Source organism: Ischnura elegans, chromosome 3 (assembly GCF_921293095.1).
Source record: "Ischnura elegans chromosome 3, ioIscEleg1.1, whole genome shotgun sequence".
NCBI lineage: Eukaryota > Metazoa > Arthropoda > Insecta > Odonata > Coenagrionidae > Ischnura > Ischnura elegans.
The window spans coordinates 82,265,078-82,337,166 of NC_060248.1; the positions used below are offsets into that span (position 1 = coordinate 82,265,078).

The following is a 72,089-nucleotide window of genomic DNA, read 5'->3' on the forward strand; positions in this document are numbered from 1 at the left end:
AACAGTTGAAAAAGTTGATAAAGCCTCCTCAGCTATTACCTTCTTCTATTATCACCTTTGTTGTACTGAATTTTATACAAAGCTGAATGGATAGAAAAAAGGAAAGATAGAAGTTTTTGAATCTCTCTTCAAATATTTTTTGCATAACAATTTCACCATTGTATGTGCCTGTGTTTTTCTTCTAATTTTTGAATCTTCTGAGTTCAGTTCTGTATCCATGTTTTTCTTTGTTACTTTAGCTTACATTACTGCTTTTCATTATCAAGTCAGGGATTCAAAATTGATCACTTCCTGGACCTTTCAAAATTTAGGAAAATATTTGTAAAAACTAGGTGCAGTATGCATTTTGTATTCAAGTTAATCATTCATTTAGACTGAGAGTACCATGGTATTGCTAGTTGTGTCCGATGTGCTCTTTGTATCGTTTTCTCATTGTGGAACCCTGCAAGTGTGCTCAGCGCCACCTACCACCCATTCCCCACCCTCTGCTTAATCTCTCACATTCTGATGACTTCCTCATTCACTCGGCGAAGTTTGTATTTCTTTGTGCATGCTATATGCAAGGTGAAGGCCAATATGGTGACTTCAAGTTCCAATACAGCCTTTTGTTGCTACTTTACCATTCATAGGTAAATGGCCCACAAATAACCTTGCTTTCCATTTAACCATACATTCCAAAAAATAATGCTTCTTCTTATTTTCTGTCTTACTTCCCCATTGAGAGGTGAATATGACCGTGAACTCCAAGTTCTAAGATTCCCCTTCTCAGAGTACTATCCTTCCTGAGCAACGCCTGGTGGCTGGCCAGTTTCTTATAAGTCTCAATATTCTGTTTTTCAACCTTATCTTTATCATAAATTTTGTAATTTTTTATGTACTCTTTCAATCTGTGTCATGACAGAAAGAAACACACTAGCCCAATTTCTATCATTCATATGTTCTCTGCTATTAACCTCCAACATCTCCCATGCCTGCATTAAGAAGGATTTTTTTCACAGATGTATAGATTAAATAACATAAAAATAATTTTGCGGTCAAATAAATTGAACTAGCATTATATAAAGATCTTAAATTACTTCTTGTGTGCCAAAATTGATTGAGAGCATGTGTTTACGGCATCAGAAATTTTTGGAATTCTTATTTCCATTGCAGTTCATCTAGGCTATATACACATAAAAAGGATAATTACACATACACATAGAGGATAAATACACATTCAAACTTATTGAATTATTTTATTTTTAAATACCTACTTTATTTCAGTATATTTTATAAAAAATTGGAGTGTGATAAAAAACAGAAATTTCTCAGTATAAAAAGAAGTAGGTAGTGGTAAATGCTAATTTCTACACAGCCATAAGTTTCAAAGTTGAAGTGAGGAACATTTAACATCCAAGGAACTGATTTTTGCTCCTAAATTTTAAAATTTCCTCAGGTTGTAATATAACCTTGCTGTTGTGTAACCTTTGGTTTCAAATGATAATATGCCACTTTGCTCATTGGGAATTGAAAACCCATTGGTGTGGCTGGTCTCCATCTCCTAAATGATACAAGAGAAATTTCAACATACATAGTCCATGAAGAGCAGTGGTTATACGCACTTCAGATTATTTCACATCACAGTGAGACTTTTGGTTACATTAGCACTTTTAATAAAAGTAATAGTCTTACAGGGCAAATACTTTGCATGACTTATTCTTCAATCCAGTCACTCTGCATCATGATTATTGCAATATGGTTCTAACACATCAGAATAAATAAGTTCAGAATTAGATTCTCTGGAATAATTTGAGCATGTACCCAGTCACTCAGGATCTTATCCTTCTGAACCAGAAGAGGGCAAGCAGAGCGGTATTATAGAAATTATCAGTTTTTTTAAATCCTTTATACTGGACACTATGATGGCAAGCTGAATAATTGATCCATAGAAACCTCCTTTACTTGTGAGATTCCTTGGTGAAGTCACATGCTGCCGGTTATAGTCAAAGCGTGGTTGCCACACGGAATGGATAAATAACATTTTGTCACTATCAAGCACAAAGAAATAATAAAAATAATTATAAAATAATAAAACAACAGTTTGAACCATGTCACTTCATCATATTTTTGGTAACTATGAGTGGAATATGTTATGAGTTCTTCAGTAAGTTCTCTCTTAAATATTCCTCAGAACCTTGACTCGATTTTACAGTTCAAATCGACATTGGAGATCACTTTTTTGTTTGTTAATGCTGGACATTGGAGGATCCAAGGGGGGTAACATTTAAAGAGCAGTAGTCATGGGCGTCACCAGGATTTATACTTGTATGTATGGGAAAGCGGCTCTGTGTGTGGCACTGTCCAGGAGGTGGTGAATGAAATTAATCAACAAATTCCTTTTTAGGGGAGGCAATTATCCATCCTAACTCCCTTTGGCTGACTTATGTTCGATGGTGATCAACTATGAGCAGTATCTTTATTGTCTACTCTCCTTGGAAGTATCCCTACCCCCTAAATTGATGTTCTGGAGCCGCTTCCACCCTGCCCATCATAATAGTTGGTAATCCTTAAGTTGTCGGTATGCCCACACTCTGGAGAGAATCCCCTTAAATTGATGTTTTGATCCACCCTTGATGTCAGTTGAAAGTCCAAAAAGCCCCTCACAGAGGAGAGGCCAATCACAGATCAGCAGATAATTGCACATCATCCCCGGGAGTCGTCCTCCCAGCGGCGTCCCCTCAGTCGCCCGTCGAACCCTCCGGACCCGAAGCCACGCTGCCGCTGCTCCTCCCGCACCCGCGGCTGCTGCCCCCTGGCGTGTGCGGGGCGAATCCGATGAGCAGAGCGCTGCCCGTCGGAGTCCTCGACTCCGCTCCGCAACCCCCGAAGTCGCCCACGTCCGCCTCTGTCGACCGGCGACCCTTGAGATCTCCGCCGCCCAGGCAAGCCCCGGCACCCACCACCGCGGCTGTCTCCGCCGAGAAGCAGCCCCTGCGGCGACCGCCCGACTTGCCTCCGCAGCACAGGGCCGCGCGCCAAACCCCGGCCCGACAAGCCCTCCTGAACGGGTGCGAGAGCAGTCCGTAGAGGAGCGGGTTGACCACTGTGTTGAGTAGGGCTGCGGCAAGGGCCCATAGGAAGTGGTGGGCCCTCAGGAAGAAGCCCGTGTCCTCGTTGGGCCGCCGGCCATCGACGTATATGAGTAGGGCGATCACCGCGATGGGCAGCCACATGGCCACCACCACCCCGACGTTCAAAAGAAGCAGGCGCACCACCCGGAGGTGTCGCCTCAAGCGCGCCTCCTCCCTCTGCTGGGCCGCCTGGGTGGCGGCAGCGGAGGAGGGCGCCGCTTGGGAGACCACAGAACCCCTGGACTGGAGGAAGGTACTGTTTTTCCTCCAGGGCAGCCCAGCGGCCCATATCCCCACGAAGCTCATGTCGCTATCCCTCCTCTGAGAGTTATCGTCGGAGGGCATGGGAGTGGGTGCGGTGCACGGCAGGGAGGGGAGCCTACGGCGCCATCTCGATCTTGTGGCGGCGACCTCCCGGAATATCCTGTGGTAGTGGTAGACCAGGAGCGCCATCGGGATGAAGACGGCAAGCGTGAGCACAGGGATGGTGAAACAGAGGGAGAGGGGGATGGGAAGGCGGTCGCTGACTTCCCGGGGGAAGACCACGGTGCAGATGGTGGTAGTAGCTCGTTCGATGCCGTCCGTGAGCTCCGAGTGGTAGCTGGCGGGCAGCATGGCCGTCTGCTGTCGGAACCAGAAGGGCACGGGGATGAAGATGGTGAGGGCGAGGAACCAGACGGCGGCGGACAGGCCGAGGGCCGTGCGGGGCGTCAAGCGGGACCGGTAAGGCGGCACAGCAATGCAGCGGTGTCGGTCCATGCTGATCAGCGCCAAGGTCCAGAGGAGAACGAAGCCGCAGACAAACTGTGAGGAAGAAGATTTAAAAGATTGTTTAAACATGCAAGTGGACAATCGATACATAGTTTCACATTTCTGTTAGCCCATAGAAAAGGTGGGCACTTCCGCTAACTTTGGATTTTACAATTATCTCTTAGCTTCACACAGACAATTAAGTAAAATTAAATATCTTTATAACACACTTCATACAGGGCGTTGTGAAGTTCACCGTGGCACAACTCCAACCATGGACCATTTTAATTAGCACGTTGCTGGGCGAATGTAAAATGTTTATTTTTACATAAATCGAATTTACCTTCCAGTTATCGATTCCATCTACTCACAATCTTGGTTAAACGTTCAGTTTGAATCCATAGAGCGTTTGGATTAGCTGAAAAATTTCGTGTAATTTCAATCAACGTTAGACCACAAGAGTTAAATCTTCAAACATCTCTATTTCAGTAAAAATTCTAATCAAAACAGCGGCCAATTTTGAGTTGAGTAAGAGGCGTTCGGGAAAACGATGAATATAAAAATTGTGAAAAATTGATGATTTTTACTTCAATTTTGTGGCGATCTATAATGCAAAATATCCTGAACCGCAATGCTTTCTTTATAGGAAGGAAAACTAATGTTATTCATTATTCACGAATGTCAATGCTGGCTGGCATTCGCTTCAGTCGGAAATTGCTCTTCCGATTGCATTAATTTGATTCCGCGATTTCCTCTATTGTCGGACAATAAGCCAGTGAATGGCTTTGTCGACCATGGCGTGATTCTCTCTCAACTGTGATTCATACCTTGCTTCGCTAGTCACAAAAGGAGAAGTGACGAGCGAGAGGAAATCCTACTTGCAAATACAGGAGATACGAATATTTTAGCAGAACATAATGGAGGCCACCTTCCCCTAATTACGAATACAATCCTCTAAACACCGGTATCTCGCTATCATGACACAAAATTACGTGGGATATCCGTAATGCAGTGGGGTAGCCACGAATTTTGTTCGGGGGGTTCTAAAACCAAGGGGGAATATTTTTGAAAAACAGGGTATTAAGAAGAGGGTTTTAAACTAATTTTAACACTTTTCATAATCGAAAAACTTCATTTTTTAAAGAAATGTTTTGCTAATTTGTGATTATTCAATATTTTGTTATATTTTCTGAAGAAAAGTAACTATTCTTTTATTCTTCGGGGGTGAGGGGATCAGAGTAATTATCCGGGGGGGGGGGGGGGGGTCCAGACCTCCCCCCCTTGCTACGCCACTGCCGTAATGTGCCGGAACTCAGGTTTCTGATACAATAAAGGGTGGGATTTAGGCAAGTATGATGACTAATTACAGTATGCAGGAGAGAGTATTAGGATTTCAGGTGTTCCTCTTCGTTAAAATATTTTTTGATGAAAAAATGTGGTAGAAAACCCGTAGGATTATTGTGCTAAGAAAAAGCAGCCGAACCCGAAAAAAAGGAGTGTTGTCTTTAATGATTGAATGACGCCTTTTCGAATTAAAACATTTGAAATTTGTTTAAAAGTTATTCAAATTGATCCTCACTTACATTGCTTAGATGACAAATTAGAAATTAGAGGATTTAAAATGCAGTTCGTTAAAACTATTACCTGCATTTAAGTCCAATAGCAGTAACAGCAACTAAATCGCGGAAAATATTCTTCATTCAATAGACAATGTCGTTCACCAATGTACTTATTGTTAATCAGAGTGTTATTTTCCTTCGATATCGTGTTATCAGTACTCATTAAATAGTGTTTTATTGACGTAACAGCATTAACATTTTGTATTCAAATCAAAATTTCTTCAACACGTTTTTTTTTCAACCCATGAAAGTTTATGGGGCTTGACGAATTTTTAAACGCAATTCCTCAATGAGCCGAAATTTTTTATCGACAGGTAATGTACGTTAAGAAGTACATAGGTATTATGAAAATGACGCTTACTTAATCCCATAGTGGAATTTATTTTAAGAGAGGTGATGTGTGACGTGATCTCTCCAAAACCTTTATTTGTGTTGCCTGCTAAGTGCCAATCGTTCCTGAAAGTATCATAGCGTATTTACCATCATCCAGCTCTCGCCATTAATCGTATGAGATATGTCACAAAATTTCTTTATGGTTCTATACCCATTTGGACGCTAAATGATCCATTATTTTCTGCGAAGAACGTTCCGATAAATATCCTGATAAAAATAAACTACCCCCATAATTTTTCGTGATACCGATAAAAAAGATTTAATAGCGTCCGCACCGTGGAGAATGTATAGATTTGGGGGTTCGGCAGTGGATAATTAAATATTTCTCCCTCGCCTAAATTTAATGCCAAACATTACGACATAAATCCAATGCTTTATTTTTCAGTAGTGCTGGGGAAAACTCGGTTACTGGCAGTGGACGAAGCCCATTCGTGAAGAGGAGTAGTGTCGGCCAAGGTATAAAGGAGAATTTTATGATAAGTGATAATGAATTTTTTAATATGAAAAAAAAACCTAGATATTCCCTTTGAAGCTACTTACTCGTCCACAAAATAACAGTTCAAATTCGGTTTTCGTTATTTTCACCCCTTGGCAACTCGAGGTCACATATTTCCCACTATAAATCAATGATACGTAATACGACTGTTATATTTCATTATATTGGACTGTTATATTACGGTTGTATTATTCCTTTGAATCAATAAGAGTCGGAAAACTAAGACTACTTAGGAGTGCGGGGGTGACCAGGTATTTAAGCTCGATTTAAACCCCGTACTTTTAAGTTTATAGCCCTCTGCACTTAAAAATCCACCCAGCCCCCAACCGCGTTTCTCTCCGAGAGATATGGATTAACGAAATTGACATAATTGTTCATGAAACCTGTGCGCGTAAAACTATCATTGAACAAAGTGGTACGGTGAACTCGCAGTATGGCTACTGGTGAGTATGGGATCCCTCGCGTTTCGTTATTAAAAGTAACTGTCGCAAAGAAGCGGAAAGAAAAGAGTGAGAGAGAGAGACCGTCCATTCCTGGAACAACGGCCGAGATCGAGTGGTAGAATGGGTCAGTACGGTACATTTAATGCGATCCGATTAATCAAATGGCGCCGAGTACACCTGCGAAAGACGAAACGGCGAGCTACACTGCGCTCCATCAACGGCAATCGTTTTGGGTATCACACTTCTACGAGTGGTCGGCTGGTCTTCCGTTTTTTACGCGACGCCTGTCTCTCTCCGACTCGGCTGCGCTTTACGACGCTTTCTTGCCTGAGGCTATATGGCAGGCCAATCCCGGTCGCGGAGGTCGGGGCGCCGCGTCGAGAAATCGCCCATCGTTTTGGACCGGCGCTAAAATGTCGCACGATGCCAGAGGCTATATCTTCGGAGGGGTGATATCTTCAGATGGTTATAAAGCCAGGGCATAAAATCTCGAAAAATCAATCTCCGCCGCGGAGGCAAGGTCAAGGCAGGGTTGAAATGGTTGATGCTACAAAAAAATAAGTGAAGGCTCGATACTGAAGTTCTTTCTTAACATGTGGTAAGAGATGTGTAGAAGACAATATAATTCATTTAGGGTGTTGAAAAACGAGTCTGCCATGTTAATTTATTCCGGAAGCGAAGACAGAAAACTTCCCTTTTTATTCATCCCGTTCTGTGACGCGAATTCGTCGAACTCAAGCAAGATAAAGTAAAACCATAGAGTAAGTATATAATATACTTACTCTATGGTAAAACTTAGGCAACGTTAGGGGAAAAAAGTCAGAAGAAAGAAATTTTGTATTTTCTCTATTTAATATTCACATGCTCAAAACTGATGGTTATAATCATGGTTTAAAAATACATTTTTTTGAAAATCCAAAAATCATAATTTTTAACGATATTAATCACACGAGATCTATTTTTCGAAGATCGTAGATCTATATCTCGTGCATCTATTTTTTTCATGACACCATGATCTGAAAATATCAACTTAAAATTACTGGTGGGAAAATATTTGGAATAAATTTTAATCGTATTCACTTGAGTATTATTTTTTATGTGCATGACATGGGGAATCTCGACGTATCGTGCTTTTATTTTTCGCTTACGTGCAGGCGTTCAATCGCGTTCTTTTTGCTTGGAAGCCTTATTTGGTGTATTATTATTTAACCCGTTGCTTAATAGAATGCGGAGATGCCGCGTTGTTTAACCTACTTTGGTGTAGGATTTTATGGATTGAATTCCGTGCGGGACTTACAGTATTTTTCTCCGCTTTTGAATCCATTCCGTTCTGTACCTATTTGAGACAGCCGTTGCCCTTGAGTGGCTCGCCGCGTTATAGCTTTTGAAGTCCGAGCTACTAAAATGTAAGCCCTGAGCTGCTGCCCCACACATGACGTGGTTGTAGCTCTTGAAAAATAATGCTATAAACCTTCGCCGTAAAAACGGTGTTGGGTTTTCGTTTAATGCTACCAGATTTTCGCATGTCGCCCGCTTGGCAGTGTTGTTTGCTGTGAGCATGAAAAACTCTTTCTGCGTTGAAATATTTCCGAGTCGTGCTGATCGCAATGATTGCTATTTATTTAAAGTTATCTCTTGTCGAGCGAATGAAAATTTGTTGGGGATGTTGAATTTATTGGTTGAAATAAAATTTCGAACAGTACAGGAACGTGACAACTCGCATGAATCATTATTGAAAATATTATATCTTTTTCGAAAAGTCTATCTAAATTTTACATCACGCTGAATTCGTTAATTCTGAAGTGAACGTTATCTTCTCCTTTGTGCTTATTTCCCTCCTCTGAGATTTCGGCATTGAAAACTACACTTTTACAATCCTACGTTATTATTTATTTGGTTTTGTAGCTCGAACTGTTACTCCGTCTCGCGCACTTCTTTTTAAACCTCTGCCCACAGTGAAAAATGGTAACTAAAGCATGGAACTTCTCTACCGATCTTTATCCAAGTATATTCTGTGTATTCCCGTGGCACTTGACACATATACATGCAGCGAAATGGCACAATGTTAAAGTGTGTTATATTGTGCGATCTCTCGCGATCCTGTGTAGTATTATATGATGTTCCTATTAAATCGCTAATGCGCTAGTCTCAATCAATGGTAATGAATAAGACTTACTGAGAACAACAAAACTGTACGATGCATAGAAGTTTGTAAAATTGGCAGTCGTGAAATGTGTTTAATTTTTCTGCTTTATCGTGATACATTTTTAATTGCTTTTAGGGGACCTTCGAAGCTCGGTGCATTGGGGCATTGACCCGTTTGCCTCAACGTAATTATGCTACAGGCCTTTTCGGTGGAAATCACAGGACACTGTTGGGTGTAATGGGCACCTCTTTATATTCCGTCCGTTCATGAGAGAGAATTAAACTAACTAGGGAGACTCGAGATCTGAGAATGGGACCACTCTGATTGTTTGAGACCATTGACGCGTAACTAAGGGCTCCTCTCCCTTATTTGCCGTTTGAGTTGACGTAGCGGGGAGCCAACCCTTTCCAGAGTTCGTGGACACGCGACGGTGACCGGCCAGGCACGCATCTCTGGTGCGCCCCACGCTTCACGTAGAGTGCTTCTAATTATTCCCTGCCGGCTCCGCCCTGTCATTCGAAACTTCCCACGGGAAAGAATTGGGATCCAAGGCTTCGTTGCTCATTTTTCGAGCAGTCTTAAGGCTTGGCGTCGCTTGCTTGGACTAAATTGTCCTCCGTCGGAACGTGCTAGTTCGAAAAAGAGAGCAGCCTCGGCATATGAAGCTAATAGGGTGAGAACAAACGCATTTGTGTGACCAGACAATAATAGCTATTGGCTGATGCACCATAATCTCATTACAATAGAAGAGATAAGTTAAGGGAAGTATAGAATCACGCATGTTACACTATGACACATTACTGATCGGGATGTCCCACTGTAATATTCTTTTCACGGAAAATTACCCTTGTAAAAATGGAGCTCAAACGAAAACGCCCCTGTTGTGCACGTCATTTTTTTTCCTTAATTCTTATTTTCGTGCGTACCACGTGTTTGAAACAAGAAAAATTCCCATATTTATTCTTGTATGAGCATAATGAAGGACTCACTCCTTTGCTTTAGAATACTCTTGCGTATTTAGGGGGAATTATCGTAATCATTCATCGTATACGAGAGAAAGTGACTCTCCGTTTTGCGTATCATTTTATTTACTTTATGCCCAAGTCTGAATTTTTTGTTATAAGTGATGACTCTTCTGTAATCAGAGCTCTGAATCTGTGAAATATTTAACTATAACTTCGAGGAAATGGGAGATATTATTTATATAAGTCCAATTCCTTTTTGGATGCGGTTTTTATTCGCCCACCACGGGGAAACGAATAAAATTGCGATAAAACTGAGATTAGAAAACGTTTGGAAATTATATAAATGAACGGCCGAAAACTAATTTAAAAAAATCAACATAGCTGGAGGAGAAATCCAATTAAATATTCGAGGAGTACTCACCATTCGCGGATTTCGTGGATAATTGGAATGTATTGAATATGAACCCTGTACCCTCGGAGAATTAATTATAATGAAATTCGTACCTAAAGTCGATGGGGGTGATTGTGAGGTATGGGGTAAAAGTTAAAAGCATTCCCTCATTGCGTGAGGGTTGATGGTGAAATCTTGAGAAGTGTGATTACGTGGATGCGAATACATTCATTCATATTTAATGCGGAAATGAAAGAAACATGCCCTATGGTTTGAGGGTCGGTCTTATGCCCGCGTGACGCTGACGTGACGGGAGATAGGATAACGATCAGCACTTTTCCGGAGACACGGGTGTAGTTCCGTGTCGAGAGGGGAGCTTAAGAGTTCAAGTGTTTTTCGAGCACCCCGTGTATGAATGGGGTGGATGCCGGGAAGGTAAGAAAGGGGGATGTGCATCACTCAGGGTTTTGCTTATTCATAAGAAAATACGCACGACTGCGGAATTCACCCCTCGCTCCTCACGTCTGGTACATCCTTCAGATTATGTCCTACGTTACATTTCTTAAATGCATAATGTGGAAAATTATGAATACCCAAGTTCTGGAATAAAAAAGTGTTGTTTGTTCTTGATGTCGATACTCCTTCGAGTAAAACGAGTCACCATTAATTCGACAGATAATACAGGTGTGAGTATCATTATAAAGAAAAAGCCGTTTCCCGCGAATCTTAGCATGATTTGCTTTGCACTTTGAAGTAAAAGCAAAAATTTTATGTGGTGGTACCACGTGATATTTCTTGAATGGGCAAGGGTTTGATTCACAAAGTTGATGATAGATAAATTGCCGGTCGTAAAATCATTGCTCATGGCTGAGGACTTATTCGAATAGAGTCAACTGAGAATGGCGAAATTTAGCAGAAAAGAATTTTATGACGGTAATTCATCTTACCACGTACGACTCGAGAAAGTCTCACAAGTGTTAATTTTGTGTATTCTTTTGAAAATCGCTTCTTGTTATTGTGATTGTATTCGGTCAAAAATTATCTCATAAGGTTATGTTTTATTTATATTTTCCACAAGGTATTGTTATACTTAATGCTTCTAATGTTTTGAAAATTCATTGTTTTCCACATTTATTTACACGGGATTATATTCTTGTTCGCAAAATAATTAACGGGGCCATTAGTAATAAAGGATTAAATGAACTGAAATATCAGGTATTTTAAAATCTTCATCCTGGCAGTTATTCTTCAATTTCGTAACATGCCCCCATAAAATTATGACCAGGTGAGTCACTGCGCTTATAAGGCAGGGACGTCATAAAACAAGTTTGCAAGCCTTCTCAAGTTGCGAACATTTTTGGCTAGTGAATCATATCTTCTCTCAAATCTCTACCGAAATTAATGCGTACCATAAAAGACCAACCTCCGTGGCGTGAGAAAGATTTTAATTAGCTTTATTTAATGGAAGTGTGAGCAGAACCTCATACTCGATGGGCACATTTAATTCTTATTTTTTCAGAAATATCGAAGCATTAATTTATCGGAATATGGCCTTCCAGAAATAAGGCTAATATTTAGTTACTAGTTGAAGAGTGACTAAAGAGACTACGTGATTTATTAATCGAAATGTAACGAAAAAATGGATATTACGAGAAGAAGTTACAAATTAGCCTTAATTCATTCAATAAACCCGTTTTGTAGCTATTTTATTTCTCTATCTAGATAACTTCTCAATGCAGAGTAGGTAAATACATGACATGGAAACTAGGTCGTGGTTTTCTTTTAATGGCTATGGGCCACCGAAATCTCCAGTAACCTTTAGTGTGCTATTTATTTTCTTTTTTAATTTTTTTCTTCATGTCTGTGACAAATTCCGCAAAGTCATACGCTTTCAAATATTAATTTAAAAAATTATGCGTGGCTAAAAAGGAGTAAGTACGACTGATGGATTTAAAAGTAAACTTTGTTTTATTCAACGCTGTATTTATTAGAGACTCAACCTGTTTCGACCTTTTCAGATCATTATCAAGAGGTGAATTCATCTTTGACCTCAGGTTGAGTCTTTAATAAATTCTGCGTGGAATACCAAATTTTTATTTAATCTAACACGTCACGATTCTACAAAGTAAACTCGAAAACCGTTGCTTTTAAAAGTACGACTGATTGTGCGGGAGTGATGCGTCCTCTTAATCTCGTAGCCGATAGGTTGTCTCCTGCGTCCGCGAAGCGGCAGGAAGGGACATGGAAAAGACGTGAGGGTGATTTATTAAGCCGGCTGACCTTGTCTGAGGCTCGCGTCTCCCGACAGCGAAGGCGGGGGCCAGGCCGGGTGACTAGGCGGGCAAGTATGCAATTGGGAGGGAGAGGGTGGTGGCGTAATTAGTGAAGGCGACGGCCCTAAACTATTCCGCGTGGCTCGGCCCACTCACCCCCTTAAAGGCACACGCGCCTCCCGAGAGGCTGCGCGTGTCCCGTAGGAGTCGAGAGGGTGGTAAAGAACCACCCCCCTCTTTAATCTCACCCCTCTGTCCTCCTCCCCCCTCTATGTCTATATGTAGTCTCGCATTCGGACGATAGAGCATTGTACTTCTCTGCCCTTTATTCTTTTTCTGGTTTAATGGGGCAAGGAGAGTGGGGTGGTATGGGGTAAAAAAAATCTAGCGAACGAAAAGAGCTTCCGTTGTGACACTCCATGGGGGCCGCGGTATGAGTCAACGGGGTCTCGTGGCATCCCCTTTCGTCTTCATCCCCTGCGGACGCCATGTAGAGATTTAAAGGAGGATTTCAGCTAACTGTACCCCGCGATGGTACATGTTTCTCTCATCTAGTATAATCTCTCAGTTTGCAGTGGCAACCGATGGCTGAGACCCTTAATACCGTTAAGGGGCTGGTGTAAAGGATGGCTGAGATTTATGCCAGTCACTTAGGTGTATGCACTGTTTACTTGTCGGATCAAATTTTGTTCGCACTTAGGGGCAAAATATTGTGACTTAGACGGTGATTTTGCCTGAAATCTCCCTCTTTCTATCGGTGATGCGCCCCGAAGATAGATCAACATACGTTGATTAAAGCACGGAGAATAAAATTTAAATTACTATAATTTAATATAAGAAATTTAAAACACATTTTTTGTTTTCCAAAGATAGTTGGCTCTCCTAGTATGGCAGACTCTGGTAGGTCGCGTGCCTCAAAGCATGCTTGAAAGAGCTTGTGTACGAAATATCAGTAGGCATAAGTTGGTAGGAGCCATTCATCTCAATGAGGTTTGGTAAATTTTTTCAACTACACTATTTCCACTGATAAGAAATATACTTGAACATATTTATGCGTCTAAGAGGTGTTGCACTTTATTGAAATCGCATATTAGAGTTTAATAAAGATGGCTAGAAATAAAGGGCATTTAGTGTCGAATCGGGCATCGAAGTTTGAGCACTCTCACCATACCTTAAGCAATGACACCATAGGAATGAAGTGTTTCACAACTACATCCCATCCTACGGACTTGAAGTGCAATCCGCCAAGCTCGAAAGTAGAGTTGAGAATGAAAAAGGAGAGGTGTCACAATGGCACGCGAATGATGAGCCTGTATTTTATTCAGAAAAATCATCCAACCGGCATGTATTGCACGCATATTTCCTCGAGTGAGTTTCCTTTAATTGGCTGTGATGGTGAGAAATACTTAAGCATAAATTTGTTTCCTTCATAATTAATACGATACGGTTTACACATGAATGAATAGTTGGGCGGTGGGGAAGATTTATTAAAACTACAGCTTTGGGATATGATGCGGTTGAATGATGACTGCATTAGAATTTACGGGTGTCACATCGAATGTGGATGGGAAAGAAAAGTGGTAAGTATCTATCCACTAGATTAAAATATACGACTTTATTTGAAATTATATGCTGGATATCTATAGCTTTTACAGATTCATTCATTCAGATTCTATTCTTATTTATTCAGATTATTTCTTGGATCGAATTGGATTGGTCCATTTATCCCTAAGATATTTGGAACTCCGCTCTTTTACAAACTGGCAATCATTATACATTACTAAGTGCCCAAAAATATCAACCATCTTTTTATCCCTTAATATTTCCATATTTAGAAATGTATTGGTCATATTTCCCATTCCTCACGCTACTTGGAGTTTTTGCTTGCTAATCGATTTTGGTGGATCTAGTTTTTTTTCTAATGATTCGCTATTTAGAATTTTAACTTCGTCCACATTATAATTCAATGCTAGGCGTTCTCTTGCATACGTATGAGCATTACGACTTCACCTCCGAGTTTTGATGTCTAATAGGGTAGTTTCCTTCATCAAAGAAAACAAAAGGCATTGATGGCCATTCGTTACCCACCATTAGTGTATTCATAATACACAAATTATTTGGTTTTTGAAATACCGGTTTAGACGAATGGCAAGGGTCAAATTTTAACCTCATTTGAAAAAGGCCAGATTGGCGCCCATGCGATTCCACTCCACGTGACGTCACAGGGACCTAGTTTCTACACGAGAGTATAGGAGTTATGCATCGTCAGAGGCTACCAATGCATGCATGAGGCACAGAGCTCAGGGAAACATGCCTTAATAATCACCTATTAAAACTGGCTAAGGTCGGAAAGTTTTCTTCGCTTGATAAGGTATTAATAAACCTTTTTTAAGCCATGCGCTACCAGACAGGAAGGTACTCAGCTACCTGTTAGCATCCTGCGTCCTATCAGCGCTCAGAGCCTCGATCAAGGTCACCTACCAGGCGGGAGGGGGAACCAGAAATACGTCACACGGAGAGATTTCCTTACCCGTCGCGTTTTCGCGCGCTTGAAATTTTTCACCTTTCATTTGATCGCGAAAAATAGATATCGTCATTTAAAAATCTAAAAGCGTGAAATACGTACTCCAGGAGTAATAATCTTTCGATTTAGGCAAAGAAAAAATAATAGGAAACCACCCTATTGTCTCATCTTTGGGTATATATAGTTCATTTTAAGTTATGTGGTATATTTTTACAATTAATTTATCCAAAACATCAACTTTTTTCGTGTCTTCATCGTATTAGTCTCCAGTTGAGTGATTACTGTCCTCGATTGGATTTTTTCGTATTGCTTGGAAGCCAATGAAGTACCATCCACTAGTGGCTCGTGTACTGGAAAAAAAGAAAGAACACGGTTGCCGAAGTTGTAATTCGAGTCTAAGCTCATCAGATGTTTAAGATTGCTCATTATCCACCGAACACGTGAGAGGGGAAAGGTAGGGACAAAAAATCTCTTCTGGTGACCCTTAATTGGGAAATTCGATAAAGAAAAGAGGAACACTTGAGTGATTTCGTCGCGTGTCGCGTGCAAATGAACGCTGAGATTCGCATTTTTTACGAAACAGAGTACATCCGCTGAATTTCAAACCTTGCCTCGTGTTCCAGCTGCATCTTCGTATGTGATCTTTTCCTTAAGTCAGCAAGTGCGGAAAGTGTCTGGATGGGCGGTATCACTCATTCTCTCAGGACTGCATATGGTTTTGGTAACCGTAATAGACAGTAATAGGTACATTTGACGTGTGTTATTTCTGCCACTGATTTGGCAGTTTTCCTTTATAAATATGTACTGAATACATAAGATTCTGTACCTGCCAAGCGATATTACTCGTAAGCCAACATCTATTTTTTAACAGTTGGTTTTTACTTTTTGTCTTATATCATAACATATTGGGGCTACCATTTAACTCAGTTATAACAATCCAAATATCTCCATGTCTTTACTCTCAATATTCAATTAAGGTTTACCCCACTTAGTTGCGTCCAATAAGCAGCACTTAAGTGATTATCTACGAAAATAAAAACGGCCATTTTTTAAGTTGAATGCTGTTATGATGTATCATTAAAGTTTAAAGTTCTCAACCTGAGTTTCACCATTAATTAGATGTTACGATATTTTTAAAATTGTTTATTACCATAACTTTTTGACGTTTATGTTTTATCGCTTTGCGCATTTGATAGGATAATATAGTAATAGGTTAATATGATACTGCATCTAACTTGAAGCAAATACCAAAGATTTCAGCTTTACCGAAGTGAAATATATTTCTCTTTTGAAATTTTAAGAGGTCAACTTCTTTCCTAATGTAAGATGGTTTCCTAATGTATGAATGCGACGCATCCTCTTCTAGTGACTCCTAATATGCAATGTCATATTTTCGTTCCTACCTCATCAACGCTGAGGACTTTGTATCCTCCATACAGTTATCCGCAATGACAAATTTCCACTTAGCTATTCTCAAGCTCTGCCGATTCCTTGCTGGTGGTGAATAATAGTTCATAATTATTACCCCTTAAGCGGCCTTCAAATTTCACCTTTTACCGCTGACTTCGTCTTCCTGTCGTATCTGCGCAACGCGATCATTTCAGCAGTCACCAAGGACTCCTTGTCGCAGAAAATTTATTCATAAGAGTTTTCCCCTTTGACGCCAGCGTTGCTATCGAATGTGCTTTGGAGAAAAGAGCTAAGGAATGGAGGCTTAGCAGGAAACTTCACGAGAATACGAATACGTTTATGATCTAAAACATTTTCAGAATATTGATTCAATCTCGCCAATCAGTACTTTTCGAACAATGGACTTTAATTTCAAATAGATCCCAATCGAACCTCTTCAAACAAACCAAAGCAAAGTGAGTCATTTTTTTATTTTCGTAGCGATTATAACAACACTGGAATGATTCCTTTTTGAAAAAATTACGGTCATGATTAAATGCAGAGTTTAAGTGGATAGCATTTCAACACTAGTTTTTACAATCTAACCTACAAAACCCTTACAATTTACCTAAAAATGCAAGGTAATTATTGCAATTGAATGGGTCATTGCAACAGTTACCTCCACTCCTAATTAAGGAATTCGAAAAGTAGTCCAGAAGATTGTGCTATTTCGAATTTTTCGCTCTGTACAGCTACATCTGCATGACATAAAGGAGGCAAAAAATGTCATTAATATTCTCAGGCGAATCAAATCGAATAATGTCTGATGCGAGTTAGAAGTATGTTACTTCTCTGCTCGCTAACATGTTTATTTATATGTGAGCTTATTTCGGTAACAGAATCAAGACGCCACTGCTTAATCTATAATCTCCTTGTTTACAATATTATGCCAAAGAGCTTTGTATCATGAGAGAAAAACGATTGAGAGTTAATCAAATGGGAGAAAATTAAATTCATTTCATTACCTTAATTGGAGGGCGTGCTGTTAGGGTGAGACGTGCTCAAGATGGTGATCTTGAGTAGATAGTGAAAAAAGGGTGGGATCAAGGTATAAATAGGAATACCAGAGAGTATAAATAAACACAAAGTAAAGGAAGACTTTTGAAGGATTTAAAATTGAGAAATCAATAACTTTTATGAAGGCCATTTAAAGTTCGAAAGAACATTCAGGAGTCCTATTAATCGCGTCTTCGACTGCACACAAGCCGTCTACAATTTCAATAGAATTGCCAATGATTGTATGACACTTTAATTCTACCACGATATGTCGATAAAACTCATGCATAGGACTCAGATCAGACTCAATTTTCCATAGAACAGATTTTCGGAAATCAAGCAACGGGTATTTTTATTTCCCGAAAATAAGCAATTAGTACCATGAAAATTAGGGAGCCTGGATGGTATAGTGTGATACGCACTGAGGAGTGACTCGGAAGTTAAAACTCTATCCCTTCGATTCCTGGTTCATAACAATTCTTTCTTGTATGAGGATTATGGTTCTCAATGCGATATCTTACTTGTTTTAGGATGTGGCCTTTTCATAATGCTAGCTGGCGTTAAGTGTGGGATCAGGGTTTTCTACAGTGCTTGTTTCATCACCTTATGACGGAAGCTAAGCTCGTATGGCTTTCATGTGGGTCACGCGTGTGAGTAGGCTTGCTCTCGCGTCACAACGTGCCCCTTGCCGCCCCTGTACGCGTGCCTTGAACTCTGCTCGGACAATTGACTTCAATATGGGTGAGTAGCCTCTAATGAAGTCACGTCTTTGATGGAGAACTTCTCTTTAAGCGAATTAGTTACCGCCGGCTAATTGTTCGAATGTTGGGAAGGAACTCCCTTCCCTTGAAGTCAGTGAAGGGATAGGGTTTGGTGGCTAGTGTGTTGAGTACCCATCATGTGGGCACATTTTTAAATCCTGACGGTGACTGCTTGTGGGGAGTTTTTGCAGGACTATTCATACCCCCATTTGGGTATGCTTGAGTATTACATTACTTCCGATCGGAGGTTAATCCGTGGTTCACTGGGCGCTTCCCATTTAGGTTGCTTAAAGAAACCGAGGTGTGACCTTCTTAATGCTTCGATAATTCTTCGATAATGTAAAAACGTGCCCTCTCACGTCAAGTTTTCTGGGTAGCCGCGGGTAAGAATAGGCAATGCTATACTTGATTTGAGGGCAATAATAAAATGCCTGTAAGTAAAAAATCTACATCACGATTGGATTATAAATGATACTTTGATGAAAAATAAGTCTTATAAAGTGAAGTATTTGTTCTTTGAAAATCATTAAAAAATAAATATCAGTTATCTCAACGTATTACTTCTTCAGCCATTACCAAGTTAATGCTGTATTTTTTGTCCAAATACGCCATTGAAAGGAAGATAGCGCCGGCATAGCGTAAAACGGCTGGAGGAAGTTTGGGTTGGTATTCTGCCTAATCTGCAGCCTTTGCATTTTTTATTTTAACATCCAAGCACGTGGTCTAGGAAAAAAATCTATTTTCTATAGAAAACATTCCAAAATTTAATTTATTTATCCCGGTCAAGGCGAATGATATTTTCTCTGTGGATTTTTCGCACAATTTTTCTTCCAAAATTTAAACGAAGTTTATGATTTGACGCAAGTTATAGTCGTGGTAGCAAGACCTTTTAGTTTTATGAACATTAAAATAAATAAAAATAGTATCTCGAAAATAAATGTCGGAAATTTATTTCTCTTGATGGAAGTTTTTTGGGTTGACGCCGCGTCAAGTTGTACTGTCGAATCTGAATAGATGCTAGTCGCTTATTTTTTAGATATTCATCCTCTTGAACAATTGTTCAGTATTTTCCAGGAGATGTAGCTCCTCCTCGTAATGTGACGCACGCAGTGAAAGATCAAAAAAATGGTGACACAACAATTGCTGTATCAATGAAATTACATTTCTGTGCCTGCGAACATTCAGCGTTTCCAAAGTTCCGCGTTCCAAATTTTCGTGTCTATTGGAATTTCTTCCATGAAATGTTCGTGTATTTTTCATACATTGCAATACTTTTATTTCCGTGACTTGGGTGATTAATCCTTCGATGAATGTTTTGAGAACAGACAGGCGTGTGGTGGTGTTTCTCTCCTAAATTACTGAGATAAACAATCGCCCGTATTTATCAAGTTTTCGTGCCCATTGGTCATTACTGATTGAAAAATACAGCTGTCGATAAAAAGAAGTAACACGGGCCTTTCAGTCATGCGATTCCTTCTTGAGTTCTCCTCGCACTAACTATGGGATAAATAATGGAGGTTTGTTACCACACCCTTATCAGCACGTCAATCTTCGAATAAGAGTCCAGGAATTTGAATCAGATACTGTGAGAAACAGTTTAGCTGAAATCCGTCAAACCTTAGTATCGTATTTCACAGGGGTTATATGCCCCATTTATATTATCAGGAAAAAAATCGATAAAGTGTGAACAACTGGTTTTCTGTGTTCAGAAATTTTCTTAAATATCACTCATTGTTGATTATAAACAAACTATCCTGGTCGAGCTCGCTTCTCTTATGGTATTCATAGTTTTTTCCAAAATGGAACTTTTACGCAAGTTTTAGTTGAAATGCATGAAAGTTTCCTTTGCTCCAGCTAAGAAATTATATAGCCGTGAAAATTTTTGACCAATAATGATCCCGCTTTGACCATTTTACGTTTGTAGTTGTGGTTCCAACTTGTCGCAGTCTTGAAAATACAAAATAGGTCTGTGATAATTAATTTCTAGTTTCAGGTCAGTTCTTCCATTAGATGGAGATAAAATTTGCCATGCATTGTTACCTGTTAGTGTTCTTAAGTATCACTTTTTGGCTGTCCTTGTGATGGGCCACCGTTTTGAGGCCTTGATATACATACTTCCCCTTATCGCGATTCTCGTCTTGAAGTGACTGCGTTCGAACCTACTCCGGAAGTTTGAGAGCAGAAAATCTTCCACGTTGGACATTTCCATGCATCGTTTCCACTACGCTCACCTTACCACGATTTGAAATGCTGGTTAACGCCAACTGCGGATGAAATTCTAGTCAGTCGGTTGACCCCGGTTGAATGTTCACCAGCAGTTTATTCCGACTATTACTCTTTCTGTCTATAATTATACAGTGGGTGAAGATTCGGCCGTTTTGCTACTTGTGTTGCGTAATAAATAGTACTCGATTTAAAATAGTTAGCCTTGGCCAAATAAGTAGTCGCAACAGTGTGGTAGATCCTAATATAGCGTACACTTATGTCGGGGAAGATTCACCTCCAGTCATTAATCCTAAATTATTTAAATATTTACCATATTTTATAAAGAGTTCCATAAAAATTTTCCAGGTTAATTTTATCTGTAACTCAGAATGCTGGTTGAGGCACTCATATTACCATGAGCAATGAAATATGGACATGTGCGCGGGAACAATGTATTTGACGTTGGATACCCGATAATGCTCTCTCGAGATGTGTGGAAATGGTATTTCTAAACGGGTGTGACCGGAGCGACTCCGGAAAATAGAGGGGTGGCGAAGTGCTAGGGGCTGATGTGGGCAATCAGCTTTAATTGACCCCATTCATTGCGGGCGTGACGCTTCATGAACGAGTTTTATTTCTGGACCGCTCAATTGAAGTCTCTCTACGCTCTGAGAGCGCGTGTTTGGCGGGGAAGAGAGGCGTGTGGACACAAACGAGATTGGTCGACATAGGCACGGGCTCCTTTTCTTCTTTCCGCATTTTACGACACCGACACTCGAGATGTAAGTCGGACTAAATGTAAGTACCACACGCCAACATTCGCCATCCTCCTTTCGAAGAGAAAAAAAAATATAACGATGAAAGAACTGTGGCTTGTCATCGCGCTGCCGGACCGGTAAATCAATTGAGGGCGATGGAGGCGATATCGTCGTCCCCCGCAACACGACATCCATCCTTAGTACCTACCGTGTGCTTTACTGCGCGTCAGCGGTCGGTTGTCCCGCTGCGGCACTGCGGGAGACTGAGAGGGTGAGCTTACTGGGGGGAGAGATGGAGAAGTCAGCGCTCGAGTGCGCGAGTCGAGACAAATGATAAGGCCTATCGTTTTCGATTGAGGAGGCGTAGAACAAAATTGCTTTCGGCGTTGAAATGTCTCGAATCCCTTGGGGTGGAGAGTGATAAATACCGCATTCGTGGGCAGATTAAATGAAACTTCCGTTCCCTTTATTCCCTGCTCATTTCGCATGACAACTGTGGAGTAAATGCTTGTTCATTTGAAGGGATCACACATCCTCGTCAGAAATTATTACGCTCGGGAAGTAAAAGTAGTGATTGGTCCTGTGTTTATGGCTGGAAATGTAAGGCAATGCTGTAACTATGGCGTGCATATCAGGCACAGAATATACAACGTCTATTTTTTTCGGCGGTCGACGAGAAAAAGGTAAGAAATATGAATTCATCTGGTAGTATTTTCAATGGTATAGCATTATGTTCATAAATTAAGTGATGCATCCTGTTTACGTTCGTTGATAAAAAATGAAAATTTGCAACTATTTCGATATTTACGTTGTTTTGAGGCCGAATTTGTATGAAATTATGTGAAAAACCGAAGGAAAACGTTATTTTTAAGGCATTTTTTCCTCGGAACGCAAAAGTGAACAATATCGTGCACTGATTTCATAAATTTATCAATACCTTAAAATGCAATGAAAAATTAATTTAATTATTTTTGCATTAAATTGAAAATAATTCATGCCTTTCAACGGAATTCGAGCCTGCATATCTTACCGGATTAGATAGCGTAGACTTTTTAAAAACATAGTCCATCTCGCTATGATCACTGCAGGAGATATATGTCAGTGTGATAGACTCTAAATCGATGCCTTTCGAACTCACAAAAATATCGATCTTCTCTTGCTATTCGAATGAGGAAAGCGGGGTTTACTGGTTGACTTCTTTAGTTGTGAAATAAATATTAGCCACGATGACGTTGGGCTCATACCAGTGAATAGTGACTGCGAGGAGAACACGAATGGTTGAGATTATAGTAGATCTTGATTCGATGCATTGGCGAAGTTGAAGGAGTCCCGCTTTGAGCGAAGTGGTAATTGATGACTATGAATATATTACGAGCCACAAAGTTGATTAATCATAACAGAAAATGAATTTAGCTATAGGATTCTTTTTAAAATTTTCTTACTTATCAGGGAGTGATCTTATGTCAAATTTTACTTATTTTTTCTCGCAAGAAAGAGGAGATGAAAATAGTTATGCTCTAATGACGGCATTTCTTTATTTAATCCATTTCTGTCCTCAGGAAGCGTGTTGTCTATCCAGAGACACGTATGTGTTGATATTAATAGCGAGATATCGTTTTCGAGCTACTATATTTGTCGTCACGTGTATACCTAGCTGCAAAAATAAATAGAATCCACTCTGAGTTTTATATGATTCAACACGGATGAAATTCCTTAAGTACAATCTAACTTACGTGTGAGTTGATCGAGGTTACGTGACGATCATGCGTTTGGCTTTGCCCTGCTTTCATTTCCTACCCCCTTCAAGCACGCAATCATACTCGTCGTATCTCTATCACACCGCACGTCTTGTTTGCCGAACGGCGACATTTGTGTTTTTATTCTCCGAAGAAACGAGGATTGATAAACGACACCCTGAAGATAAAAATTCCCCGGTCGTGTTGAGGCGCGTTTCCGTCGTATCCAGCGCTTTTTCTAAGTCCGCGGTCCGGGTGGTTCTTCTCACTTCCACGTCGAGGCGCTGCAGGAGTGTGGGTGGCCCGCCGTTCCGTGCCCACGCGAGGAAAAGCACGTGTTCCTGCAGTTGTCGTTCCAGTTCCGTTCTCCTTTTCGCCAACTCGGCCGAGGACATTCCAGGCGTTCGTTTCGCAACTTTTTTTTTGCACGCTTTTTTTACCCTCTTCACCACGACCATATTACCTAACTTCGGTTTGGCGTAAGAGCGGTGTGATTTTTACTGTGCGGAAGCGGCTGTGCGTATGGCGGAGGTAAACAAACGCACCGAATGAAAGAAATCCTCACGTGCTCCCCAACCGGGTCAGGATTTCAGGTTGTGACGTTTCGAAGGCTAAAGTGTGTAGTCTTGTCGAGACAGGATGATGATCGTACAAGCAAACATACCGCCTAACCCACTTTTTCCTCGTTCGTAAAAAAATATGACCTTCTGCCTGTTAAGGCGAATACTCGTACTAATGCAAAAAAAAAGACTCGGGAAGCAATTTGTAACCGTGCGCTTTTACTTCTGAAACTCTCCTTCGAAAACAGTCATTCAATGCCAAGTTACAACTGCACGTTAAAGAGGTCAGGAAAGTTCGAAAAAATTTCGCTAAACATGTACTAGTTATCGAAATAATGTGGTAAAAAATTTAATATGTCACTTACTGGAACAAATATTCGGTACAATAAAAATGATACTGTTAACTTTGCATTGATGTAAATTATTTCTTCCTTACGTTAATAGCAGCTCGTTCCGTAAATTCTTTGATTGAAAATTGATGATGCAAGGAGTGAGATATGTTTACAAAAATTTTGATTTGATTGTATGATTAAACTCTGGCAAACAATCAATCTCAATATATCGTAAATTTTAAACAATTAATCTCAAAAAGGGTGATATTTCGCAGTCGTAATGTTGATACTCAAATATCAAATGTTGGTGCTCAAATATCTCGATTACTTAGCTCGAAGACTAATTGTTTCAGACAAACATAATCGCACATTTACCTCCAACCATAATTATTCAATTTCCTTAAAGATAAAGTTTAGTTGAAATAAATTTCGAACAGCCTGAACAGCCCAAGAAAAACCGTTTTCATGCTAGCTGCTAAGTGCAGCCAAAAAATGTTTGCGTGGCCATAGCTCAGAAGCTAAGGATGCGCGACTCAATGTTGTTGGACAAAGAAATGCTTAAAATCGTCTCATACTGAGGTATTGCGGATTCCTCCTGAAACCCCTTGTATAATACGTAGAAAACCCAAATAATAATGTAGAAGCGGGAATGGACAGAGTATTATGAGTCGCGAATTCTTGGAATTTTCAATAAAACTAGAGTGAGTTTTGTTTCACCCTGCATTCTCCTTGAACTTAAAGTGGCTGTTGTCTTCGTCATTGACTCCCTAGGATATTATGAAACATGTAATCTGAGAGGCAAGAGAGTACTCAACTAAGACGCCCAATTTAGCTAAAAGAGGGGTCGTAGAGAGAGAGAGAAATGCAAGATGCCTTTTGTTTTGATGACCCCCATAGTCCCGCAGCATTTTTTTTCCGCGAGAGGTTTTTTGTTACGCCCGTCGGAATTTTCACTAGAAGTCGTTATCGCCCTCGGGAAGTTGGCACTCCGCTCGTCGTGCACAATTTGAGCCATCATCCTCCGCTGCTGCATCGCTCAGCGAAAAGGAAAGGAAGATAGATAGGTGGCAGATGGAGAGAGAAGAATAAAAGTATACTGTCGAGTCGCGCGCTTTAACTGCGTCAAAAATTTCCTACACCCGGCTGTTGTGCTGAGCGGATGGGGGAAACTAAATATCGTCCGGGAATGATGGGGGTGTGAAGTCATTCCCTTGTTTGTGACGGTGGGAGGAGGAGCCACGGAGCGCGACTTGTGCCTGGGGAGTAAACAATTCTGAGGAATTGACCTGACTCACCTCGCCCCGCATTGAGGCGAGGCCGGGTGGACAAAAGAATGGGGATGAGCGCATGAATATGAAAGGTGGAGTGGGTGGCCTAAGGGGTGGTCGGGTGGAAAGGGGAATTATCATTCTTTATCCGCTTAGGAACGCAACAATACGGGCTAGTGCTTGGCTTGCGGCGCGTTGGATTTCTGCTAGTAAGACGAGGAAACTGCGGACGTCATCGCCTCGACGGGATGAGCTTCACGGCAGGGCTAACCAACTTCTCATGTCCTGAGTGCTTCCATCGCAACCATCAATTTTATGGCGAGAGTAGTAATGAATAAGCTCTTATAAAAAATTTTTTTTAAAAAACCAGCCTTAATATTTAGATTACAGGGGATGAGCAACGTTTATATATGACACAAAGCAAAAAAACTCAGTGACCCCGAAAAACCAAAAGTGACGTATTAAAAAAGTCACTATATTTATTAAATTTTCAGTGAATGGTAAGCCCCCTATGTTTCAAAATGCCACCCCTGTGCTTTTAAATGCCTGCTATGTGGATATGCCTAAAGTGGATAACTTTTACTGTGGTCGCAAAACACGAAAATCGACCATTTGGAACTTCTTAGATCAAAAACATGTTTTGGGGGGCTATAGGTTGACTGGGGGGTGGTTAAAGGGGGGTTGGAGAGAAAAAGTTATATTTTCATGTATTGTCATCGGAAATGAAGAAGTGTGCAAAATTTCAGCGTTTTTGCTTCACAGGAAGTGAGTCAAATTTGAGTTACAAGATTTGTACCAGACAAACAGACAGACAAACAGACAGGTTGGTGAGTTGATATAAAGGCTGGAAAAAAAATGTTCGTGTCCCTAGGTGAGTGTGGGGGACTATTCTAATCGGTTTTCATTTCGATCGGTTGATTTCAAACATAATTTTTCTAAAAAGGCGTGTATGTTTGAAATCAGCTGATTTTGGCGTGACTTGGTGGAGCGATGAGATATTCATGGTGAAGCAAAACCCAGTAGTTTCCCACAAACTTTTATTTGCTGTCGAATAGTTTCGACGGCTATAGCTTCATTATCTGTTTGTCTTTATAATGACGTTATAGCCATCGAAACTAGTTGACAGCAAATAAAAGTTAGTGGAACTGTACTGGTTTTTTGTTTCACCATGAATACGCAAGTCTTATTTTTCCCAGAAATAATGTTGTGTTGGAAAGGGCTAACGAATGGTGATCCAGCATTTAGTACATACCCATCGAGGCGGCCTTCGGGATAATATGTGGATATAGATAGATGTAACTCTAAAGGCCGTTTTACACGGTACACGGAATTGCGCAATCTGACGTACTACGTGCGAAGGCGCAATCAAAATTGCGTCGTGTAAAGCGGTGAATTGCTAGAACACATGCGAGAATGCGTGGATGCGAGACGGTAAAATAGCTCCTATTCTAATTTCGTTCATGCATTCGCGCAATTCCGCGCCATTTTAGAAATTAATGCAGCTCTAACCTGCGCAATTCCATGCCCCGTGTAAAACGGCCTTAAGAAGTAGGGGATCATCTTCATCTAGAGTGATGCACATGTAATGTCATTGATCCGATGCCACCAGATGCCATAACACAGACGCACCTAATTTACCCATTGGGATCCGTAATAACGCTATCGGAGCCTCACTTCCTTGATTAGCCATCTTACTCTACCTTCACTCTCACCAAGACAATCCGGGTGAGTCACTCGGCGGGGAAGGAGGGTGCTGCTCGTGATCGAGTCCACCTCACGGTAGATGAATCCCGTTCCACGTTTCACCGCCGCGAGGCTTTTTCCGGAAGCGTGACTCTTGCATCTGTTCATTTCTGGAAGTCACGATCGTAGGATTCGGCACTGGAAGATTCCAATATACAACTCCCCAGATGCTCACTCTCCCGCCTCACTCACCGTCATCACCGCTGCGATGTTGTTCTTCTTTCGTCTCCCACACCTTTTCAATCACACCATCTAATCGCTGATGGCATCTGATTGCATCACTCACGCTCCTATTTTTCCATGGCTTCCTTTTGAATCGTTTGCTTAATGCTAATGTTCACCATCTTTAAGTTTCAATGGGGTTAAATATTCCTTAGAAAATGATCATATCTCGATTCAGTACCCGTATTTTTATGTTATTTATATTTTTTGCAAAGGTCCTAACCATGCCTTTCCAACCCAGTGTTAAATCTGTGAAAAATAAAACTTGTATTCCTTCAACTACCGGCCTCGTTGGCAGCAGGTCAAAGTCCTCGCCTGCCAAGCAAGAGGTCGCGGGTTGGAGTTCCGCCAGGGTGGGTTGCTCCTATCCAGGGCATGATTGTTCGTGCACGGGTAATCGTTAATTTATTGAAAAACTCCGATGCAAAAGGCCATTATGTGCTGTTTTCGGTGGTATGGGAATAAATACTTATACCCTCAATGGCAATCTGTCTCATGTAAAAATTGTGATTCACAAAATACGTTTATTTCCCTTCTCTGTTAGAAACTTGCGCATGAGCTCGTTTAAAGTTGTTTTAATCATGCTATTCTAACTAATTTTAGCTTTATTTATGTGATTGTGGTGTTGTCAATATCAATGGAGATATCACAAACATGGACTCCGCATAGGGAATAATCGAGAGGAAAATTTTCATATATATCGGTACACACTTCAAGCGAAGATGTCCATGGGATCGGAACTACAGGAATTACCTATTTTTCCTAATATCTGGCAGTTGGACTTAGTAGTCTTTGTTATGTAAATTAAGAGAGAAGTGATGACCTTTATTCGATAAACTTACATACACTCAAATCAAATCAAACTATCGACTGACGTTTCAAATTTGCTAAAATATCGGTAGCTATTGCAAATGTAAAAAAATGTACCATAAAAAGATGCTATATGCTTAGTTTTCGCCATAGAAAAATTGAGGACTAAACTATTAAGTATTATTTTATTCCTTGTGACTATCAAAGTAAAATCGATTGTGATTTGTAACAAATTACTGGTAGAGTGACATTATACTAAACATTTCATGGTGGAATGCCTAGGAATGCACTCATCCGAAAGATTATATGGCTCGAACAGGCTTTACGACTGCGAAATAAGTCATTTTTACATTACTGCTTATTTATTGCCTGGTGATCTCATTCAGAGGAAAGTTTCGTGAGAAACTCGTACGTATTCAATTAAAGGCATTGGAAGAAAGAAGCTGATAAGGGAACAAGGCTGCCACGACGGGCCTTCATTCACATTTTGCGGTGAATACAAAACTGCATCAAAACAGGAAGAGGTCTCCGTAAAATGAAGCGCCTACCGCAAGCTGCTCATCTATCAGTGAGGACATCCCGCGGATGTGAAATGACGCGATTGAATTCGTCGAATTCACGCCGTCACTCCCAGGTGAGTCACTTCTTGACAATGGGAGCCGCTTATATTGACCCGCGAAAGTTGGAGGCTCATCTCTCCCAACTATGAACGTCATCTTTCTTCCGAGTCGTCGCGTGTCTGAACTTCGATGAATCTTAGCTCTTTGAGTGACGATTTTTGAGTATTTGACAGTCGTGACGTCAAAATAACGTTATTGACGTGGCTCAAAAAGTTTCAAGTCCTCATTCATTCGGGCCGGTAGCTCATCAATTGTAATGAAGAAAATCTTTGCGAAAAAAATCAGGATAAGAAAGCACTGCAGCTGCGTAAAGGGCCATATGGGTCACTCAGTTTCGACTGCTTTAACTGCACTTTTAAAAAAGTGGAAAGAAATGAATCGGAGCTATGGGAACCCTACACCATGATGATAATCCAATGACTAGACTGGATGGATTACTACCTAAGAAGATGATTTCCGAGAAAAAACGCAAACATTTATGGTCTTTAATTCTTTTTACATGCTATGAAAATGTAATGAAAAAAATATAATACCCGCAAAGGATTATATTCAAGGCGCCACGAGGAACAACAAGTTTGGGTGAAAATTCACACCGATTAACGTCAATCGGCCTATATTCCTCATTAAAATATGTACATGTACATGATTCCTCACGAACCGAATCATGGACATGAGGTAATTGCTTATGGGAATCGAGCCATGAACATGATAGAAGTAGGAAAAAACGCCTTTGAAAATCAGCTTTTACTGTGATAATGGCCTTCACTTGCGTTGAGTGGGGTATGCTGTTGTCGGCAAAAGTATGGTCTTTGGATAAAGTTACTCCGTGTATTTGTTCGGCAGTATTCCTCACGTATTTTTTCCTTTTCTTAGGCCTGAAAATTTAGCGCGATGCCACATCAATACGTTCCAAGTCCCACTGGAACAGGTCTATTTCATTTCAAATTTCAGTCCCTTACTTTGTTGAGATAATCACGCCGTATTCTTTACGAGGGATCAATTTTCATTCATTCCTAAGCTATCGTGACCATTTTTATGATAACATGAAAGGGTTCGGGAAGTAGTACTTTCAATTGTAATACGCCTTCGAAATGAAGATGTCGTAATTCTGAACATTTCAGTCTCGCATCGCCAGCAGTAGCCCCTACCCTGACTTCGGGTTTGAGTGGATGATTGGTCTTAAGTGCTCTTATTTCGAAGACCTATAGCTTTGATTTCACGGTAGTAATTTTGTCGCCACCTTTGAAATGCTCTGATCCGGTGTCAGTCATAGTTGTTCGCGTGATGAACGTAACAGGTCCTGCCTCTTTGGCGGCAGCATGAGGGTGTAATACGTGCTCCCATTTAAGAAGGGACAAGGCCCATCTTCTTCCGGCGCCATCTCGCGTGGATGTGGGACTCAACATTTGAATACAAACCTACGAGATAGGGTGTCACTCGACTCCCAAGTGACGCTGATTAAATGAAGCGAACGCTAAACCCGCTTCGAGTCGTGATTCCTCGGGAGTGTAGCGGGATAGTTGAACGCTGAGGGGTTTCATTGACCTCCACCATGGCGACATCCTCAACCAAAGAAGTTTAAGGAGATGGGTGCGGCTGACTAAGTACTTGTCAATTTCATAAACATTTTATAATAAAATCTTCTAACTGTACTTCATCAATTGATGACCATTTAAATTTACTTTCCGCGCTGTAATCACTGGGAATTGTAGCCGAAAATCCGCATTTTTAAACGGGCTTTTATGGGGGTATTTGTTTAAGCGATAAGAAATGTCGATTACATATGGATTACATGTTTTATTCTAGCAAATATTAATATTATGTTCGCTCTACCGTAAGAATCATGGCAGTAAAATTTAGACACATAACTGCAATCCTTTTTGTTTCATTTGGACATGAATGCTTTCATTTAATTCAAATCAGGCCAATTGCATGAAAATAGAATCAAGGGCGCCTCAAAGAGCTGGAGGAAGTATAAAAATAAAATTATGAGGATCGTATTATCCAAATTCTCTGTAGGCAAGTGTTAATTTTGAATCTCGATGAATGCCGTTTATGATGACAACGTTATGTTAGCAACACTTGCGGAAAACCATTAAAAATGGTTATTTCCACACTTAAATGTATAACTCCACTACCGACCATGGTTTCGACACTAACTGTCATTTTCAAGGTTATTGTACCTAAGGTAAGGTAATACTCAAGTGTGAAAATTAACATTTGTTGTTTATTATCATGGACATATCGCATTTCCACCACGTCAAGCCTGAAACGATTTCATAGGTCCGAAGAGTATTTGTTTGTATTCCGTAGTAGCGATCTCAAGGGATTATGCAGAAAAAGAACTGACATTGCAGTTCTTGCCGCAAACTTGAAACGAGTGACGCGAAAAAACGTTTGAGTTTGAGACAGCTGAAATTCTTAACAATTGGAAGGAAGTAATAAAAGAGAACAAAAAGTGATGGAGCACAGAGTGAATACTATAATGCGGAAGCGCGTCGATGTTATTTCCTCTTTTGGTATTCCTCCATTAACACCTGACTATTGCAAACTCAGTCGTCAAGACCTTATTATGTGCAGTATGTTCCGCCGTGTAGTGATATGCACGTTACATTAACCCTCAAGGAAAAAATTTGTTATGAGCGATTCCTATGAAAAGCAAGAGTCCTCACTTTTTTTCATTATTCAAAAGCACTAGTTTTTAAGTTCCAAAAAACCATTTTTGCGTTACCAATTAAGTTGATTTACTCTCAATTGGCCTTCAAAACAAAGCATATGCATTATTTTAGGCATTGGCTTACATTTTTTATAGACGATGACTGGGCTAATGCTTGAGAATTAGCTGGATAGTAAATACGGAAAAAAGTTATGTTCATAATTGGTGACTCTTACTTTCATCATTCCTTCGCGACTGTATCGTAAATAGATTTGTAGTCAATTAAAAGAGTCAAGCAGATGTTTGCAGGTGTAATGTTTGTAAAAGAATGCTAGCAATGATGATCATTTCAGCTATGGCGGAAAGGTAGGAAAAGTGGGGTAAAGGGTAATCCCATATCAACATTACCCTGCTGTTACTTAAGAGCGCCTAGTGGGCCACAGCTTGACGTCCTAATATATGGATGCTGTGCTGAATATGAATTACAACCCAAAACAGAAATCAGGCTCCCTGTTGCTTACAAACTAACTCAAACACACCTAAATTTCCGTACTCTTAATTTTTTTGCTGGGAAAATTTTGATCAACAAGACCGTCTTCGATAACCTATCGCTAAATGTTGTACTTCACTTCGTGCGACTTCCATATTAATTTCCTAGTGGAAGAAAACATCCAAATGAGATGATAAAACCATGACCTTCGGAATAGCAAGTGAGGGTGTCACCCTCTCATTACCAAGGTCGTCGAGGTAAGCAAAGGAACAAAAGAAGGAAAGTCGGGAAAAGCGCCTTTGAAACTACTCCTTTTGGATATAGAGCGAAGGCGGGTAATACGTCACACGAAAAAGATTACACGATCTTAGATTATTCTTTGGTACACTCAGCACCAAACTAAACATAATGAGCTACCGGAATATTTCCTTTGTGATAATATTTATCTCCTATCCGTGCATCCTCTCAATTATTGAAAAGAATTTTCTTAGTTTTTCAATGAATGTAGTGGTTATGCTCTATCGTTGTTACGTTGTCATTCTTTGTCGGAAAAAAGTACCTATAGAATAGAATCTCTTTTCTCGGTGGGATTAATGCTTTGAGTAGGTGAAGTTTTAGCCTTGGGCGTTGGTAGAATATGCTTGGAAATGAATTTTATTTTCCATCGAACCAAGAAGAAAATAACTTTTCCTGGGGGAAAATGGAAAGTTCCCTGAGGCTAAGTTTCCTTTCACTTAACGGTATATACAAACCCACTACGCAATTACCTCAGATTTACCAATATCTTTTTGGATTTTCCTAAGTTGCAGTGTTTTTAATGAATACCATTGGTGAAATTTAAAACCCCAAAGGATTGGAAACTCTATTTCTGAGGTTATTTATCGTGAGTAGCATTCTCATTGGTGAATTCGTGGTGCAACTGTGTTGTACGCGTTTTTGTGATCAGAGATTTCGTGGCAATTGCTGGGCACATCATCATTCCCTTTAAATCCACGAGCACCAATGGAAATACAAAATATTTCTCTCTCGAAGGTAGAAGTAATGAAATTCTAGATGCGATGAAGACAGGAAATAAGCGATGAAATTCCATGACGTAATGGCTGATCCAGCAAACGTTAAGCTTCATTGATGGAGCTTAACGTTTGCGATGGAGCTTGAAGCTGGATTCGAACTCGAGAACCTTCGATAACAGGCCACACACACTATTCACTAAGATAACACGCTCCCATGTTACTGACTATGATGGGAAATACTCGGAAATCTCTATCATGATATTATCATCTGATGAGATCATCTGATAGAGATTTTCGTATATTTCCCTATCCCCCACATTTCCGACGAAAGACAATGATCTTATCATCTGATATAGCAGATTTCCGTTCTGGGTTACTTCTGATCGTAAGGTCTATTTCAATCGGTCTACAGTGAGGAGACGATTTCGCTTAAATCACGGTCAGCTTTTTTCTCAATGATCGCATAGACTTAGGAAAGTTTCCCTTCCACATTCAAAATCTTCTCGCGAAATAATATGATCTGAATGAGTATGATGTGAATAGGAAATATGATCTCAGACATCATAAGTAGCCGATTACAAAACCCACAAAATTATTTTCCCTACGCGGACAGTATTCCTGTAGTAGGGGAAGGTTTTTAAGTTGGTATTTTCATTATTTGATTAGTATTTTTACATAAAAAGCGAATATTCAACGGAAACTAAGCGATGGATCGAAGATGGAAGGTAGTGGGAGTAGGAGAATAAACCGCCCCAATTAATTAGGTAGTTGATAATGGCAATAGAGTGCGTCGTTTTAAATTTTATTCGACGAGTTCAATAATTTTCCCGCGTTTTTCATTCAAGTTTCGTGTTTATTGAGTTTTTATTTGGGGATTTTCCAATCCATGATAAAATATTAACAGCAAATGGTAATTTTGTGAACATTTCAAATTGGTTAAATGGTAATTTATATTTTACTAGCTGACCCGGCGAACTTCGTACCGCCTAACAATCAATGAACTTACAGTTTACTTACACCATTTATAAATCAAGAGCGGCTGTATCGTTTTTAATCATGTTTAATTTATTATAATAAAATAAGGATACAAATTCAATAAAACTACGTAAATGAGTACCAAAATTGCTTGTCAGAAAGACATTTTCTTTATTGAATCTACATAAGGTGGATCGGAGCACGTTTACGCGGATTTTTTTCAACAAATTTTCTTACGTTTTAGCTTAAGAAATTTTGGGCATTGTGGTTTAATAAAGCAGTTCATGAAATAAAAATTATACGCATTCATTATACGCATTGGCTATTTGCGTTATTAGCTGTAAAAAAATGTTTTGGGTCTGTTGCATACACTTGGTCCATTCAGGGGGGAGGTTGACACAACCCCAGACCGACGCTTAACTGATGCTCAAAATCGTGCAAGAAAAGCCCCTATGAGGCAGCATTCGCATTAAATGACTTAGGGCGCGCCAGTTTTAGTATCTCTGTTTGGAAAAAATGCACTGCGTAAACGTACTGCATGCGTAAACGCACCACGGTGAGCCCTACACATTCGGGTTTAATGTCTTGCGTCAAGCACCTTCTGATAAACAACAGTTTTTGTTTTGTTATCAGGCGCAAGATGAAGCGGATGAAGCTAAATAAATATAGTGAAGCAAAGCAGTGACGCAGCGAGGGGAGGTTTCGGGGGATAAACCCCCCCCCCCCAAGAGCTTAGAGAATTTTTTATGAAATATTTTGTTATTAATATTGGGGGGACGGATGACTAACAAACAAAACATATTTATCTATTCACACAGCCGCACAACCCACTATTTTGAACCATTTATCTTAAAAAATGTCTGGTGGAAGTGCCCCCACACTTCCCGCTCACCTTAGCGAGTTTTCTATACCCTACAGACCCGTGCTATTAGCTGCGCCCAAAACCCCCTATCCTAGCTACGCACTTGAAGTGAAGGAAGAAATACAGAGGATGGTTTATCGACTTGTGAACATAGCACGTTAAATTGACAATGAGAAAATCATGGGTTTTCATTAGCACATCAGCACAAACAACACAAAAACTGAAAGACTGATCATACGATTTTTTAATCGTTATCACGAATGCAACACGAATTGGAAATTGAATACCTTTAAGCTCAAAAGGACATATGAGTTGAGATCATGGAATCTACGGAATAAGGACTTTCTAACCTTTGAATTTTCCTTTGAGTAAAGTTGCGTGAATCATATTCATTACCAATTATTTTAATCACCAAGCACGTTCCGTTGGATAGTTATGGTTGGTTTAGGCTTCGAAAGATCATGAACACAGAAACTACATTTTTCTGTAAATCGTGCCTTGGTAAGCCAGGTACGTTCAAGTATTCAGATAGATAGTTGGTGATTTCGTCTTCGTTTGTTACACATTTAAAAGATTCGAATTCATGCAGAGTACGAACTTTTGAATTTACCTCGTTTTAGTCACCCACATCTTCGTTCTTGCTCGCTAAATCAACTATCTGTGATTCTTTTGGTGATCAATCATATTGTGGAACTCTTCTGGATCATTCCAAGGAATAGAGTTAAAACTACTCGATTCCTCGACAGGAACACGGACATTACCATTTGTCAACAATTGCTTGGAGATTTGTTTACAAACACGGTAGTGAAGTGTCAACTCGAGCTGGGCCACGGCTGGGCTTACAATTAGCTCGAATTAAATTTTTTAAATGCAATTTCAATTTAATTAATATTTTGAATATATTTAGTAATTAAAATGTTATATTGTTACTAAATTCAGTTATTAAAGTGGTAAAAACAAAACAAATTATTTAATTTGTAGTTTTGACCGACTTATCAATTGTTGTGTTACTATAACTCCTAAAAGCATGTCCATAGGAAAGAGATGAATTTTTTTTGTGAAATTATCCTTTTTTTAATAGCCTATATGTTAACCCCGCCTGAGACGAATCCAAAGAACCAAATCTCATTGAAATCGGTGCAGCCGTTCTCGAGTTATAAGTGTTCTAACTAACACGATTTTCGACTTTCTTTTATATATATAGATAATGGGCACATCGCAAGCCTGAAACGATTGCATACGGATTTTCCAAAATCTCCATTCGGCAAGAGGAACTGCATGCCCTCAGGCAGCCACGAAAAATAGTGAACGTCTGCCCTCCTTCCCCATAGAGAACGTCTCAAATCTATCCTTGGAACCAGGAAAATGTAATATCGCGCAAGGATAACATATTGTTCAGTACCGCGGTTGTGTTGCATGTTCGACGACTACCTTCGTTTAAAATTTCCTTCGTGTTAAAAGAATTTACAAGAAGGTGAAGGGACCTTCATTATTTCGATCGGGTCGTTGTGGTGGCTACAGTGTTTGTTGGCTTCCCACCCCGTGAGCTCTGGTTCAAATCCCAGCGGTGGCAAAGGATTTTCAGAGAATACGCTACCTTGGTTTGACAAGGTTCTAACTGACCATCAGCTGGTTTTGAGGAAAACCTTGACAAAGTTTTAAACTGCTCTATTTCTATTATTAATAGGAATTTATTTTTGATTTTTGGCAATACACTAGTGATCCACTAGATACACTAGTAATTATTACTTTAAGAAAATATGTTATTTATTTTATTTTTTTACATGTTTTTATGAGTAATAAAATAAGTAAAATGCAGTTAGAACCTTGTCACACCAAATATTAGTTTTTTCACCTTGTAGTTGGAACTTTGTCACTGTTGTAAATCTGTTATTATTTTACAGGAATTTTAGAGGAATAAAAACCGGTGCAACACATAGACAAACATAAACTTAGTTATCTTGAGTGAAAACACCAAATTTTGCAAAAATGTCAGTTAGAACCTTGTCAAACCAAGGTAGCGAATACCCGATCTCTGCTTGAATAATGTGTGAAGGAAATTTCCAGTGCAACACTCCGTCCGTCGGAAGGAACGTTAAGCCGTGGCCCCCTTGGCGCCTTTCGTTAAGAGCACGGTAATGCCGACGGGTTTCTCTCCACCCTTCTTTACCTGCCCATCTCTCGTGGCGCAAATGACTCAGCTGTCGTTCCGCTTCCTCAATATACCATCTATTATTTTTATCACGCCCATTCTCAATTGTGTATTATTTCCTTTGGCTTTGCACGCAACGCATGAATGCGAATCAGGGTGAATGGACGTCAAGGGCATAGGGAACGACTCATCGTATGAAATATGTACGAGGAAATCGGGGGACAGTGACCAAAAAATGACTGCTCATATCAAAGCTTCCATAATAACCGAGGTAGTACCGTGGGCACTTCGTAAATAGAGGAATGTAATCTCCTGCTAGGGAAAATCGTCTTCGAATCGCTCCGATATATAAAAGAACCTGAGGGATACTGAAGATGTATTTTGGGCCCTCTTCTGCCCAGTTTATTCAAGGTTTGTAAAATACTTGCGTTTGAAGTAATTCGCCAGATGTAACAAAGTGCGAACTGCTGCAATGTTATCCGTCGGCCATGGTTGTTTCTATTAGACACAGCTATCTCTGTAGCTAGACAAGAGAAGGGGAAGAAAGTTGAATTGCCTTTGCACGAATTTTACTAGCCGTCTCTCACTTCCGTTGTAATTCCTCTATCTTTTTTTTACTTGATATATATTGATATTCGCCATTCTCTCCCCTACAATTGTTATTACGACGCTATTCCTTGAAATTTCAAATTGCAATACTGTTTCTGTATTCCATATGCTCTGCACTCCCATTCAGTCACCAATCATCATTTGTAAATATTCCTTCAATGGCAAATCATTGTACTTTTTTGGTAAAATATTGGTATGTGTATAGATTTGGATTAGTGGAACATTTTTCGTACATCGGAAACCGTGAAAAACCTACCAGTAACGCCATCTTACCTTCTACACCACATTACGATCCTTGATTAGAAACTCGGTTATCCGATTCAAATCTTGGCCAAATGATTTACATTTTTTTACTTTCTTCTGTCATAGCATATATTTTGGATCCTGTGAGCGTGACTCTGTAAGAAGTCATTTCTGATACCGTGGGATGATTGAGAAAATATCTCAAAAAATCAAATTTACTTCAAATTCCACCTGTTACACGAGGCTATCATTCACATTCGAGAGATATTATTTTATCCTATAAAATAGCGCTTTTGATATAAATGTATGTCCTATTTATTACCGTATTTCCGATTCAATGGATGAGCCATAAACGTTGATGGCCTCGAAGGTAGCTAACCTCAGGTTACCTCTACCTGCGTGCGACTATATCATTCATCCGTGAACAACGCGGAACAACTACAAAGATTCTGCGAACCAACTACGACGTTGACTCACTCATCCCGGTAATTGACTCAGCTTTTCCTACGAAAGGACGAAATTCATCGACCGCACTTTCAATAACCGATCGGGAGACGAGAATAGTAAGACGCGACAAAAAAGAGTGACCCTCGCGTTTCGGAATCGTAATTAGGTCCTTCGAGACGACGACGCGCAGTAATTAATTTCGACATTTTGACGAGGCGAGGTGCGGAATTTCGATGGGAGCGTGCCGTCACTGTGGAAGGTACAGGAAAAGCCGAGGAAATTTCGTCGGTGGAATAATGAAAGAAGGTGGAGATGAGGAAAAAAATAAAGAACGTACGACCTTCGCACTGACGCGTACCTACTCGTGAAGTCATAATGAGTTTCTTCCTCGACCGTGACGCGGTGATTCCGAAACCGGCCGACAGCACTGCCGGCGGCGGCGGCAGGGGAATTGCTCACCGGTGTACGAGGGAGAGAAGTAGGAGGAGGATATTGGAGGAGAGAGGATGGCCATTGAAGACTCGTTCTGTCGAGCAGCCGCTGCGTCAGCCGGCCAGCCAGCCAGCCAGTTGAGGGGCGGGGCTCTCTCTCTCTCTCTCTCAAGTTCCCCCGCCCGGAGGCAACCTGTATCCCTCACCTGTGTCCCGAAGCTGTGTGTAGTGACTCAGTGGACTTGGGGGACGGTTTCGAAACGACCTTCACGCATCGCACAGGTTTCTCGGTGCGAATTCCTTCCCAACCGCGAATCCCTTCTATGGAAAAAATTGGAACTTTGCGATTCATATAGCTCACTCAGTCGAAGAAGCTGTTTTAGTTGGGAGGTAATTTTGGGAGATGTATGTCGGGTGGATTGTGAAAATTATTACTTAAGTAATAGAGTTTTACCCCGAACTTTGTATGCTGTTTAATACCGGTTTTACGATGCACAAAGGGTAAGAAAAAAAGACTGCTTTTCCACAAAATAAAATATATATTTTGTTTTAAGTCTTTTTTTCTTACCCTTTGTGCATCATGAAGGAGTTCCACCATGTTACGCCACCCACCATCGCATTTACCGGTTTTACTCTGCTAAATACATATTGCTACATCAAGATGCCGATGCTGAAAATCTAATTTATCAATCAGCTAAATCTCTTGGAGCCGCTAGAAACTCGGTGTCTGCGCGTCAGGCTTAGATTGCTATAGCAATTGAGAATAGTTATCTTGAACAGCTACTCAGAGAACATCATATTATATAGAACCCCGCGCTCTGCAGATAACTTGTGAATTTCCTTCTTTTTACTCTCCGTTTGAATCATTAACCTATTGCTCTTCATAAAGAATGAAATCAGTTGTATTATAGGCATTAAGTTATTTTTAATAACAATTTTAAATGAAGCTGTGCTTCTTTCAAGCACAATAGCTTTGCTGTTTATAGTGAAGCTTTAAGCACAATATTTGCACGACCATATGCCCCTCCGCTACGGCGCAGATGAATAAATGCCAGAAATATTGATGGGCAAGCTAAGTACCTTCTCCGAAAATGCTCTTATTTTAATGGTTATCCTCCGGGGTCAATGATTCACGTATTATGTTCAATGCTTTAGGAAATGACAGCTAAAACAAGATAGATTCGTATCTTTGATATACTGGTTTTCAAATAGCGCTATTATTTCTTTTAAGTAGATGTTTCGCGCATTGATGTCCCTACAATGGAAAGTAAATGAAACAACGCAGAGAGAATTTAATTAGCTTATTTAGTATCCCCTCAGATAATTGCCGCCATAATTGTCCAACCAATAGCCCCTATAAATTCATGCCGATGCGAGCGAATCAGTATGACGAATTACGCTTCAGTCTAAATTCTAGATCCATTTCCAGCTGACGATCACGGCTAGTAATATCATTACGTATGGACCGAAACAAATAGATTTATACGTGTCCGTAAGTCTTTTTCCCTTGCCCCCACACCGCGAACGAGCCCTACGGCTGTATTATGATGCATAAGGCGTCAGTGCATTAACGTCCAGGGAACGTGGGTATGGACAGACGTGCCTTATTCAACGGCGGCCTTCATAATTTGTTTCTCCATACCCAATCAATACGCATGCCGAGGTATTCATGGGCGTGTTCCGCTATGGACTCTCATTCCTTTACTATCTCCTCCCGGTCGATTTTGTCTCCGCGTGCCATAGTCAACCCATCTATCAAAAGGGAGAGCGTAGCGTAGTAATTGCTCATAACTTAATGGCTATACTAATCTGATCGGCTGGCATTCACCTGATCGGCAGAGTATATACGCTCTCGAGTGATGACATAATGGAGAGTGAATTCTGGAGGAAGAGGGTGAGAGTGCTCCAAGAGAAAAAAAGAATCGATATGAATTATGGATGAGTAATAATGTGGAAATTGATTTTCTGCCGCCTGCTCTCTTACTTCATTCCCCGCAAAATCGTTACTAAGGAAATAAGAGGAAAACATTCTGGCATCATAAATGCTTCCAGATATTGCTTTTGTTGTATCCTTATCATATTACCGATGTGATATATTCCATCCTGGGTGGTTAGATAGTGATTTCGATCTAAGTAAAGCTTGTTAAATTTTATAACTATCTTCATAAGCTATGAGGAAGGATAAATATTGTGTGAATCCTTTATAATACATTAATATGGAATATAATGTGGAATCCTGTATAATACATATAATATGGAACAATACGTGAGGCACATGGGATGATTAAGAGTTTACCGTTTAAAAAAGTAGTTAACCTTCTGATTCTCTGTTTCAAATAATGTTACTTATCATGAGAATTTGATCCCCGATTTTTAATAATTAGTTGGAGAAATAATGCATAATAGCCATTGGTTACAATTTGTAAGATATAAGTATTTTTTTCCTGATAATATTTTTATCACTACCTGTGAACTTTTTTTATCCATTTACTTCTTAACTTAGCAGACCTGAGGAGATTTTTTTGCTTGAAGATTAATTTCCTACCGGCTATTGCTGTGTGAGGATCCTCACAAAAGCGAAGGTTTTTACTCCGTACCTGTTTTAGTGAGCTATTCCCTTTTAGAAAGGTGGTACCAGTTTTATTTAGATTGCATTTTTTCCCTGTCGTGTTAGTTAAGCCATCTATTGAGTTCTCTTGAGCACCGGTACATCGATCTTTTATTCTCCATGTTCATTGATAGTCTATCTGTCTTACTAAAGGAATGATAATTTAGAGCATTCATCACCTGCAAAATGGACACGCAAAACTGCCACCGCACGCTACCACATCCGGGCTCTGCACGAAAAGGATGTAGGTTGGGTGAAAATCTTTTTCGCGTCTCAGGAAGACTAACCAAGCGTTTTGGTTGAAAATACGTGATAAATAACGTAAATATGTTTTTCAAATGGCTCGGGAAAAATACGCTGGAGAGAAAATAACACAGGAAACGCGATGTAATCAGTTGAGGAGATTACCGGTGGTAGAGGCTAAATTTGAATAAAAGAGAGTGTAAAGGGTTCTTGTTCCAAGGTGGTTCCGTGGGATTCTTGCTCTTCGGAGTGTGAATATCATATTCAAACCTTCCAAAAACCCAAAAATACGTCTCCTATCACCGATTGAATTGTGGGTCCAACAAACTAATATCCTCAGAATATTCATACAGTCGCCATGCTATTACTCTCTTTTAGATTTATAACTCTTGCAATCAAAATTGATGCACCGATGATTGCTAATGAAGACCAACTATTTTATTCACGTTTGATCTTAATCGCTCTGTTATTAACAAATCGAACAACTTCCAAGGAGAAATAAAATTTTTCCAGTCAAACCTGCTTTGCATGAAATAATGCACCTGCCGCAGAGTCTAACGACGATTTCACCCGTAAGTTTTTATTTATTTAAGGATATATAATTTAGAGCGCATGCCACACTCATGTGGTCTAAATAAAAATACAGAGAATTGATTTTAATATATTTTGGATCTTCTACAAATGACGGGAATGGAAATCCTTCGGTGTGCATTGATGAGAATTAAGCAGAAAATTTAAATATTTTTGAACATAAGGTAATACTCTCAAAAATGTAATTCATTGCTGCTGGCTTTTTTCAGGTCGATGAAGAGCAGACAGGTCAGTTCAATTCAATAAAGGTTTATTACCATTGCTGCCAGAATATATGGATGTTTACAGAGTATTTGGTAGTTTTCAGACATATTTACAGAAAGGACCCAGGTTAGGAATATTCCTCTTCAGGGCTTGTCAAATTATTATTTCAAGTTTACACTTGTTAGTTTACGTTGCTGATTAATGCGTGGAAAAAATTGAAGAAGTGGCAGTCAAATTATTCAAAAGGTAGCCTAAACTGTTCTTGACGTACTTCGGCTGTACATTTTTAATCTACGGGACACGGAAGGGACAGATTAAACAGCTTCTTAAAACACCTTAACTGCAGCACAACTCAATCAAATTCAAAATGGAAATAGAAGTGAACAAGTGTGCACCCTTTTTAGACATCCTAGTTGAGAGACAGCCCGGAAGAAAAAAAGAGTTCAGGAATAATTCAGGAGTTCAGGATGTGTTTTTACAATTGCTGCTACATGCTCACGAAACAAATTAAACTTGAAACAACCTTTTGACAAGCCTTGAAGAGGAATATTCCTACACGGGGTTCTTGCCGTATGTGCGTCTGAAAACTATCAAATACTATGTAAATATCCATGTGCTCCGGCAGCGTTGGAAGTAAACCTTTATTGACTTGATCTCTGTGCATTTTATCTGCCTGAAGAAACCTGCTGCAAAGCCGGCGAAACTCTTGTCTACGAAGACACATGCCTTGCATACCTCGCAAACGTTTCAGTTGAATCTCAAGTCTACATGACACCCTGCAAGGAAATTTTAAGGGATAAGGAATGTATCAGTTAAGGTTAATTGGCCTATAACTTTGAGTAAAGAGTTTCTCATTTGATAATTATTTCATTAGTGATATTGGCTCTTGAGAACGACACTGATATCCATAATTACTAAGGAAAGTCATCACGTTTGACCAATGTTAACGAGGAAGACGCTCGATAAAAAAGGTAGTTACAAAATGTTATGACTGACGGAGCCTCTTCCGCACACTCATATATGATAAGAGGAAGTTCAAGTGCACTAATCAAATAGATACAAGTCCAGATAACCTTATCTCCCAAAGAATTCGGAAGCGGAGAGATGGTTGAGAAATACTAATGGACAATGTAGACGGTGAGGAAACATGAAGAGATACCTACCAATAAGGAAATTTCTATTCTAAAAATGTTCTTAAAGTTTTGAGACTGATAAAAGTGTAGGAAAAATCATTGATTGATTCATGTTTGTTACCACTTATCCTCTATGGTTTAACTGCTCTGGTCTTCAACTTCAAGGAAAAAAAAGCGGACTCGATAGTTCAGAATCTTTATCACAGACACTTACTTCATCAGTTCGCAAAAATTGTGTTTTTTGTTGGTAACAATCAATTTTAAAACTACTACATCGTACGTGCATATTAAGTGTGCAAATGACAATTAACTACATCCTCTAAAGCTTTTATTTATCTATCCATATACTATGGAAAATTAACTAATTTCTCGAGTGAAAGAGAACATTGCAAAATGTTTTTGAAACTTCGTCATCGGCGTCTGAGAGGACTGCATCATAAATTATGCACAGTAAAGCTTTGAAATTTGAAAGCTTTTGGTGAACTATGTAGTGAATTGTTTAACTTTTTGTTAGGCGTTTTCCTGCAGTAGGCTTTTTCGCTGAAGGATATTACTTTCTTATCCTCATTCTTTTTTCGTTCAAACAGGAATGTTTTTCACAAAAAATTCCACAAGAAAAGTGAAATTTTAACCTTTCATCCTTAATATCTTGTTTATCTGGTTTGACATGTCGCTAACAGTCAAAATTGTAAGTAATTGTATATTTTTCTACTGCAAATTTTTATTTACCATTACATATATTTATGCATGCAATGACGCTAACGAGGGGTTAGTTGGAAGGGGGGACTTTTTAGTCTCTACCTCGCCCGAATAAAGACATTATCTATCTATCTAGTACTAGTATTCAGAAAAATTTTCGTTACTGTGGGACGATGCTGAAATAGCGATGATTCGGCATGAAGTACGTATGCCAAAGTAATATGCCTTTGCAATATGCTCTTCTATCACATAAAAAGTGGAGAGGAGTACTCACTTGCGAGTAGGGCAGAATCCGGCACGCTGTCTCCCCTAGCCTCCATTCCTTAGTCACCCTCGTGAATGCCACCAGCGGGATGCCGAGGGCGAAGACTAGATCCGCGGCGGCCAGATTGAGGAGGAAGGCGTCGGTGACGGAGGGCCGGAGTCCGCGCGGCGTGGAGGACCCGCCTCCGCCGGACCCCGTCACACTGCCTCCGTGTCGTCTCCGGCTCCTCCGCCTCCAGAGCACGGCCCAGACGACGGCGCCATTGGTGGCGAGGGAGGCGGCCAGCGTCGCCAGAAGGGCGGTTAGCTCCACCGCCGTCGCGGTGCCGACCGAATCGAACGAACCACCAGATGGAAACTCGGAGTAGAAGGTGAAGAAAAAGCGGGGGCCCCATCCGCCCCCAGTGTCGTTGCCGAAGAGGTAGGAGGAGGCGGCCCCCCCTGACAGAGAGGAACCGTCGAAGCCCTCGATGTCCGGTGTGGCGGACATGGCTGCAGTCCAAGGCGGTGATTTGAACGGGCGGGGTGGCGTTGGCGTCTGCCCTTTCGGAGTAATGACCCGAAGCGGTGTGCTCGTAGTCGGAGCGGGAATTAAGTGGTTATTTGGAAAGGAAGCCTGCCTCACTCACCACTCAAGGAGAGCCGGGGGGTGGAGGGGGAGGGATGATGTGGTGGTGGGGGGCTCCGCCGGACGTGCTTCCTCGAAAACGGACGACTGTTGTGACGCGGGCCCGCCAATTTATTCGCAACTTTCCCACGACGCGGTCCGCTCGCATCCGGTACGGATGCTTCTCTTAGAGATGTGGTTTCGCGCTCCTGGGTGTGAATCACCGCGATGCGCTCGATATTACTGATGCCTTCTGGGGAAGGGAATAAGTTCTCTAACTCGCACCAATACTTTTGAATCTCCTATATTTCACTTAGGGGGCGTGTCCCGTAACCAGGAGCAACTCCAGGGGGGTGCAGAACAGGGGGGCGCGGCCCCCGCTACCGCCTCCACCATTGATCCTGGTGAACATTTGCTTGGCTGGACTTTCACTCACGTTTTATGCTGCTTAAGCACTCGCGAACTGTAATCAGTGGGAGGGTTAATCGTATAGAGTCAACTCGGTGCCGTAATGGCCAACTACGCCCTCCGGTCGGTGTCCAGCTGTTCTTTTCCTCCGCCTGAGGTGATCACGAGATTTCTATCCTCCCACAGATTCCACGTAAACAAAAATAAGACAGTCTTTCCGTCCAGTCCGTGACGAAAGAAACTTCGCAACTCCGCTTAGGAGTGCCAAACACGTTCGCCACAGATGTCCGGGCGAAATGGTTCAAGAGAGTGGGGCGAGCAAAAAATTACGGAGCATCAAAACAAAAATAAATCGTGCACGGCGAGGTCCTGAAACTAATAGACCACCGCAGATGTCCGCGGTGCGGGATGCTGGTTTGGATTGGAGGAAATTGCGGAAATGGACCCAGTGGATGTGAGGGAGGGTATTTACCTCTCGCCAACTCTCTGAATCCACCGCTGACGAAAGGTCCTCGTGTATTTTTTTTATCGTGCGGGGGAGACTCAGCAGTGAGTTAATGAAAAATCACGCCGCTGTACTCACGAACTCACACCCTGGCATTATTTTCCCGCAAACTGATGCCCACTTCGGCGGACGAAAAAATGCACGCAGTCCAGGGGATCGTGAAAAAATATCGAAGACGGGTCCACCGACTCGTGACGGGCCCCAAAAGGTCTTGCCTCTCCCACCCTTCTTTCGAATGGTTTGAAGAGAGGGGTTCTGGGAAGGGTCTTCCTCTCGGGCGAAGTTGGTGCTGCTGGCAGTCAGTGGAGGAGGTGGGGCCTTGTCCTGCCTTCTTGGCTCCTTCCCAGTGTCTTGGGGTCTTTGTTTCTGCGCGGGGTAAGAAATCTTACCTCCTTGAAGATTACAGGCTCCGCTTTATCATCCTGAGCTACTCTTCGTTCACTAGAGAAAAACCTTCCGTATCTCGCGGCGAGACCTCAGGTTTATTCTCCTCGCGCAGGTGATCTCTCTGGTTTACTTCCGCGCCAAAACGGCGACTGTTCCCTTCTTGGGTTTCCGCGCGAGCGACGACCTTCCTTCCCGTCCCACTGGAGACGATACAACCTCCGGGAGGGGAGTAGTACGGAAAACCCGCTGACCTCGCCGGCTACTCCGTTCCACTCTTACGTCCAACCGGCTACCTGGATTATTCAACTTACGCGTCAGTGATGCGGGGAGGAGGATGTTGCACGATTTCTATAAACGGAGAAAGTCTTTTGCGGTATGTCATCTGTGGGTTTATCACTGTGGCACTGTCACGGTTGAAGTTTCGGAACGTATACACGGGATTGGGATCCTCGTAGTCGATCCTGTCAAGCTCTATAGCTGCTTCTGCAGCGTCCGTGCAGACCAGATGCCAGCCGACGACTGGCCGATTGGGGAGTAGTCGCGTCGCTTTCCTACCCCTGTCTCTGCCTCCCCCGCCCTCCCTCGCCTCACCTTCCCCTCCCGGCGGCTACACACAACAGTCACCTCCCCTCCGGGCATTCCCCCCTCCCCCTTCCCCTCTTCATCAGACCGATGCGTGCGCCTATAGCTCCCGCCACCCCTCGCTACTTCACCCCTTTCCACCCTCCAGCTGCTGTACCCTCGTGTCCTCATACCGCTTCCTCCTCTAACCCCTGCTTTTTTTTTTAACCTTCCCCTACTCAGGGGTTGGAAGTTTCGACCTTAAGGGAGCAGAAGAGATGTGGAAGCTGGGAGGTTGATCAGTCTATCGGAGGTGTGCCTCGCAGACGGTGATATCGGGGTTGTGGTAACGTGTCCTTTCCGCTTGGCGTTTGAATTATGTTTACGCTATGTCCGGACGGGGTCGGCGAACTCGCGATTCAGCACTGTGATGATCGGTGGAAAGTTCAGTTGGACAGTCAGGAAACATGATTGATGTGGTGATTTTAATATTGATGATGGGTCTAGAAGGTGGGGTTATATTTTCTATCTTGTACTAAGTATCCTGTATAAATGACGCAGAAATACACTCAGCAAAAAAGTAGTACAGTCCACTTATTAAAAGATCATCGCTCCATTGCAAATTCAAGGCAAAAGGTATTTAACTGTCATAATTTATGAGGTGGGATTATTAGAAACCTCGGCTGACAAGAATCAGTCAATTCTTTGACAATCCGCAGTCCGGATAACGTAATGGCAACAATTAGAAGAAGTTTTCTGTGTAGTTAACTTCCCAAATTCTTTTCACTGTTGAGATGTTTGCGAGTTGTTTGGGTAATGAGAAGAATCCGTTAATTTTACTCTTGTCGGCTTAATTTCGTTTTAGTAATCGCCAATAAAATAAATGAACTCGGAAAAAATTATTCCATGTGCGAATCCTGAAGCTAGTTTTATTTCGGAAAGGGATTTGTTCGTTATAGGCCTGTAATATTGTACTATATCTGTGCATAAATACGAAGTCCTCAACTTTGTAGCCTCTACTTGCTCTTCTTTTCGGGCAAGCTGTCCTCCCTATCCCTCCTAATCAATAGCACTGATGGTGCGAGCAATCCTAGGGAAATGACTGAATAGCCTGCTGGAAAAGTGACCATTGAACGGATAGTAAGGGGGTGTGGGAAACTAGTCCCATAGTCGGTGTTGAAAATACAATTTATCAAATGATTCTTGTGAATTATATAGTATTCCTTTGAATCTAACTCAGTGGATTATTTCTTTGGTATGTTTAGCGTATATTTGGAAATATGCAAGCATAACGCTTCCAAATTCGAAATGCGTGTTTCCACCATGCATTAAAGGATCTTTTCTCTCGAAGCAGGTTTAAATGAAAATATTATCGTAGGAATCGAAAAGAAAACTTGAAAAATTTCAACCAGCGGTTTTTTATCGGAAAATACTTGAATCGAAGAATGGTTGGTATTAACTCAATGAAATTCGTATTTCCTCAGTTCTGTTAGCAAAAAGGAGTTTTTCTCATTCTCGAAGTGTCAGTGCCTTTATGCCGAAAAATTATTTAACAAGCCTAAGAGTAAACAGAAAAAGGATCGTACCATAAGTTTTTCAAATGCCTGCGTTAAATTGAAATGTAAAATACATGCATACCACAATCACTTAAGTAATTTCTCTCGATTGCAATCACTTTCAGACCTGCCAAAGGAATCGACAGTGGTTTTTCTTGATTTCCTCACAGCTGCACGGGCATTTTTTAGCTAATTAGATTTCATTACCAATTCTTCCCAGTTTAAATGAACCACATTGGGTTGAAAATATGGGGAAAGGAATAATACCCAGTAATTATTTTATATTTGCCACCGCATTGGTTTCAAGTCGCTCACTCACAAGTCGCAATGGACTCACAGCCGTAACTTCGCCGCGCTCCGTTGACCTAATTGAAAAGAAAAGGGAGATGCATTAGCATGTACGACGCTGTTGATAGCATTACATATTTTAACTCTTTATAGTAACTTGATCATAATATGTAAATGTAAGCATCCGATATTTTTGAGCTAAGAATTTTGCTATAATTTTAATTTGGTAAGCAAAACGTGACTAGGAAATAAGTAGGTAGCAAAATTGCGCAGAATGCAATTGGAACAAAATAGATAGGAAAAGACCAGCGAGAAATTTTGAGAACCTTGAAGTCATTAGTGCAGGAAACAGCTTCATATTACATTACATTGCGCTAATGTATGAGTTGGTTATGTGCTGAAAAGGGAAAAACGAATTGTTCGTATTGGCTATAATGACGAAAAATGCTACTTTAGAATCATAACTATTTTTGTAGTTATAAAATTTTTAAGCTTTTCTATCAGCCGTATAATTGAAAATTTGCATAATTGCATTGAATTAACTGGAGTGCTAAGATTCAGGAAATACTCCTTAGCACTTTAAGAACAAATGAGAAAGTTAATATTTAAAATAATGTTAGTAGGTAATATAAAAATATTTAGATTACATTGATCTCGGAAGCACACTGAAATACACACTCTGGAAGTTCGCGTGATCGTATTTATTTTCACTTTACGAAATTAATATTATTAAATTAAAATATATTGATATTTTACTGCGTTATGTAAAATCTCAGAAATATGGGATTAGTATTTATTTGGTGCTAACTTTCTTAACTCCACAATAAAGGTATTCATGGTCATCAGAATTTTGTGGAGATGATACCAGAAACATTTTAGAATATAAGTTATGAAACGAAGGACATCAAACGAATGATATGCGGCAATTGCAATTAAGTATAAATACCTAACGTAGATAGAAATTATTACTTAGTTAAGTATTTGTTTCTCGCTGCAGATATATGTTGCTGTCGCCCCACGAAATGTGCTTTGTACGTCATCCATAATTTTGCAACTATGCCTTGGCATTACAAGTTTCTGTGAATAAAATCTGCCTGAGATAAACAGTAAAGACATATATCCCTTTGACTGAATTCGAAAACATGAGAAGATTGTGAAAATTTTGCGTGTCAAAAAACTTTCTTTCCGTTGGCATTTGATCAATATTAATTAAAAAGTCAGTTGACGCCTCTTTATATTCATATATTTTTTTCGGGTGACGTAATCCAGAACGATAACTCCATCTCTTACTCGCTCTTACTCCTTTTATGAAATTATCTAGTTGCATAAAGGTAATAAATTTATTTTTCGTAATATTAGTCCTATTTTTGGTCCTCCCATCTCTGTTGTTTGTTACTTCTCGCAGAAATCGGAAATTTATAATAATTTTAGTGTTGGCAAGTATAACAGTTAAATTATGTCAAGGAGGTTAAGGTAAGTATACTTTGCTTAAATTGCATGAATAACAGTCATATTTTGCGTTTTAATTTAGCGATGCTACTCAACAACTTAGCTTTTACCAGTATAAACAGTAAATATGTGGAACGGCGTTTTTTCTTACCAGCCATATTCTCTTCTCGACTTGATTCTGCCACTTCCCTGGGTCTCTCAATATCCCATGACCTTACCCCAGCTCATAGTACATAATATGACCTTCATCCACCTGGTTCCATTCCTTCCATCCTTCACTATCAACTCGCTCAACGTCTCACGTCCTTCAACTTAATTGCCTGTTACACCTGACTTTTATTGAGTGTACTTTCCTGCCTCCTCCTAAACTCTTTTTTCAATTACTCCTTCCTTATTGCAAATATATCAGAGTACCTTAGTTATTTTATCTTCATTCAAAATTACGTTATGATAGTCCGTATCGTGTACCTAATTAGACGAGAATTAGTCAACAAGATACTGGTATTTTATTTTTCTTAAATATCGAAATTTATTTAATGCTATTGATCTTATAACTTCCGAAGAAATCTTCTTCAGATGCTTTAATACTTTTCTATCGGCATATTTTTAAGCCTTCCAAAACGTTGTGGAACATTATTTTGGTTCGTGATGTCTACCGTACCGCTACCCGTTTCCTTAGTTTGGTCTCACAGAGATTCAGGAATTTTTATTCGATGCTGGTAAAATGTCGATATTGTGTGCGCGGTTTTATGCGGCTGATGGATTTGAAAGAAATCACACTTTGTCAAATTCGGCGGATTCGACGCGAGTCCAAATCTATCTAGTAGTATACACCGATTTCAGATCACAAGAAAAATATATTTCAGTATTGAAATAACAAAAGGGCAATAAAATGCGCCCATATTTTTAATCATGTTGTAAAGAGGTCCTGCTCAAATTGAAATTTGAAATTGGTAAAAATTTACAAACTTCTTGAACACTGACAACTGTATGAGTAGCACCTAACTAAACTGTATGAAATACAATCGGCTATTTCTGTAGTATATAGCTGGTGTTTCTCGGTAAATTACCATTTAGTATAAGTGCTGTCGAAAAAAATTCACCTTCATGATGTAATCGTCTGAGATACTCACTCAAATTTTTTGTGCTAAATTCATATACACTATAACCAATCATATACACTTAAAGCTGGATTAACCTCCATTGCATATAAATACAGCCACTAATTTGTCATATTATGGCGTCCATAGTTTTTCTGCTTGATATCTTCAATCTTTCTATTGTATTTTGATGGTGGGAATTAGTCACTTCGTTTAAGTGAGATGGGACGAATGGAGTACGCTCTGTAGCTATAGTAATGAAGTGCGAACTAAGCGAACGTTCTGCTGCCCTTATTGGTTTCATTAGGTGCTAAAAGTAAGTGGAAAATACACTTGAGTCTTAGTAAGCTTTCCTGTTGCGCTTGAATTGAGCAAATTATCGGCGACCACTTAGATTTCATACCCTAGACGATGCATTCATTCAATTAAACTCTACGTTTTTAAGGTCACTGCGGTATCTTTGGACCTTGAGACCTACATTGCGATAGTTTATGGAAAAAACAAAAATCTTAACATTTTCTTAAAATCAATCATAACCAGCTGACGATATTATCTAGAAAATTATAAAATTGTGAACTTGGAAATCACGGTTTTCGCTTATTCTTAAATACAACAGATAACATAAATTTCTTACAATGTCCTTAATAAAAAAATGTTACAAGGGATAATAATAAAATTTAGATTAAATTTTTTGATATATTGGGTGATATGGTTGGAGTGAATATGCCATACAACAATTTAATTAATTTCATCTGGAATGCTTATAGGTGGGCTAATAGATGCAGGAGAATGGGAGTGTTAATCTGCGCGGGAATAAACTTCTCCCTAATTTCTTTGTTTACCAATTCTCTTCAAATTTCCATCAGGCTTCTTGGAAATTCGTGGGTTCATGAAAGCGCATTCTGAAAATCCACTGATATAACCGTAAACGTACATACATACTTGGAATTCTCCGCCCACGGACGAATTCTTATCAAGGTGAAGTCTACCCGGGGATTGTGTTATGAGGTACAGCTTTTGTATATAAATTTGTCCTCTTACACATTGAAATTGTCTTAGCATTTCTTAATAAATCCTATGCATGCAGATTGTGTATAGAATTTCAAATTAGAATCGTATTCCGTCGATGCTTTGTTAGCTATATTACATGTTATGACTACATGAATAACATAATACCGCTGTTCTCTTGTAATACGTACCTAAGGCTTGAATGTGACATCTTTGGCCTTCTCTATGGTTTAGGCATACCTTTACTGCGATGCTTATTCTTCCTTCATCTGTTCCCTAACCTGTCACATTATTTATACCCACTAGAATTTCTGTTTAATCTACATCCCGACGCATTATTCAAGAGTTAATTTGCAAATAGCAGTATATTACTTATAAAAAAACTCAAAAGTATTTTATTTCCAAATATCCCCTTTTGTCTATCGGAGAAAATTAATTTATGAATAACATTTAAACCAACTCGGGATAGAAAATTAAGTTATCTTTTAAGTCTAGATACTTTTTAACAGCCACGGACTATACTTAAGACAGAAAATCTTTATTTAAATTTATATTCCACAGTGAGCTCTTGAAACTAGCTTCTCGAACGCAGGAGCGTTTCAAACAAGCATACCAGTGAATAGTATCTAGGTTGCGTGAGAAAATCACATTTTATTATATTTATTACCATCCATCCATTAATCAATCATTGCTAAGGTGTTCACGGCTCCAGATAATCATAAGCATTTCCCCAATGTCTCCCATATTTTTGTTTGTTTCTTATAAAGTGATTGGTTTCGTTTAATAAGGTGATTCACTCCACGTCAACTCTTAATGCACTCCATTTATTCCATTTGTCTGCCAAAATTAATACTTGCGAAGTCTTAAAATAAATGTGGTAGTTTACGAGTGAATATAGGGAAAATACACGTCTCTATTCTTAAATCATGCTGGCCTGGAAATATTTTGCATTAGTTAATTTTGTACATCAATCGCGTAAATTGTTGTATATTGACACAAGGAAAATATTAATGATAAAAGGGTGTTGATATAAGGTTGCTATTACCGAATTGTCAAATGACTGCTACTCATATTATTTTCATTCATATAATAGGGCTAATGATTTAGCTATAAACCGATATTGTGTTCAATTAATGGCATTAGAAACCTAAATAATCTTATTTGATTACATTTAGTGAACTAAAGTTTTCATAGCCTACTTTCGTAACGTTTATGTTTAGATCATTGTCGTTGCCTACGAAGTATTGATCATTCTTTTGTCAAGCTCTTGTTTCTGGGATATTATAATTACGATCCCGATTATAGATGAAATCGGAGGAATTGCCACGATTGGTTGCACCTTTTTCAGCGTGGGTAAAAATTATCGTAAAACGTCTTTATCTTTGCTTTTAATCCTCGAGATCCTCCTATTATCTTAACTCAACAAAGTATGTTAAAATTATTTTAACTTTTTCATGAAGGAAATTTGTTTTTTCGCTGGAGGTTGAGCTACACCAGCGCTTGGTGGTGCCGCTTAACAGTTTTCATGTTTCGTTTGTTTTAAGGTATGAGAGAGTTGTTAGATTTGGGCATAGTACCATTGGAAGCAGAGCAGAAAGGAGTCACATTGGAGAGGATCTTAGCAATGGGGCTGCATTGCATTGGAGACCATCCGGAGTTCAACCGGTGAGTAGCATCGTATAGTAAGTATATACCTACTTTATGGTAGAATATTCCTGAAAGCTATATGACCGATCGTAGCCAAAATTTATTTGATTAAAAGATATTATTTAAATCGATTTTTAAGATTTAGAGTGGTTACAATGGCGTATGATGATTTTCGTGGGCGTTTATTCATCAGTAAGTCTTTTCATCGGAATCACATTCAATTCAAGGCTTCACGAATTGTTGTGATTTAACGGATAATTCAGCTTAAAAATAAGACTGAGCTTGGAAAAACTTTGTCCTCGCGTGAGATAGAGATAATGATAGGTAGGTAAAAAGTTTGATGCCACCGACACGTTTAGCGTTTCAACAGCTTTAGGGATTAAAGCGCTGGTCTCGTGGAGGGGCTGCTTGCTCTGTGTTCTCAGTGATGACCCAATCATCGGTATGAAAAGTAGCTTGGACGTTCTTGTTTGGCAAATTTTTTCTACTGACTTCTATTTTCCCGTAATCCGTTCAGTAAAATGGGCGTCAAAAAGTTGTGGACTCCATTGCTGCTAATGTTTAATCGCCATGGGCGTTACACATTTCTACCCTTCCTGCTTCCTCTAACGAGGGAATCGGGAACATAACAGGTTTTTAATGATATCTCAAAATTATAAAGTTCGTGGATATTAATTAAATTTCATGGAAATTAAAATGGCGAAAAAGTGAGCTGCTAAACTGATTTTTTTCATGGAATACCAATTTCACCACCCATATATCGAACGCTTAAGTTTAATTGCTGTACATATTAGGATGGCGTATGTGATCTCATAACATGAAAACAAGGCTTGTATTAAATAAATGAATGCTCATTCCCTGGGTAAAATTGAAATAATGTGTGTTCTTATGAAATATTTGCAGGCTAGACGTGATGGAAATGCGATGTATCTATGATAAAATTTAAAAAACAATACTAATTTAAATATTACTGTATTAATACACATTATAATACTTTTTATATGTTAATACTCTACCGACCATGGTATTGGCACTCTTATGCCATTCTCAAGGGCGTTTATTCCTTAGTAAGTTTTTCGTTAGCGAAATTCAAATCTTGAGAGTGTCAATAGAATGGACGGTAGTGAAGTTATTCAGTGTTGTTGGTATATAAGTAGGTATCGAAAAAGAAGAATAAATTCAACATTAATAGCACCAATTTATTGAAATTAATATCATACCTACTGTATTATATAATAATCTTGATGCATTCTTTAAAATTCAATGCACGCGCCTGTGACATCGGCCAGGTATAAATTTTGTAAGTCTTTGTTATATACCAGCCACTCTGTATATTAAAGTATGGAAATTACTGTTGTTGTTTTTATAATTTATCATGCATAGTGTGCAATCTTATCAAAATGATGATATATGATGAATTAACTATGCAATTCATAATTTTTCTGCCGAGTCGTATTGACGTAGTGTCGCTCGTGGTAAACAATTAGAGCCGAAAATGAAAGGACAACTCGGTCTCCGTCCCTTCCGCCCTGATATCAAATGCGCCGTCATCCTTTTTTATGCGCACGTAAACATACGTGGGGACGTCTGTCTGCTGTGTTCCCTCTCCCGTCGCGTGTGTTGACGCTCGTTGACTGCCGGTGTCATTCGGCGGGCGTAATAATTAGTTTAGGGTAGCGCATGGACGCAGCGCATGGTGTTGTGGACGCAGGTATATTTCTCCCTCTTTCACCCATATCGACGAACTCACATGTTTGAGCTAACCGGCAGCTGGACACCAAATGGACTCTCGACACGAAGGAAAAGGCACCGAAGCGACGCTTGCTGTCCTGCAGTACAGGGGCCTTGGACCATGCGGGGTTGGTTGCCCTAGAGCATATGGTGCTCATGACGTCAGCAGCCTGCGAATCTCTTTAAACAGTTAACGCCGCCGTCCTGTTATGCACACACATCAATTCTCCTTTCTCTTTCTCTCTTTCATTCAAATGTGAGCTGTCGGGCACGTTTCCAAGTCCCGGTGGAGTGTAAAGAATTCTTGTTTGGATGAAACGAACGGCGAGGTGCGTAAAGTGTGCTTGCAGCTATTGAATTTCGTCTCTGAGTTTCTGCTTTGGTAGTTGGGTCGTGGTACAAGGATGTATCCTTCAAAGTTATAATTTTTGGAGACTAAGGTAGTCTTAGCGATTTTTAAAAATGTTGTAATCATTTTAAAAGTCCATTCATTCATTTGTTTGAAACCGCACACGCGTTTATTTTTTGATCTCTCAGTATAAAAGAATATACTTCGCCGACTTAGTTTTTGGAGATTAAATTGCGTTTCAACGAGCACTATTAAAGAGTGGTATATCAATTTTTCTATAAATCGATGATGAACTAATAAATATATGACTAGTATATTATATGATTTCAAAAGATCTCTAGAAATTCAAGGGACGTTACAGATTAATTGTAAAAAAATATGTTTTTTAGTATTTTTTTTCTGGCGTAATAAGAGAACAGTAAGTTGTTTCGCCTTTTAAAGGAAACTAAATTTGAGATGAAAGTCTCTGTTGCTTCTAGTACTACAAGATCAATGAGTCCCAAATTCTACTTCCCTGTCTTTCGCGTTACTTAGACATTGTATTTTTTGGACGTTGGTAGTAATCAAAATAGGCTCTCAGATAGTAGCTATAACCGTTTAAAAACCTATAGGGTATTCTCAGATTGTCTGCTGTATAATCAGAAAAATATCAATCAAATCAAGTTAAAGTATCACTAGAAAATGAAGAGATAACTGGCCTACTGTGTGACAGAAGATTTTTTAGACAGTGATTTGCATTTTAATATACCTATAACTCAAAAGATGGACTGCCCCATATTTGACATAGTCCTTCAGTGTTCGGGAGGAGGGTGTTGTGTAAGGTGATAAAAACTCCTTTATCACCTTGGGGTAGTGGGGCGAAGAGATTAATTATTTGGAGATAAGTGCAAAAAGATAAGCTAAGCCATCCCTAGGTTGATGACCTATCATAACAAGAAATAATTGTATGAACCTATCTTCTATATCTAATATATGTCTTTACTCATGTTGCTATATTTATTTCTTAACTATGTTTAGCCTAAGTTTCAGTCCTTTTTATTGCTAATATTATTTTCAACCGTAATATGGAGTGCACAATTATCATCAATGCTTTTTAGATTAGTATATTATATTAGAGATGCTGAAAAGTTTAAGTAGAAGTTTTTGAAGAATGACTCTCTATGTAGACTCTATCCTTCCAACTGTACGGGTAGTGATAGTCACAGCACTATATAAAATGATATAAAATCGATTAAATGAAGAACATAATTTTCCTACAATATTTTGTGGATTTCTTTTTCTATAAGGCATCTCCATCGGTATTCTATCCTCTATATATATATCCAATATTTATATTCTTTAACCCTTTCTTACAATTAGAGTTACCCTAACGAGCTGCTGCAAGCTGATAACACACCCGTCACTCGGCGACGGCTAACAGGGTATTTAGTAGATGGATTTTCAAATTGGCCCGCTGTCATGCACTTATCTCTCAAATTTACTCCCGTCGAGAGTGTTTCCAAATTTTATGAAGCTTTAATGAATGGTTCTTTAGACGAGAGAGGAAAATAGGTTGGAAACGAAGTCTAATGTCATCCATCAATACCTGTCTTATGGTCAAGGTAAATCGAGCGAAGAAATCGTTATTTTCTACTCGGGCCATATGGAAAAAGATATGCGCCGAGGTAGCTCCAAGGCTTTTAACTTTGTGCTCTTTTTTTTTACGGCGCCGCTAATGATGTGCGTTAAATACACACCCAATAGTATTTTGCTCTAGTATTTCTTATTTGGAAATATATATCTGTGGTTGCCAAATTTCCTCATTTTCTTTCTTCTCTATCTTATTTTTGCATTTACTTCTTTTCCTACGGACTTCAAAATTTTTGAGGAATAGTGCTTATTATTTACTAAATATTACGAAAAAATTCAAGAGACCCTCTACAACGCAATGCACGATTTCAATTTAATAGCCATGATTAATGGACATGACGAATGTGCATCAAAAATATCAGATCTTTCTGCGCCATCTGTCCTCTGTGTATCCTAACTCAGTTATTTAGGTTAGTGACATTTCAAGCCGTCCCGTTGTAGTCTTTTTTGTGGCAGATGGGACACCAGCTGCGGAAAGGCTATATTAGAAAAGAGAGTATCCAGGAAAGAGGGTGGATAAAGTGTGATTGGCTGGAATGCGATAGTGGAATTCTTTCCCCGATTTATTTCTTCTAAATTTTATGGATCTTGGTAGAAATGCATTACCTCTAAGCTGTTTTTATACTCAAATATAATTTAATACGATATAGAGGTAAATTCTACAGGGAAAAGTATTTTCCGCGATAACTCGAGGAAGAAATCTCAGTATCAACTGCCTTAAATATTCCAGGGACCATTCATATTTTTTTTAACGGTATTAGGGTTTCCAAACGATTTAAATCTTCGCGGATACTGCGTAGAATGGGTATTACTCCATTCTTAGAGTTAAGTACATCCCCTTTCACTTGCTTTTACCCAATAGCGTTTAATGACTGTGAATGCCTCTCGGTCTTCCCACCGGGTTAGGCACTCTCTTTTAGCCGACGTTTCGATGGAATATTTTTTCATCGTCTCAAGGGCTGGTTGATTGACAACAAGAAAGTATTTTATCGAAACGTTGGCGGAAATGGAGTACCTAACCCGTAGGGAAGCCCGAGCGACAATCGCGACCTCATTTACCAGAAAAGAATCAAATCCTTCGTAACAAGCGTTTAATAACTTCTCTTTTTATTTCTGATTCTGATTGAACCGTATTTGGCTGTAGGAGTAATTAAATGGATATCGGTGAAGGAATGAGGTCCTGCTATTTTTTGTTTGTGTCATTCCAATTTTTGTACTTTTTTGTTCTAACCTATGTTACAGTGATTGTAGATAGTGAGAATTAGTGCGAGTACGCGAGAATAGCCATAGTACGAGTGAGAATTTGAACTTCATTGAGTTACGAGGAATTGATTGCGTTTTGAAAATTAACGAAATACATCCTGCTACTTGTAATTTCATTTATTTAGATAAATTATAACAGGCATCCATTAAATATAATAATAATTTTTATTTTATTCACACCTACATTTTGATTTACAGCTGAATAGCAAAGAGAAGGAGCTTTAGGTGGTCTCCAAGGTCGTAGGACCAGAATTGAGCCACCTTCAAATAACAGAAATGTATGCCAATATAAGAAAATAATAATGCAGCAATAATAAAAGTAATAACATAAAAATAAATTTTCAATTATTTCTTAAGAGAACAGGCAGTCTTTGGCAAATCTTAAAATTTTTCATTTTTTAAATCTTGGCGGCCAGTAAATTAAATATCTTTGGCCCCATGTAAAAAATGCAAAGTCTATATAATGTTAACCATAGTCTGTTTGTTACAACGTTATATATACGGATAAGATGTTACAAGGTATTTCTCTAACTCACACGTTCGGTTATTCCGTCAAACAACGATTTTTATCCAATAAAAACTAAGAAAATGCCTCCAAACTCACTTTATTTTCGCTGCTTCCCACACTTATATACATCCAGAAAGTGATTGTCACATCATTTCAAGTCTCAATTAACATTAAAAAGAAGAGCTTTGTGCTTTCACATTGATGCGAAAGCACAAAGTTCTTCTTTTTAATGTTAATTATGAATCGCTTTCACCAAGTTACGCCTCAAACAACCAATTTCGAGTCTCTTAAAATTTAGTATAGAATAGAAGAAAATATTTAATATTAAGGAGAGAGAGGATTTGAGGCAAGAGATTTTTGCTTTTGATTTACCCTTAAGATTGACCACAGCTGAATTTATTTAATATAATTCATCTGGATATATCCATTGGTGTACGAGATTCAGCATACACCTATTGAAGCCTTAAGCTAATGATTTGAAGTATGTAGAGGAAATGCTATCTTATATTTCAGTGAGAGAACTTGCTTTATAATGTGACTTTTTCAGTTTCCTCTTGGTTTTTTCCGGTTTATTTGCTTTTTTTCAAGTCATCAAGGAACCTTGTTTTTATTCTGATTGACTATTCTTATTGTTCAGAAAGAAATCTGTAGTTACAGGTGTCCAAGTATCTTGGAGAAATTTGCCGTCATTATAAGGATGAAGGTCTGCAAGATTGGCTTATTTTTTAGTGGAAAAGTATATCATTACCGGAAGTGATTCGATGATGAGGCGGGATTCATCCGGATCGACCGGCGAAAGACTGAAAGGGAGTTCGTGACCCATATTGCGTTTCTCTTTGATCTCAGGGTCTGCTATCAAAGGAAGGAATCTGCGCTCGGTCGTCAATTCGGATAACTGGAGGCCAACTGCACGTTTCTGATAAAAATGGGGCAAAATGAAGGCCTTCGATTTAATCCAAATTGGTGAAGATATTTTTGTTTTTATCTACGAGAGATGATGAAATATTGGACATTCAAATGAGATACTTTCTTTTTGTTTTTGAAAATTCCAATTTTCTCCTGGAACTTTCTTTGGAAGAGGCTTAAAAAATAAATTCATCATGAGTCTTTTCGAGAAAAAAGTCGTGGCAAAGAAAAAAGGTGGATCAATTAATGGCAAGATTTGTAGAGTTCAAAGTTTTTTATGGGGGTTTTAATTAGTTTTGAAGTACTCTGCGCCGTTTTGAAGTTGAGATTCTTCAATTCATAACTTGATTATGATAAAGACAGAATTGTGCCTATCGTTCTCTGTATCGATGTATCTCTTTAGCTCACTGCTCATTCATTTTTTGTTTGTTTTGTTATCTTCAACATTCTCCCGTCCTCTTAAGCTACATTCTCAACCATTTTTATCTTTGAAACAGTCTTTAAGTCAAAAAGACGATGAGATTTCCCAAAGCTATTTTTTCATAAATTGAATTGTGCCTCATATTTTCTATTTTCCCTTTATGCTAGGCAGTTATTTACTCATATTTTCATTAGTATTTATCTCCCTTAAGGTTGTTAAAATGCAGCCTCAACTTTATCCTCATCTAATTCTTTCCCTTTAACCTGTCAACGTCGCTCTAATTTGGTTTATTCTGTAGTATCTAGAGACGATAAAGAAAGGAGTATGGTTTCGCTATTTTGCCTCATTACTTTCCATGAGCAATTATTCACAATTTTTACATTTTTAATGGGCCTTTTATCAACGTGGTTGGTATTTTGTATTCGTATTTTCATCGGTGTTTGGCGTGATCGATTTGGATCCGATCTATAAGTGAATTTGAATTAATCCAATTCTGAACGCAGTTGGAATCGATATCTATGTATATCGAAAGCGGGAGACGTTAATTTAACAACTCGGGCAAAGAATATAGTTAGAGCATTTTTTTCAATTTATTTATCACGAGGGATAAATGTCAAGCAAAATTTTTGTTTTATTTTTCCACAAAGATTAGGAGATGAACATATATATCTTTCGCGCTCTTCCTTTTATTGTATTTTACTGGTGCAATCACGAATCGTATTGGCGTTCTTAGTACCTTTCGATGTTGAAAATAGAAGTGAGATATCGTTATCGAGGTACTGCTAGAACAGTTTACCTCGACGTGTTTACCCGGCTTTACTCTCTCTTGGTTCGCCTGATGGCGAAGTAAAGCAACTTAGTGGACTGCGAGGATCCAACTTGGGTGTTAAATACCGTTTTTTTCATGATAAGTCATAAACTGGGCATTTCTAATTTGTGGAGCCATGAAAATGGACAGTATATATTCAACTCCTGAGTAAAATTGAAAGAGTGCTCATCGATGCTATGGAGTTGGAACTAAAATCTGAGACATAAATGGAAACCACGAGCCAAAGTATGACTTTATATTTGGACATCGGAAAAATTCTCAGGGGAATGATAATATCGATCTGAAAGCAAAGATGGAGGCCTGTTTTAAGAAATCACATTTTCTTTTATAAAAACTTATTTCAGCAGTAGCCGAAATAAAATTTTCACTCGCTGAAAACGAAGGCAAAGATACATGCCAAATTTTCTACTGATAGGTTCGACTAATTAGCGGACATTCGTTTCAGGACAAAGTTGAGGTGATGGGGAGCAGGTCATATTGTCTTTGTGATTTTATATCTAGGTCGCACTTGTACAAGCCAAAAAATAGCTTTCCATATTCTATCTCTTGATTTCAAAAGCCGCGTCCCAGAAGCTGAGCCGTACGTCTTTAGTGAAGTAATTTATTTTTTTGATGCTATTTTAGATTCTGGCTACAATCAGGATCTGGTTTGTAAGGAACGTAATGATATTTGGGGAAAGAAATTTATAAGTAATTTATTTATAATTATTTTGTACAAATTTTAAAGTAAAGTGTTGATGCATGTAAAAGTTTAAATAATTTTTGGTTGCATTGGAGCGCGAAAGACACGTTAAGTGCTGTCCTAAAAAAAGGTAAGACATAAACCTAGTTCGGTAACCCAAGGCCACATGCATCATCCAAAAATAATTTCTTGTGCCCGATAAAAACAATGTGTAGTAATTATTTTAACTTTCAAACTACTGAGGAAAATAATTTTGGAGAGCGTGTATCACTTAATTTTTTCTCATCTAGCTAAACCATCCTACAAAATCAAGCCCATCAAAAATGTATTCATGCCCTAAATAGCAAACCGGTGTTTTAGTCTGAGAAAGGAAGGCATGAAAAGGTTGCCATTTCTTAGTGCTAAACGATGTTATCGAGGCTATTCACTCACGAGGAGAGTGTAGTAGGGAGATTTCTTGGAATCTTTTCCGGATACAAGCCATGTACACAACCAGGGAAACATTGTCTCATAATTGGCGGGAAATCCGGTGGTAAGTTCCAGCGCGGAAAGGCAGCAGGGCGAGGGTGCGTTTCCTTGGGGACTGATTTCAAGGGGGGAGGGTTCACGCGTGATGGAGGATGGGGCTTGGTGTAAGGGGGATCGCCTGGCCGGGATATGGGTCCCAGTCTTACGCGCGTTCCCTCGGGCGTCCTTTGAACCCTCACTTTTTATACTCTCTCGCCCTGCGGTGCAGCGGTTACTTCTCCTTGAATTATTCCACCTCGTTCGCCTTTTATGTGATGGTACTGTAGCAAAAGTAAGTCATCTATTGACCTCATTTATTGACGAATTTAGTGGTGTATCATTTAAGGAATAAATTTAACCGATCCTGGCGTGATATAATGTAAGTTCGACGTACTGAAATGCCGTCCATTTTTCACAATTTCCTGCGTACGACACTTTTCGGCTAACAGAGCCATTATTTGGGACAAGACCAGATGATGGCCCTGTGAGCCGAAAGGCGTCGTACTTATTAAAGTGATTTCGGAAAAGTGTAACTTCCTTCTATTTCAGTATGCCATTTAAGGTAGTGGTTTAAGACTTTCCTCTTGTAATTGCACACGGTGATAAAACTTCTTTTTCTAAAAACATAAATCCTTGCAAAAATCAAAAAATCAGAAATCTGAATGTTAGAATTAGTAATTTTTTTTCGCCTATTATCTAAGTATATTTGTGCAGCATCAGTTTCCTTCAGTAGGCTATCCGCTCCATCAGTCTTGTTGGTATTAAATGTTTGCGGACGGTCCAGCCCTGTATATTAATCTCCATTGCAGCGTATCTGAATCTGTGTGTCGGAGGAGAGGCTTATGGATATCCGTGGAAGTTGACGGGTTGGCCCGCAACACCTGAGCGACATGATGTGTACACTACACAGTAAATATTTTAAAACTTCCTCCAAAATTTATTTTCCGCAGTTGCTAGAGGGGTTTCATCAAGGCACATGTTGACGTCTGGGAGTGTTTTTAACCCCTGCGTGTTGATAATCACTTTCTCGGGACCGAAATGGATTCCTCAAGGCCTTATATATTGGTAATTGCCCCGCGCGTAAATCAGTGGAAAGAGAGTGGAGTATCTTAGTAACCAGCTTGCACATACTTAGATTCAATTAGCCATGGCTTCCCACGCATTTCAAGGAAACGTAATGAACCTTGAAATTATTAGGAGTGCTTAGACTTCACACTTCAGAGACTGTTGGACACTCCAGTTTCAGTGGAAGATGGACTCAATCTTGGAATATACGGCTCTGAAAAACTGAGGCCGCACAGTTTTTATTTGGCCTTGAATCTGGAAAATATAATTTCATCACTTTTAAAATTTCTTCTCGTGTATTTATAAACAAAAGGCGTAAGGCCATGAATAACGCGCAGCAAAAATCTTTTGACCCTGAAATCGTGAACTGTATGAATTCAGCAATTCATTTAACATTGTTTGACTTGTCTGTATTTCTAAAGGGGTCGAGGAAAATATTTATAATAATTTTAGAAGAGTATCACTGTCTATAATTGCTCTCGGAAATTGAAAGCAGTTTCACTATTATCTCACGTTATGGGCATTTATGAGTTCCTTGTAAAATATACCAACTTGGTGCCGTGATCAGTTTATAAAAGAGAGCCTTTTTATTCCTTGGACGTGTAAATATTTCTCAACAAAAACACAGAGATACTGTTCTGATTCTGGAGATGACTACTCTATCGAGAAACATATTGTAGCTGTGATCTCTGCGTTTCCGCGTCAGCTTTTTTGTGGAAAACAGTTTCGCGGGCTATCCTGCTAGAGTCTTCAGGTCGAAGGTCAGAAGACGCTGGCAGGATAGCCACTGTTTTCCACAAACAAGCTGACGCGGAAGAAAACCCCGAAGAAATGCAGAGATCAAACCATCGCCGCGGAAACCTACGTTCTAACATACTGTAGTTGTAACTCTTGCATTTTCGATACGAACAAATGAAATTCGCATTCTCAACTTAACAATTAAACATTTATAATCACTTGGAATTCAAAGCAATGTATCATTATAATGTTATTCATCTCGCAAACGTAGGGTCTCCGTATTGTTAATTTTCCCGTAGCTTATTTGTTTGTATTATTACCTATGCATTCATAAGGGGGAGTCAAAGGGTCTGGATGAAGTGGCTGTTAAAAAGGAGGATAAAGGATGAGAGGGTGCTAAAAAATATTGCTACAATAATTGCTGCAAGAATAATTATTGTCGATTGTTGTAATAGTTTTACAAAAAAATTGCCAATATGTAATGTCTTCTCCGTTTTCTGGGCTCATTTTGCCGTCTGAAGACGAGTAGAGATACCGATCTTTTCAAAATACTTCTAATTTCTTCAATAGGGTGGTATTCTGTTATTTTTTATTGCCTAAATCGAAAGATTATTACTCCTTGAGTTCGTATTTCACGCTTTTAGATTTTTAAATGACGATATCTATTTTTCGCGATTAAATGAAAAGTGAAAATTTTCAAGCGCGCGAAAGCTCGACGGCTAAGTAGGAATGATGGGAAAAGTCCATGTGACGTATTTCTGGTTCCCGTTGTCGCCGAGTGAGGTGACCTTGGGGCGAGGCTTTGAGTGCTGATACTATGCAGGCTGCTAGCAGGTAGCAGTGTATCCTGCTAGTAGATAGCGCTTGGCTTAAATAAGGATTATTAATACACTATCAAACGAAGGAAACTTTCCGACCTTAGGCAGTTTTAATAGATGATTATTAAGACATGTTTCCCTGAGCTCTGTGCCTCATGCATGCATTGGTAATCTCAAACGATGTAAAACTCCTATCTAGTCGTATAGAAACTAGGTCCCTGTGACGTCACGTAGAGTGGAATCGCATGGGCGCCAATCTGGCTTTTTTCAAATGTGGTTAAAATTGACCATTGCCATTCGTCGGAACTGGGATTTCTAAAACAAAATAATTTGTATATTATGAATACGGTAATTGTGGGTAACGAATCGCAATCAATGCCTTTCGTTTTCTTTGATGAAGGAAACTACCCGATTCTTTAAAATACTTTATAAGTAGATGGAATAAACGTCCGATCGAACAAATCTAGACTAGTAGAGATAACGGGTGGATTGCGCTTTAGGAATGTGGAGACGTCAGCCATCACCGTTGATGTATAATTGATGAATCGAATCGAATTTACCCTTCTTCGCTTATTTGCGGTCAAATCTTTTTGGTTTATTGTACTTGGAATGTTTTGGTGGCACGTTTAGCACTCGGCGATATATATACACCTATGGAATTCCTATTTCAGGAGGATTAGGGGTCGTAAAATCTCGCGTCTGAATCACATTCGCGGGGTATATTCGTCGTCTCGAGCCTAATTCGTGTGCGAGTGACGTGAGGTGGCAGGCCGGTATGGCGGTCGAACGTCTGGCCCATCGGGGTCTGTTCTGTTTCCCGAGCGCTATGAGCCGCGGAGACCACCAGGCTGCGCGAATCTGTGTTATATAAAACGGTCGTAAATAAAAACTTCCTCTAACCCACAACAAACGCTCGTCCTATGTTCTCTCCGATATCCAAACGGCATCGATGCTGCCAATCCTCCACAGAACTTCCGATTTTATTATTGAAGACTAGATGCGGTACTGATAGATAACCTTGGTCCCAACGTAAAAGCCTTATCTCAATGATAAAAGCTACGAATGGTAGCTTCCACTATTTAATTTAAGGGTATTCCAGTCTTAAGATTGTTGAGTAATGATAATAGTGCATAAAACAAATTTTTTTAAATTCTCCATCATACTAAACCCAACTGTGATGAAAGTGAAAGGAAACACTGAAATTATATTTTGTCCAAGGAAAAGAAAAACAAATATATCCACCAAAGAAAGGCTTAAATGTGAGAAAAGTTAACCTCAGTTTGATTGAGTCACTATATATGAATTCTAGAGTGAATAATTGAAAAGTAGTAAAAGTGGGTCCGTTGCGCGTAGTTAACATTGATAACTTCGCATCGTTATGTCCTCCCTCCCGCACCCATACATCAGTGACAGGGAGAACCGCTGATTCCGTCGATAATACTGGTGGAGTGACGGCGCGCCGCCGCCGCGGCGGAGGGTTGGGGTTTATTCCGAGTGAAAATTTTATTTCCATTCAAAATAAGACTTCAGTTAAGGAAGTGATACAATGCTTTGGATAAAGAGAACGCTTCACTCCTCTTTTGCTCTTTTTAGAGATGCATTGATCGTTGAAACCTAACGCTAATATCTTGAAGTTTTCTAGATGTTGACTCTTTTCAGCATTTGCCTACACCTTAAAGATGAAAATTTTAACCTCAATATTTTCTTTGAGGTACAAATTTCATGGCTGTTAAAGTCTTTCGGGCTTACCACCGTGTAGGACACTCCATTTCCGTTAACATTTCTATGATATACTTTTTCATTGACCTCAGGGCTGGTTGATACCGGGTCCTTAGTTCGCGGGTGTGTATACCATCGAAGGCAATTGGATTCCGGTTCTGATTGGAGGAGCCAGAGTTGGTTTTTCCCGCCATTTTTATGATGGAATTCCAGGTGTTTCTGATTTAAGGGCCTTTGTCTCTGTTGAAGTTGTTTTTGGCTATTCGTATTTAGAATTCGCCATGAAAGAATCAAATCCTTATTATTACAGATTTTATGTTCGAGGCTCATATAAAATTTTTGCCAGGGATTTTTCTGTACACCATAACACGATAGGGTAATTTTAAGCAAGAAAAATATTCCGAAAACAAGGCGAAATACGATCAGACCAGCGTTACATTAATCTGATTTTCAGAATTTTATCCACTATCTTATTTTCATATTAATTTTACATTCTAAAGTCACGTTCTTTCGGTGGTATCTCAAATTTTCCTCCCTCCGCAGCCACAATTCGCGCTCCAGTTTTTATTTTCCCTGAAATGTGAATGTAATGACATCGCGGGAACGTGCGTAACCGCCTTTCTCATGTTGTAGCATCATGCCGTGCTAACGGAGATAAATGACCCACACATGATGGTAGTTCTTCCACCCTAATCACGCTGCTCTTCTCAACAATGCTAGCACTTTAGGTGGGCCACCGTATCTTGAAGCTATTTGATAGCCATGCTTGTTTATCAAGGCACCGGGCAATTATTTCCATGTTCTCTATTATTTTGATGCCTTCTTGTTGGATAATTTATTGCAATCAATTTATTTCACCATAACTGCAACGTTTGCGTTGACTGCAGGGGTTGGTAACCTTTCCGAGCATTCAGGTAACATGTGGAAATAGCATGAGTAATTTTAAAACTTCAAGATGGTGGCCGTACTAATGTGCAAAGCGGAATGTGACTTCATCAATATCCACGGGATAGTAAACAGGTAGTCTCTCAATCAGGGGTTAAACCCGACAGTTTTTATTATTTTTAAGGTAGAGCTCACCCCAAACTAAGTTACTAGCTTGTTAATTATCACAGGGTGGGAAAGGCATTACCTACTCCGAATTTGATCCGGGATCCTGCGGTCAGAAGCTAATCGCTCTACCACCTTAACAACCTCTCATTTATCATGCCTGCTAATTTTAAGACGTACGCAAATAATAAGCCAATGTTGTTCTCAAAAGAGTTTAATTAATTGACTGTAGTTTCCCTGGTTGCCAAATACTTGTTATCTGGATTAGGGGAACAAGATTAGAAAACTCTTAGCGACCTTCGAAATTCCGGTTGCCAACTACCAAACGAATCAGTTAAACAAAATTATTTTTGTTATGAGTAGTGGGCACATTTTACCACTTCAACAAAACGAAAAATGCGGACCAACGTTTTCGGAATGTTGAATTCAACAATTTACAGCCTTTTTTTTAAACCTTAAATACCTATATTTCAAACGTTTCTCTACTTTCACGTGCGAGTCGAAACTGATTTGATGGTTATCGTTTACTTTTAGGCATGGGGATAACATTTTAATATTCAATCATGTCTAGAATTCAGCGATTCAAAATCATACTAGTTGTGTTTTTATTAGCAACCGGGCCATCCGTTTGTTACCTATAGGGTTTGAAGACTGCCTATTGGATTCCAAGTCTTCTGACTTGTACGTCGATGCAAAGATAATAAATGGGTCCTCTAACACATTCCAAATTATTCCATTCATTAACGAAACATTTCGGTTCCAACTCAATAATATTTGCTTGCTTTTCTGTATTATGATGCATTGATCAATTTATGCAATCAATTGACTTATCTGTATTATCATACGTGTAATATGTGCACATGCAGAGGTGGTTTCCTGTCTGCATGTTCATTCTAACCTTTCCCTGATTTTGCAAGGCTTACAAATACTATCTCTCAAGTATTTAAAAATATTGAGTTAAACCTTGTGATGTTTATATTCAAACGACAATGCTGAGGCAAAAAGCTACCTCTATTTTGGAAATGAATTTTGTTCAGATTTTTAAAATCTTCATACATGCCTGCTAATTTTTGTTTTCTCATCTCGAAATGTGGTTTTTGTGGAGTTTTTATCTTCAAGAATTATTGAAGTCCTATTTCGAAGTACTACCTCGCACCGCGAAGAATTTGCACGGACAAGGACACTTTTTAGGCACAGGTTTACTCTTTTAACGGACATCATCGCCTTGGGTTTTCTGAGTGATCTTTAAAAAATTGAGAGATTTTTTTAAACAAAAGGATTTCATTCAGCTAGCTTCACTATAATATTTTTGGTGTAATATTGAGCGTAAAAATTAAGTTTTATTTAGGTAACCTCCGACTTACGGGCACATCTCACTCATGGACATATTTTCGAGGACCATTAGTGTCCGTAAATGAGAGGTTTCATACAGGTGGAACGAAACCCTTAGGACGGGCTCGCGGGTTACACTCCTGGGGCAGGGTCTACAAGCACGAGCTTTTTACCTCTGCACCCAGAAGGGGGCGGACAGAAAGGAAAAGGGATTGGAGGCATCGCCGCGATGAGAGCCCGACGACGCCTCCAGGGGAAGGACGGGGAAGGAAGGGAGAGGACGAGGAATCCTGCACCGTCACAAGGCGGGCAGGTCCTACCATCAGCGAAACCAAGCATACGCTATTAATATTCTACCAATTCTAGTAGATTTTCCTATTTTCCTTTTCCTTCCTTGAGGAAGAAAAATCTATCGATCGATAGAGGTTTCACATAGTAGTATAAACAGGATTTTGAAATGGAGAGGTTTAACCGGAGATTTCGGGGTGTGTATAAAACATCACAGGGCAAAGGGGGATCCCCCGGAAAATTTTGGGATTTTTGATGTTGAAAACGTGATTTTTAGGACTCGGAAACTGTAATTTTGTACGAGTATTTATTGAAATAAAGTATATAATATAAATAAAATAAAGTAAGAATGTCTCAAGGGCGGAGGGGGGTTGTAACCCGAAAAACCCTCCCGTGGATTCTGGTTTCACATATTATAAAGTACTTAGATTACCAAATTGCTTATTTTCATCTTTGGTGCTCTCTCGAAAAGATAATAATTTTCAAATATTTCTCTGCGCACAAAGTTGCTTTAAAAGCTTTCCTCTTTTCTGCTAAAAAACCCTTAACTCCCCATGATCAGGATTCTAGAAGGGTGTAGTAGGTGTTCGCGCATTTTGTACCATACGTCTGTCGACTCCCACGCCTCAACCACTCTCCCCCACTATTTACATCGATGACAAGCCTCCGTGACTGACGAGTCTCAGGCATCTTGCTGGCGGGTGAAAACGACGGAAGAGATGCTATCTGGGAACGAAAGGGGGAGGGAAGGAGACCACCGACCCACGACCGCACATGTGCGTTGCATAAGATCCGAGGTTAAGATGGTGTATTAAAAGAATTTATGGATTTCCCCTTGGAAGATGAAAGAAAGATGGTGGCGATTTTGAAAAATATCTAGAGGTGAGGCCGCCTTATACGTTGCCTGCTAATAGCAATGGAGAAGCCTTTTAGACACGGTAATGGGTTTCTCCCCTCATTGTGTGATGATATCACATCTTCGATGATATGAGCGTCCGGTAATGTAATCGATTTTATCGCTTGAGGGACTATATTATAGAGAACCTGTTGAGTCGTAGCCTACACCCATCTCAAAATATGATTTTCCATCTTTTTTCTCTTCTTCTGGTGAGTTATCAATTCAAAGATTGATTGAAAGACGCTGGCATGTTAGGCTTTCTTCACGTCTCTCCATTTTTTTTCTTATTTCTGCATCCGATATTCTTCAATATTGGGTGTAGAAATTAATTGGTTGTTCTCTGGGAATTTATTTCGTATAAATATTTATTTTGTCCTAATTATAAGTTTTTCAATAATCAATGTCCACAATATTATTTTCAGCATAATTTCAAAGCTTCATAATACATCGATCTTGCTCAGTATCATATTTTAAAAGGAGATTTTAAAATTTTTGTTAAAATGACAAGTTTTTCTTGGCGACAAAATTAGTTTTCCGTTGAATATTTAGGGGTTCTGATGGGTATTGTTAGTACATTGGGTTCATTCGCTAATGTTGCTGCAGTCATATGTACATTGGAGTCCTTCATTTCTCCTCTTCCCAACCTATTACCTCTAGCTTTCTGGTGTTATTCTTACTTATTTCATTCTTTATTTTTTCCAAGCATTTATCTCTTGGCCATGCTCGGGGATTTTTTCTTCTGTTTTGCTAGCTTTACATTCTTCACGTAATTATGAATCTTGGTAGAACAATCAAAACGCTGATTAGTGTTCTCAACTAACGACAGTGATTCATGGAGGATTGTTTTCAGGACATTTATCCATTTTTGAAGCTAATTCTATAACTATTTCCAGTTCCTCACAAAACTTGTTAAGCATATCAAAGCTGGACTATAGAACTGTTGTTGCGATTTGTCCGCATTAGATTGAATTTCTTAGAATATTTTTTTATTTTTTCACATTATAGTACTATTTTCTCATTGTTGTATAGGTATGAATTTTTCGGAATAGTTGCATCTTTCAATGTGTTCAATTTTCGTCATTTGCGTCATTCCAGAATTTATTGAAAGTGTGAAACTTATGGTGGTTATTTTCTGCGTCAGATTAAATTCTCCTTCGGTATCGTCTCTTCCTGTTAGATTGGATCCATCCTAACCCTCTCGAAAACTATACCATTGGAATTACTAGTGATTACATTTAGTTGGCGAGGTAAACAGGCTTTTGCTAAGACCTGAAAAAGTTAAGTGACTGCGTACTGAACCTATACCATCGTATTTAAACCAATTTAGTCGTTTGAATAGAAATTCAATCCTGGTATTGCAGGCCTGCTCAATCGATTATTCCCTATTTAGGATACCTCAACTGAAAATCCAAATGCATGTTACTTATAGGATGTTCAATCCATTCATGTTGAATAAAGTCGGTAAACTCTATCAAACCACGTTTTCACGTTGACTTATTGACTGTAAATCGATTTATTATTTCTCTCATTTTAATTACACACTGTGCTAATCACCTCCTTTTTTATTAAATGTATTATGTTTTAGGAGCTCTGAATTTCGGTCATTCTAAAATAATAGATATTTACCCTAATCTATTTTGAATTCATCAT

General features: G+C 39.5%; 1 protein-coding gene across 1 annotated transcript; it reads right to left on the reverse strand.

Moving 5' to 3' along the window:
* Positions 1–1,418: 1,418 nt before the first annotated feature.
* Positions 1,419–46,624, reverse strand: LOC124156070 (orexin receptor type 2-like). Its single transcript, XM_046530381.1, has 2 exons — positions 44,201–46,624; positions 1,419–3,914 (listed from the first exon to the last, which is right to left on the reverse strand). The coding sequence occupies exons 1-2, from the start codon at positions 44,678–44,680 to the stop codon at positions 2,718–2,720; spliced, it is 1,677 nt and encodes a 558-aa protein (XP_046386337.1). The 5' UTR covers positions 44,681–46,624; the 3' UTR covers positions 1,419–2,717.
* Positions 46,625–72,089: the final 25,465 nt, after the last annotated feature.

Excerpts from the sequence above, each read along its gene's own strand:
- LOC124156070 (XM_046530381.1), bottom strand. The coding sequence starts at position 44,680 with ATGTCCGCCACACCGGACATCGAGGGCTTCGACGGTTCCTCTCTGTCA. Across the intron at positions 3,915-44,200 it reads GGATTCTGCCCTACTCGCAA|TTTGTCTGCGGCTTCGTTCT; the intron begins GTGAGTACTCCT and ends TCTTCCTCACAG.